We start from the raw sequence: 72,089 nt of genomic DNA, 5'->3' as shown, positions 1-72,089 counted from the left end.
GATCGATCCAAAAGAGCTCCTCCGATGTCCTGATCCAAGTCCAAGCAGGGGGCTGAAGATGTCCATGATCCGGCTGAAGTCATCATCCAAGCGGGAGCTGAAGAGGTCCATGATCCAGCTGAAGTCATCATCCAAGCGGGAGCTGAAGAGGTCCATGATCCGGCTGAAGCCTTCTATCAACGGCATCTTCAATCTTCTTTCTTCCGGATCCATCTTGCAGACCTCCGACGCGGAACATCCTGCTGTCCCGACGGACAACCGACGAATGAAGGCTCCTTTAAGGGACGTCATCCAAGATGGCGTCCCTCGAATTCCGATTGGCTGATAGGATTCTATCAGCCAATCGGAATTAAGGTAGGTAGGAAAAGTTGCCCATAAACTCCGCTACCCCTATGCCCTCCCACCGAGCCTTATCCCGGCTCCCAGGCCACTTGCCCACTTAACCAAATCTCACCCCCCCCCCTCCGCTAACTACCTTACACAGAGCCGTTACCACCAATCTAAGCCCAGCTATTCTGGCCTTAATCCCTTTACCGGCCCCTAAAAGTGCCTCCAAGACCCTCAAAGCCACCCCGAGCCTTATCCCGGCTCCCCACCCATACCTTTTCCTCATTATTCCTGCCCGCATCCAACTTTATTCCCCATGCTCTCCCATGTGCCTCCACATTCCCCCGTTAATACCCCATGCTGTCAAATGTGCCTCCCCATTCCCCCATGGCCCCTCTTTGCAGCCCATACCTGCGATAGCTCAGCTGCACTTACCTTCCTCCACGCCGCCGGTCCCGCTCCTCAAAGATCTCCGTCTGCCTCTTCCAGCGTCCGGTTCCTCCTGACGCCGTCCGACGATGACGTCAGCCACCGGCGCCGTGCTAGGCCGGGACTCGGCCCCACCTCCTCGACGACCTCTCCAGCCATCCGGCCTCACCGCTGCATCCGCTGGCCACCCAAGCCCCGCGCTCTCTCTTTTGGACCTGGCGGCGTCAATCTCCGGACTCAGGCGCTCCGGTGGCCGCGACCTCCTGGCTGGCCGTCCTCTGGTCCCGCTCCTCGCCGACTCCTCATGTGGAACACAGACTGCTGCCGCACCTCCGCTCAGCCCCTCCCGGATCCAGTCTTCGCGGTTCTGCCTGGCGACCGCCAGCAACTCCGACAGCAGGGCTTCCATCTGATTCCAGGTAAGTTACCACAGGTGAGTAGAAAAAACTTCCCCCTTCCGTGCTGCTTGCAACTCTGCAACTGTCACTTCTCAGCTGGGGAGGAGTATTTGTCTCCTCCTATCATCCTCCACCCCCACAGCGGAGCCTACCAACGCTCCCATAAAGTGGGGGTCAAATAGCCCTCTTCTCCATACGTCCACCGGGCTAAACTTTCCTATTTAACCTTTTTAGAACACACCATATGCACCTCCCCTTCACCCATAAATACTTCCCAGACGCCAAAGGTCACCTGCGCTGGGTGTAGGGCCCACACTCAGTAGCCAAGTCCCAACTTAGGGGAAAGGAGAATTACAGTTCTCCTTTATAAGGTAAATACCATTATATACTTATTGCTTGGATCGCTAGCTAACCTAATGGGTAATTATATATTTCTTAGTTACTGCTTGTTCCTATGTGCGGCATGTTTTGATAATTTACTCCTTTGAAAGCCTATATTATCCTGCACATTGCATCTCATGAGTTCATGCCTCCCATCTGAATAAGTGACTGTCAATGACTGCTCATCATTCCTGTTTCTGGGTGCTTACTATAACCCAGGTGTTTGTTTATTAATCTTGGTCCTATACCACGGTCAAAATATGTTTATATTATAGATGTGTCCCAAGCCAGACGAATGTTTTTACAGTAGTATGGGGCTGGCTGTGAGCACATGGGTTGATGATTATGTTACTGCTAAATGAACCAAGCTATAGCAAGTTTGAATATATTGCACTATCATAGCTATAATTACTCTATCCCTTTGCATACTAGCTGACAGCAGCATGTTGCTGATTAAATATGTCTCTTCTTTTTTAAACTGATTTTGTGCAATGGGGACATTTGACATCTCTTTTCTCTGCAGAGATGAGCGACTCCTATCTTCAATAAGCAGTATATGCAAATCCTATGACTAGATTCTATGGTCACAACTACACTGTGAGGCACCACATCAATGCAATACCCCAGATATGCTTATGTTGCAGGCTGGCCCTGCGTTAACACTCCTACTTTTTAGGATCTACTCATTAGCAATACCCTTAATCCAACATTTCTCTTATATGTAGCTAATCTGTATCTACCTCTCTCCTGGCTACCCACACGCTCACGAGTACTTACTCAGAGACATACTAAGTCTTTACCTACCTGGTTTAAACAACCACCTACAATAGTTGGCATAATTGCAATCCCATTCATGTGTTCGTGATTGATACACCCAGAAGACAATCAGATGTTCTTTGTCCGTTTTCACCACCTCCTACCCCCCACCCCACATAATATGCCTTCTTTAGCAGGAGGACTGAATACGTGGTTATTCATTGAGTTCAGCCTACCACCTCCCCCCCCATAATTATTCATAATTCTACAGTACAAAAATACATATAACCAATATAAAAAAGAGGTTAGTTTGAGTCCCAAAAGTGGCCCCTCTTATTCCATATTAATCTTCGGTAGTTGTTTTAGTTTGCTTATGTTTGAGGTTCTAGAGATGCCTCTAGAGTTCATTAGAAGGTTCACATTTAAATTGGCAAATCACAACTGTAATCTAGAGTTGTTCATTAATGCTTATTCTCCTTTCTAGGTTGTTTGTATACACTCAACATTGTAATATTCTTGACAATTTTTGCAATACTGATTTTTTTCCTCATTTATTGTGATTTGCTTTCCGAAACCTCAATAAAAATTTATTTAAAAAAAAAAAAAATATATGGTTTATTATTAAAACAAAAACTACGCGTTTCTCAGCCTTCAAACATGGGCTGTTTATTTAGGCTTAAAAAAAAATATACAACTAACACTTGAGACGGAAACTGATGGAGGTTAGTTGAAGTTAGTTGATTATGTCATAGGTGATATCATTAGTGAAGTATTGATGATGTAGTGTGTGATATCATGTGTAATGTCATGAATGATGTGATTGATGATGTAATTGCAAAGCTCCCAAGTTGGATGGGGGAGTTGAAGTTCAAAATTTGAATGGTTTTAATGTTTGATTTGGAACTTAAACTCTGGAATTAACTAAATTCTTTTTGCATCCTTACAGCACTACTGCAACTTTTATACAAGAATGTTGATACGATACAATATGGCAATTGTAATATAATCATTTTCAAAGTGTAATAAAAGAGAATATGGTGTAAATTGATGGGTGTGTATAAAACAGTGTAAATTACCAGTATATTCTACGTGTATTAAAAACGTGTATTTAAAAGATTGCAGGGAGCGTTTACTGTAAGGGCAAATCATTATGTATAATAGATAAGGGAGAGAAAGGAGCAATCGATAAATTATATGATGTTATATCACTAGGTGTAAGTGATTCGTAAGTAGAATTTTAGTCATAATAGGAGTAATCTTAAGTGAACTCCAATTCAAATAGCAAATATATTTTAATTACACTTTATTAACAAATATGCTTGAAAACAGACGTTACCAAAAGGGGGGGAGAGGTATTGTGAGTCCAGGGTTAAGCAACCTCTGAATTAATTGTAAATATACATTACAAAATCTTAAGATCCCCCTCTGGTAATTAGACAAGTAAAATTGGGATGGTTATAGTAGGCTAATGAAAAATGGGATAGGTCACTTCCATAATTCAATAATTTAGTAGCCTAAATTCTATAGCACCCAAAATTTAAAATAAGGGCTAGTGGACAGGGTGTAGCGTGTCTGAACAAACAATCACACAGGGTAGGGAAGTTAGCAAAAAGGTAGTTACATACGCATTATTGGTTACATTCAAACAGGCATACACATATATGCTCAAGCTATGCGCTCAAAGGCGTCCTCCTGCCTGCGTACTGCTCTGATTTAACAGAGTCAGCCAATTGCTAGCTAAAATCCCTATCAAGTAGAGCTAGCTCACATACAATACAGTTAGTGGAAAACTTTGCATTTATACGATGGAGGTATTATGCTCAATACAAACTATCAGCATATACAAACTGTCAACATATATTCCCCTAGGTTGGATACAAGTAGTTACATTTGAATCAAAATCAAAAGTTACTGTGTAGCGAACACTTCAAAAATGAAAGTGAAACGGACAGACTTCCGGTGGGCGGGATCTACGGCAGCAGAGCGCGACTAGGCCGCGCGGACCGAGGGAAAGCTAATCCGCCAGTTCCAAGCCATTGGCTGCTATTGGAGTCGGGCATAGGCGCTACAAGTCAGTTTGGAGCACCACTAAAGACCGAGTGCCGGTGCTGAGAAGCACACACTGAAAGTGGCGTACGAACATGAGTATTGTGATACTCCGCCAAGTCTGTCATTTGCTGTAAAAAGCTTCGTAGCTGAAGCAGCACCCTCTGATTGATGTCGCTGGGGAGAAACACGCTGAAAACAAGCACACGTTTGGTGCAAACAAAGATAAGTGTTTTTTCTGCTTTTTTTGGAATATGTTTAGTGTATGCAAAGTGCAAAGTTTAAAGTCTGGGTGAATAATCTAAGTTTGAGGTGACATTCTCTGTTTACTGTTCACCTGCGAGGGTGAAAAAAGCGCTAGAGAGGACGCTATCCTGTGTAAAACAAGGTTGTCGAGGACAAGATTAGCTGTGCTAGCAGTAAAGGAAGAGGAGTTTGCAAGGGTTAAGTGTTGCATAGAAGTCTGGTGGCAGAATATGCACAAAGTGTATGTGGAAGTATGTTTGTTCTCATAAGACCCCAGTGAAGCTGCACACTTTATAAGAACTCATTATTATACCCCTCCTTAAAGTTTGCTGTAACAATTTCCTGTGGTATGCTGTGGGCACGGCATGAAAATACACTAACAAGCTGAACTGAGGTATCGCTGCACAGAGCCCTAAAGGTTTCAGTATTACAGTATAGTACTCAGCTTAGACAGAAGTCCCAGTGAAGAGGCTTACACTTAGCTAACAGTGTCTGTTATGCTTTTTCTCCCTACTTCTTTGATGCCTATATTTATCTTGTAAGGAATTACAGAACATTCTGCATATGGGCTAAGCAAGGAAAGTAAAAACAAGAAGGGAGGAACACAGGAAAAGTTTATAAGAGCTGCGTGTGTGACTTTTTTCAGGAACTTTTCTAACTAAGACTGTGTAATTGGCTGTGCACAGGTTTAACATCAGAAAAATCAAAAAGGAAAAAGTCTTAATAATTGCTGGAACTTTCCTTATCAAAGAAGAAGATCTCTCACAAACCGGTCATTTAAAATGCTAAACGCTCAAGCTGGGAGCACTTGGTCCTAAATATATAAGTTTAAAATTATTGGTGGATCTGATAGCACCCAGTGAAAAATTGGCTATAGGCTAATCTGATGCAGGAAGCTATACTAACTGCTCTGGACAATCAAACCCTTGCAGTTACACCAAAGATAGAGAGCACATAGTATTGGAAAAATGTTTTTTAGTTTAAAAAGTTCTTTGCAGTAAAATTTCTTAGCCAAGTGATATACTATGCATAGAACTGTATTTGTATATTGATGTTAATGATTAATATCTTAAACATTGTCTCATATACAACGGATGCCTGGTAAAAGAGTTAAATGTAAAGATTCTGGTCGTTAAAGAAAAGGAAGGGAAGGGGAAAAATGGCAGAAAAGAGGAAGGAAAGAATTTAGAACTGCAATAATTATTTACATGTTTTTTTTTCCTTTCTTTTTTATTTTTCTTTTTGCTAGCTGTTTATTCCCCATATAAGGGACTTATTACTCTGTAAACCTATTTCAAAGGTGTTATTGAGCGTGCTACTCAATTTGCATATAAATTTCTATAAGGATTGCATATACCAATTTAAGATAGTCTAAATCTATGAAAAAGCCATATAGTGGCTGATAAATACTGTTTCTTTACCCTGTATAGAGGCTTAGCTTTTTAGGCTTAACATTGATGGTAATATGACTGCAATACTTGTCTATAAGGAATCAAGGGCCTAGAGTATAAAGAGCTTAGCTCAGCTTCTAGTAAATTTGCCTACCTGTTTATAACAAGCTGTAATAATAGCTGGTGAGCAAATACTATAAGACTCCCCCTCCACTTCATTAGTGTGCTCACTTTTTGTTTCTTTTTTTTTTTTTTTCTTCTTCTTCTCTTTTTTTTCACTTTTTCACTTTCCGTCTGAGGAACCATAAACCACTTATCACTAATAGACACAGAGATTCACCACTTTAGATTCACTGGTCAGAAGGTTAGCTACTGACCTACTTGCTTTTTATTGTACCCCCCCCCCTTTTTTTTTTTTTCTCTCTGCCTCCCTTTTTGGGGGGTTTCACTCTTCCTTCTTTTTTCACTCTCCTACTTGTTTGCAACAAATATTCACTTTTTTGTCTTTCATTTTCACATACACAGACAGATCTCACTTAAAGGGAGTAGATTAATATAAATGGACAGATTTGTCCATAATTTAAAAGATAAATCACCAATCATGACGTCAGCTAAAAATAGAGAGAGAAACAGGAATAAAAATGTTAATGATCAAACACAAGAAAGCGCAGAAAGCCTAAATGTAACGCATGGTAATATAGATACACAATTACTAATAGATCAGATATCAGCTCTAATGCTGCCCCAGTTTGACAAATTAAGATTAGAACTTTCAGCAGTGTCAAATGAAGTAAAACAATTTAACCAGAGGTTAGGAGAGGCAGAAAATCGAATCTCTGATCTAGAGGACAAATTGAGCATTAAAAGTAACACAATTGAGACACTCTCAGAGCAAATCACAAAACTACAAGAGAGAGTTGATACAGCAGAAGATAGATCAAGAAGGAACAATTTAAGATTCATAGGTATATCAGAAAAATTCGCAAATGCAGATCTAGAAGCACTAATTATAAAGGAAATCCCAAAACGACTAGGAATACTAAGGGAAGGCTCAGAAATTATAGTTGAAAGAGTTCATAGACTAGGTCCCAATAAACAGCTGGTAACAGAAGATCGTCCAAATAGGTCTTTCTCTAGACCAGTGATAGCTAAATTTTTAAATTATAAAGATAAACTAGAAATCTTAAAACACTATAAAAAAAACTCTCAGAACCGCTAATGCTGGAGGATAGAAAGATTCTTATCTTTCAGGATTTTTCTTTGGAAACTTCCAATAAAAGGAAAGTAATGTCTCAGCTGTGCTCACAGTTTATTCAAAAAGGAATACAAGCGTTTGTAATCTATCCTGCTATCTTAAAGATAGGGGATAAGGAAGGTTTTAAATCTTTCCAGAACAGTGAAGAAGCTATACAGTATCTTGCTAAAAGATCATGAAAGCTATGATGCTATATTCTCAGACAGTGCTAAATGATTTTTATTTCCCTTTTTTTTCCCTTTTTTTCCTTTTTTATTTTTTTTTCCTTTTTTTTTTTTTTTTTTTTTTTTTCTCTTCCTCTCTCCTCAGCCTTCTCTATATACATAGTTCTAATAAAGTACGGGAGTAACCAAGGTGGATACACCAATAATAAAAATTCCTTAGAATAATAATATGGCTATTGGTTTAAAACCGCTAATTCATTTTACATCATGGAATGTCGGAGGAATTGTATCCCCGATTAAAAGAAAGGCAATCATTAAACATCTGAGAAAATTTAATACTGACATTGCATTATTGCAAGAGATCAGATTATCTGCAGCGGAAATAGCTAAATTAAAAATTAACTGGGTAAAAGAAATTCTAGCCACACCATGTACAGAAAGGAATAAAGGAGTCGCTATTTTGCTGAGCAAAAATTTGGACTATAAAATTTTAGAGGCTAAACTAGATGAAAATGCTCGCTTTCTTATATTGCAATTAGAAATTAGGAAGAAGATATATACTATATGCAATGTATATGGTCCGAACAATTTAGATATGGACTTCTGGGGGAAACTCCAAGCATTATTGTTGAACTATGTAGAGACTAATTTAATAATAGCCGGAGATTTCAATTTAACGCCTAAATTTCCAATAGATAGGAAGAGCTCAAAAGGTAGAGAGAAGGACTTTAGAATAGCTAAGGAAATGAGAATTTTAAATACATTTAAAAAAACACTTAAAGTATCCGATATATGGCGAGTTCAGTACCCAGATGTCAAAAGATTCACATGTCTATCTAAATCACTACTATCATTTTCTAGAATTGATTACTTTCTAGTAGCTGACTCCATTCTTAAAATAGAACCTAAGACTGATATAAAGGACTTTGCAATCTCTGATCATGCACCCATCACATTAGAATTTTTTGCAGATGATATAAAAACTAGTAGCTATAAAAGCAACTCTTTCTATTTCCCCAAATACATGCTAAAAAATGCATCCTTTGTAGCTATGTTAAAAGAAAAATGGCATATCTTTCTAAATTTAAACAGAGAATATGATGATAGAGTAGAAACGCTAGTTTTATGTCTAGATTTAGGAAAAAAAGAAAGGAAAGAGAAAAGCAACTTACTAACCAATTAACTAATATGCATAATAGATATCCTCAATGTGGTTCAAAGAATAACTGGTTAAAATATACCCAGGCGAAACAGGAGAGAGATCTTTTCTATCTATGCGAAGCTACAAGAGAGGACCTAAAAAAAAAGGCAAAACATATGAAGTTTGGGAATAAGACAGGTAGCTATTTAGCTAGATTAGTGAAATCTGAGAAGAAAAATAGTATAATATCTGCATTAAGAGTAGAGGACAAACTTCTACATAATCCCATAGAGATTAATGAGACTTTTTATCACACATTCCAGAAATTTTACAGTGCACGTGAGGTAGATATTGCCAATAAGGATTTATTCTGGGAAACTATTGTAACCCCTAAATTGTCAGCAGAAGAAATTGAAAAAATTAACTCGCCAATTTCAGAGGAGGAAGTAGAGGGTACAATATATAAATCTAAATTAAATAAAGCCCCGGGACCAGATCAGCTTCCAGCCGAATTTTATAAAATATTAAATAAAGAAATTATACCACACCTGACTAGATTATTTAACTATTATTATGTAGAGAATGGAGCAATGTCAAAGAATTTTACTAGGGCTGTTACAATTATGATCTTTAAGAAAGGAAGGGATCCTGAGAGGGTAGACTCATATAGGCCCATCTCTCTACTTAATGTAGATTATAAGATCTTGGCTACTATAGTAGCAGAAAGATTAAAAAATATCATGGGTAATATTATACATTCTAATCAGGTGGGCTTCATGAATGGTAGAAGCTCTGTAGTAAATATTCGAAAGGCATGTATCATTATTGAATATTTTAAAGAATTATCGTACCAACCTGAGAAACTTCATAAATTAAACCAGGACGCGGCTATAATAGCTCTAGATGCCGAAAAAGCTTTTGATGCAGTTCAGTGGGATCATCTTTTTACGTCTTTGCTTAAATTTGGTTTCTCAGGACCATTCGTGAACTTTATTAAAATTATTTATAACAATCCGGTTTCTACAATATCGGTGAATGGGTTTGATTCTACAGAAATAATACTGGAAAGAGGTACCAGACAAGGTTGCCCCCTATCTCCCTTTTTATTCAATTTGTCAATTGAACCGCTAGCGATTAAAATCCGCCAGGTGTTGCAAGGGGCCCTATGTAAAAATATAGAAGAAAACATTTTACTATATGCGGACGATATACTGATCTTTTTAAGAAATAGTAAGTACAATATCCCAAAATTAATGGAAATAATAGAACTATATAGCTCCTTCTCAGGTTATAAAGTAAATGTTAATAAATCGGAACTCTTATGGCTCAGTAATTATAAGGACTCGTATAAAAGTCCATTTAAAGTTGTTGATCAAATTTCGTATCTAGGTATCATTCTCAATAAGAATCCAAAATGTTGGTATGATTTAAACTTAATTCCAACTCTCCAGAAAATATATCTTCAGCTAAATGCTTGGAAACATTTACCATTATCTCTATCTGGAAAGATTGGTCTAATTAAAATGATCATTTTCCCTAAGATCCTCTATAAACTACAGAATCTACCTCTCCTTCTAAAGAAGGCTGATATCACACTGTTTAATAAAAATATATCAGAATTTTTGTGGGGAAATGGAAGGAGAAAAATCTCATTAAAAACACTATCATACTCAAAAGAATATGGGGGTTATGCATTACCAGATATTGGGAATTACAATTTAGCATGCCTGGTTAAAATAGCAGCTGAATGGCTGATAGATAAAGAATATTTCACAGATAAATTATTAGAAGAAGAGATTGCAAAGCCTTACATACCTAAAGCATTACTACACACACAAGCTAAAGATATCCCTCAGAAAATTAAACGTTTGTTTTCATATCTCGGCATTATAAAAGCTTGGCAACAATACTGTAAGAAATTAAAAGTTAACTTTGCAGTATCCAATTTTTTAACAATAACTGGTTATCCCCCGTTTCCAGAAGCTTTAAAATCTGCAGTATTCCATAGATGGAAAAGAAAGGGCTTAATAAATATTAGTCAAATGATTAATTTTACTTCAGTTATAGCACAGATTAAAACATTCGAAGAGCTAAGAGGTGAATTTGACCTCCCTAGCAAAGATTTTTTTGCTTATTTACAATTAAGAGATCTTGTCAACAAATTACTACAGAATCAAAATAATGAATGGGGCTGGCCGTCACTTACTTATCTTCTGGATCTATGTAAGAGTGGGAATTTTTCAATAAAAAAATGGTACAAGGAGTCATTAAGACAGGAGGGTATTTCAAATCTGCAACTGATCGCTAAGAAATGGCATTTGAAGGGTTTAACAGAATGCAATGAAGAATATATACAAAATAGTATCACGAGATCTAATAAGATCTTTATTTCTACTAATTTTAGAGAAGTACACAATAATATATTAAATCAAATATATCTTACCCCTTCTGCCATGGCAAGATGGAATAGCAAAACGCAAGATAAATGTGTCAAATGCGGTAGCAGGGGGGCTGATATCGTGCATTACTTTTGGGAATGAACATTAATTAGACAATACTGGAATAAAATGAGTTTCTGGCTATCGAGAATATTAAAAAAAGAGTTTAAGATCTATCGAGCTTTAGTATTCTTTCTATTCCCTCCAGATATAAAAGAAAAGATCAATAATAAGGAATTTATTGAATTAGCTATTGGGGTGGCCAGGTTCTTATTACTGAAAACATGGATCTCGAAAAAAGTGCCTGCTATATCTGAAGTAAATAATCAGATCATGAAACAAATGACTATAGAGCAATGCTTATTAGAATTAGATAAAAGAAATGAAGTTGAGAGATTTTTCAAGAAATGGGAAATATTTATATATTCACAGTCACCGGATATGCAAAAGAAAATTATCTATCCACTCAGATCCACAGAGTATGTAATGAATGCCATACTTAGAAATGAGCTACCCGTGGTATACTGAGCTGGGAATAAGAGTAGGCTGAGGACACTATACTTATATTCCTTTCTTCTATTTTTTTTTTTTTTTTTTCCCTTACCCTGTTTTGTTTGGTTGGCTGTTTCCATACCATATAATAAAAGGTTGTTCATGTAGGGAGGAATTAATTGTTTTGGTGTTACTAAGGAAGGTAGGGGATTTGAAGGACTGAGATTTTATTTAATTTCTGTGAGTAAGCCCGTGGTTAACTGGCTGGTATATAACATAGAAGGAAACTTTTTCTTTCTTTTTTTTTCTTTGTCCGAATGTAAAATGTATATCTACAACTTCTAAATATGTGAACTTGAGATGTAATATACCCCAATGTCCTTCTCCTTTGTTTTTTTTTCTGTACCCCTCATGGATTTCCTTTTTCAATAAAAATATTATATAAAAAAAAAAAGTTACTGTGTAGCTTATAGCGTAATAGCGTATAATGCTTAACGAAATGATACTGCTTGTTAACCTGGCACTACAGCGTGCTCCTAAATAACAGTCTTATAGTATATCTGAAAACTCCTATAGTCACAAATATAGTGCAAAGTGTTAGGCGGTAATAAGTTAAAAAACCGCTAATGTTCATTTAAAGTATGTGACCAGTTCAGTTGAACCACGCTTGTTCCACCCCAGGCCATGCCCACCGACGCGTTTCAGTCACTGAACGTGACTTCGTCAGGGCATAGGGCCAGCCCAGCATTAGGTACGAGAAATTATAGTAATCCGTTGTCATGGCAACTTTAAAAATCATTGAATGCGGAGGTGTAAACTCCGCTGTGGCCTCATTCGATCATGCGACTTGTACTTTGTACTAAGTATGTATAATGCCTTCAAGAAATTGCTCATTATTAAAAACTAATAGAACAAAGAGGAACAAATAAGTTTAGCATTTCATTTAAAATGACGTGCTCTTATATAAAGGTATAATGTGAATCAATATGTATACAAGTATCGTGGGGGAATATTATATTCCCTAATATCTTAAGAATATTGAGAGAGGTATGTGATGCTTATTAAAGCATATCAATCGATATTACAGAATTCCCTAGGTGGAATGTGCTGGTATTTAGTATGGTGATTGGACTATGGAAATGATATACTCATAAGATTTCTCTTGGTGGATCGATTGTAATTGCCCATAATAACCCATCTGAAAGTTCAGACAGAGTTGGTTATTGCCACCTAGATAATACAAAAAAGAGGATAACCAATCAAGTAGAAACTTGTTAGGAAAACAGATATTTATTTGTTGAACACTAGGTTGTTTATTATCAAATTATCGTTGTGTGTGAATGTTGTTATTAGTTTAGATCAACTAAATTAAATTAAATATTGTTTCAACATTATGTAAATATGTATCCTCTCAGTTTGCTTCATATTGGAAAAAAGAAACCATCAATTGTAAACTAGGTGTATTCATAACCCTAAACAGGAATAGTATGTAATTAATATTCATAAATCCACGATAAGATGTATATCATGACCCATAATCTATAAGAAGCATTTGTATGATATTGCTTCATTTAATCCCCTGGGTGAGGTGGATTTTAATTCATGAATCCATCTACATTCTTTCTGTAGTAGCATTTTGTTAATGTCGCCCCTTCTCCCTTTTAATTTTATTTGTTCAATTGCACAAAAATAGATATCGTATTTGTGTCCCTTATGTTCATTGTTCATGTGTTGTGCTACAGGAACATTTCTATTCCATTTAATGTCACCTATGTGTTCAAGCACTCTAGTTCGTAGCTCTCTTGAGGTCTCACCCACATAGATTTTTGGGCATTTGCACATCGCGATATATATGACTTGCTTAGATCTACAGTTTAGAAAATCTTTAATTTCATACTGTTTTTCTGTGTCAGGGTGTATGAAGGTTTTTGTGGGGGTCATGTTCTTACAGGCTTGACATCTTCCACATTTATAGAAGCCTTTGGTTTCTCTCAACTAAGTTCTTGGTATGTCTTTTGAATAATGGCTCTCCATAAGTATGTCTCTAAGGTTTTTTGACCTTCTATATGTAATATTAGGTTTTTCAGGTATTACTTCTTTGAGGTCATCGTCTTCTTGAATAACATGCCAATGTCTTTGGATGATATTCTTTATGCAAACATTTTTATCATCGTATGTTCCAATGATTCTTATGGGTTGTTGTGCATTTATTGGTTGTACATTAGCTTGGTTGCTGGTTTCCAGTAATGTAGTTCTATCTAGTAATTTAGCTCTTTGATAGGCCTTTTTAAGGCATCTGCCTGGGTACCCTCTTTCTTTAAACCTTCTTTGTAGTTCCCTTGCTTCAGTCTCAAAATCTAGTTCTGTGCTGCAATTTCGTCTGGCTCTTAGATATTGGCCAAACGGAATGCCCATTTTCATTTTTTTTGGGTGATAGCTCTCCCATTTGAGTATATTGCATATATGGGTTAATGTCTTCATTAAAGGGACAGTATACACTCATTTTCATATAACTGCATGTAATAGACACTACTATAAAGAATAAGATGCACAGATACTGATATAAAAATCCAGTATAAAACAGTTTAAAAACGTACTTAGAAACTGTCAGTTTTGCTCTGTTGAAAAGGTAGCTGGAAAGCCCACTGCAAGTGGCAAATAAGACACTCCCCCCCTCCCCCTTCTTTTGCATATGAAAAGACCCTTTACACAAACAGGAGCAAGCTGGAGAAGGTAGCTGACAGTATTCACATAAAACTTTGGGGCTTGGTTAGGAGTCTGAAAATCAGAGCAATGTTATTTAAAAATAAGCAAAACTATACATTTATTTAAAAAAAAACTTTATGGGCTATATAAATAGATCAGCTACAAAACATTTATGCAAAGAAAAAATGAGTGTATAATGTCCCTTTAAGTATACTTTTGTTCTCAATCCACCCAAGGAACATATTGGCATACGTAGGAGCACAGCAAGTGCCCATTGCTGTGCCCCTTTTCTGTAGATAGATCTTCTTATTAAATAAGAAATAGTTATGTCTTAACACATAGTCTAGTAAATCAATGATGAAGTCATCTTCATCATTTTGGGTTGGATTTACTGTTTTCAAAAAGAAGCTGACTGCTCCAAGCCCAAATTATGGGATATGTTAGAATATAGACTTTCAACGTCTATACTGGCCAGCATAGTATTGTCACTGACTATCACGTCAGCCAGGCATTTTAAGACATCTTTAGTATCTTGTACGTGAGATGTAAGGGTGTGTACAAAGTGTCTCAGTTTTTTGTCTAAAAAAATGCTAGCATTTTCAGTGATACAACTATTACCGGAGACTATGGGTCTACCGGGTGGTTTTGTCATGTACTTGTGAACCTTAGGAAGGCTATAGAAAGTGGCTATTCTTGGAAACATGTTGAACATAAACTGGTGTTCAGCTTTTGTAATTACCCTTTCTTGTAGACCCCTATCCAAAAGGGATTGCAATTTCCCTTTAAAAGCATCAGTTGGATCACGTATCAGGACTTTGTAATTGTCTGTATTACTCAAAATGTCAGTACATATTTGTTCATATTGAGAGTTGTTCATAAGGACCATATTACCCCCCCTTATCTGCATTTTTAATGGTAATCGCCTTATTATTTTGTAATTTCTGGAGAGCTTTTCGTTCTTTATAGCTCAAGTTTTTTTGCACTTTACTCTTTTTATTTATCTCCTCTATTTCTGTTGTAACTAGGGAGACAAATTTTTCAATAGATGGATATTTAGAGATTGCTGGCATGAAATTACTTTTGGGTTTCACTATACTTGTTTTCCTTGTTTCTGGAGTCTCTGTGTTTTCATTAAGTAATGAAAGCATTAAATTAACTGATGGAGGTTAGTTGAAGTTAGTTGATTATGTCATAGGTGATATCATTAGTGAAGTATTGATGATGTAGTGTGTGATATCATGTGTAATGTCATGAATGATGTGATTGATGATGTAATTGCAAAGCTCCCAAGTTGGATGGGGGAGTTGAAGTTCAAAATTTGAATGGTTTTAATGTTTGATTTGGAACTTAAACTCTGGAATTAACTAAATTATTTTTGCATCCTTACAGCACTACTGCAACTTTTATACAAGAATGTTGATACGATACAATATGGCAATTGTAATATAATCATTTTCAAAGTGTAATAAAAGAGAATATGGTGTAAATTGATGGGTGTGTATAAAACAGTGTAAATTACCAGTATATTCTACGTGTATTAAAAACGTGTATTTAAAAGATTGCAGGGAGCGTTTACTGTAAGGGCAAATCATTATGTATAATAGATAAGGGAGAGAAAGGAGCAATCGATAAATTATATGATGTTATATCACTAGGTGTAAGTGATTCGTAAGTAGAATTTTAGTCATAATAGGAGTAATCTTAAGTGAACTCCAATTCTACAGAAAAAGAGGCGCCACTGTATAAGCCGTAGTATAGCGCTATATGTACAGGATTTTTTAGAGAGCCATAAAGTTAACTATACTGTGGGGTTATTAGTCAGAGTAAATAGCCAGTAGGAATGGGTAGTTAAATATGTATTGCAGTTATTAGGGCGATATTCATAGGTAGCTACGCCAGTCCAATTGGGTGTTTAGACCCTGAGGGGATAAAGTACCCAATTCATAAGTCCACCTAGCTTCCAATTGCAGCAATCTGCGTCCCCTATCACCTCCCTTTAAAACTGTGTACATATGGGCCTCTAGTTATCAAGGTCTGGCGGACCTGATCCGACAGTGCGGATCAGCTCCGCCAGACCTCGCTGAATACGGCGAGCAATACGCTCGCTGTATTCAGCATTGCACCAGCAGCTCACAAGAGCTGCTGGTGCAACGCCACCCTCTGCAGACTCGCGGCCAATAGGCCGCCAGCAGGGGCGTGTCAATCAACCCGATCGTACTCGATCGGGTTGATTTGCGATGCAGTCTTTGTGACCGCTGCTTCATATCTTCATACGGAGCTTGATACATATGCCCCTCGGTGTGAATTATCCCTCTTAAAAGGAATGTGCATTGGCTGTGTGTATGTATGTTTATCCCTTTAAGACTGAGTGTAAGGTAAGCTGTTTTTTTAAGTCTGCAGACATGTGGCATGTGCCTTTAAAGTCTGTGTGCATTGTGTGTGCCTGTCACTTTAAAAACACAAAATCCTCAATTTTCTGGCCATGAATGGAGCATTGTTGTCCTTTACCATCACAGTTTGAAGGTTAGCTCTCCATTCTACAGCAGCCATATTCTATACTGAGCAATTGTTCAACTATGCACAGCAATTTTCTGCACCCTGTAGCTCCAAAACAAACTTTTTACACATGAAAATAACTGCAATGGTTTTTATTAAAACTTAGGCAGCGTGTTTAATGTTAAGAGATAGGGAAAAGTCACCTAAAAATACTGAACCAATTTTTTATGATTGTGTGAGCGGATATGATACGATATAACGGATCATGTCCGCTGCACATCGATAAATGCCGACAGCATAAGCTCTTTGCATTTATCATTGCACCAGCAGTTCTTGTGAACTGCTGGAGCAATGCCGCCCCCTGCAGATTCACGGCCAATCGGCCGCTAGCAGGGGGTTTCAATCAACCCGATCGTATTGATTTTCGGTGATTTCTGTCCGCGGCAGGCGGACAGGTTATAGAGCAAAATGTGAACATGCCCCAAAATGTGAACATTTGCAGTATATATTAGTCATCAAGAAATATTCATGTGCAGTGGTTTATAAAAGTTGCAGTAGTGCTGTAAGGATGAACTATAAAAATATCATGATGCACTTTAAGAGCATTGTTACACTTGAGTTCCATACACAAATATTAAAGGGACAGTCAACACCAGAATTTGTAATCCTTTTATTACCCATTCCCCAGTTTTGCATAACCAACACAAATATATTAATGCATGTTTTACCTCTGTAATTACCTTGTATCCAAGCCTCTGCAGACTGCCCCCTTATTTCAGTTCTTTTGACAGATTTGCATTTTAGCCAATCACCAATCAGTGCTCACTCCTAGGTAACCGCGTGCGTGATAGGGTTGCTACCTCAGCCACGTTTTCCTGGACACTTAAGGGTTATACATGCTGCAGGGTGTGCAAAGAGGAACATGAATAGAGCAGTTCAGTGTCAGTATTTGTGTGCTGTCCATGGTTTAAATTCATGTTCCTTCCTTCACACCCTGCAGCATGTATAACTCATAAGTGTCCAGGAAAACATGGCTGAGGTGCGTGAGCTCAATATTATCTATATGAAACACATGAACTAGCAAAACTGTCAAAATGCTTTCAGATTAGAGGTGGCCTTCAAGGTCTAAGAAATTAGCACATGAACCTCCTAGGTCTAGCTTTCAACTAAGAATACCAAGAGAACAAAGCAAAATTGGTGATAAAGGTAAATTGGAAAGTTGTTTAAAATTACATGCCCTATCTGAATCATGAACGTTTTTTTTTTTTACTTGACTGTCCCTTTAACACCTTTATATGTGAATTTAAACTTACACACCCCACAAACCCTGCTGTACATATAACCTATTACAGCCTTTTGTTGCTTCTGATATAAGCACCTACCAGAGAGACACAGACACATACACGACTATATATAACTAACACTAAGGAAAATCTCATATTTTGTATAAACAGACCACTCCTTTAGCCATCTTTAGGTTTTATATCACTATTTATTAGTGTCTTAGGGAACAGCCTCATCTGAGTCTTTACTAGAGTCCTTGGACTTTCCCTTGATAACCTCTCCTGCTTTCTTTTTCGCCCAATCGCCTGCTTTTTTGGCCGCCAATTGGGCTGCTTTCTTTGCTGCCGCTTTTGCTGCTTTCTTCGCTGCTCCTTTCAGAATATCTCCTACTATGGAACGCTTCTCCCGCAAGGTCTCTAGCAGATCAACGCTGTTTTCAACCTCCACTGACTCTCCACTCCAGTCTGCAGGGAGTGGTCTGGCATAGAGCTCAGACCACAGCAGGAAGTAGATGATGCAGATCAGCTGGCAGTTCATTATTGAGGAGGACTGCAAAACAATGTTAGATACAGATTAGACTTAGGGCCTTTTTTCTAAAAACTTTACCTGTCAATAGATGCTGATATTTACCTCTCAATAGATGCTGACTCTTTGTGTATTAATGGACACTGGCTGCTGCCGTTTTACTGGACTGTAGCTGTTGTCTTCTCTCTTGAAAATGGCTGGATTATCTTAATCTCTTAAGATTCTCTGGCAAATGATTTAAGAAAATACTGAAACATTGAATTTATGTACTCAGAGCATTATTACATCACAAGACCCTGTGGTGATGACCTCATAGACTCATAGACTCTCATGAGTGGTTGCTATGGAGCTTTTCATCAACAAACATCCCTGATGCTGCCAACGTTCTTCATAAAAAATGACAATTTGAGAGTTCTTTATAATACAGCAAAACTTTTAAATTATATTACTGACATGTACAGAAGTTACATCCTTATAGACTTCATCTTCATGGGATGACAAATATTATCTCAAATTCACATCATTCAACAATCCCCATATTTTCTATTCAGAAAAGATATTCATCTCAAAAGTCTTCATATACAGGAGTGAGACCAGAACCTGGGCACCAGATTCAGCAGTTTTTTGTTTTTTGTTTTTGAAGTCACAAAATGTATCTCTACATCAATCTTCATATGAAATAAATAACAAAACAAACGTGCTAAATTCAGCAGTTCAACTATATATTAAAGTAAAGTAAGGCCCTGTGAGTAATAGGAGATTTAGTGAGACATTACCCATACATGAGAAATACAAAACACAAAGGTGCCAAATGGTGTAGTACAGTCTCAACTTAAGTAATGAATAAGTAAGTTCAACTAACAAGAAAACAGCACCTATAGGGTGCACCACAGGTGTGCTGGAACTTCGTTGTTGCCCAGCTCACTAACTACGGTTATATATGGAGACTTCTGCATAAGGAACACAAGGGAATCTTCCTATGATTAAAGAACAACATGACACAGTATAGCCAGACCCAAAGTGTAAAAAGAAAGATTTAACACTTACAAGATGAAAGCACCTCCAAGTGCAATACAAGCAGGCTGAGACTTCACAGCCATCCAGCTGACTGATAATCCAAATGAACACAAGATACTCTCCAAAAGGTCCCAAATGGCAAATAACCATAAGCAAGTGTAAAGATGATTAAAATATGGTTTATTATTAAAACAAAAACTACGCGTTTCTTAGCCTTCAAACATGGGCTTTTTATTCAGACTTAAAAAAAATACTGATGGAGGTTAGTTGATTATGTCATAGGTGATATCAGTAGTGAAGTATTGATGATGTAGTGTGTGATATCATGTGTAATGTCATGAATGATGTGATTGATGATGTAATTGCAAAGCTCCCAAGTTGGGTGGGGGAGTTGAAGTTCAAAATTTGAAGGGTTTTAATGTTTGATTTGGAACTTAAACTCTGGAATTAACTAAATTCTTTTTGCTGTTGAATTTGCTTACTTTTTATATTGTAGTCTTAAATTATTGTTTTTGCCAAGTTTCTACTTTTAAACATAATAAATATGCACTAAAATGTTTGCATAATGGTATTGACATTTTTTTTACAATGTAACCATAGTTGCCAACAAATAGAACCCCCCACCAAAAAAATAAACAAGCTCATTACATACTAGCAGTATAATTTGGCCATACTGATTGCTTAATTCATGTTGCTGTCTAATATGGTCAGGATTATGTCTCCTAAACCAATTATTTCATCTATAAAAATAGGACAGCAAACTCACACGGATATACCCAAAATAATGAAAGAATTTGTCTCTTTCTATACTTCTCTGTATGCAAAACAAGCGATTGTAGAAAAAGGCAAACAACTCTTTTGGATAGATAAGTGCATGGCGAAAAAATTCGGTTCGGATCGATTCGAATTCGGAAAAATTTGAATCAATTCGGTTCGGATTTGTTTCGGATTAATTCGGATTCGAATAAATTCGGCTGGATTCGGTTCAATTCAGTTCGGTTCGGAAATTCGGAATTTCGGGAAGTGTTAGGTGGGATGTGCTGTGTATTAGACTAGTATTATGTACTGTATATTAGGTGTAACCCATAGCAGAGTGATATAACCTAATATACTGTACAATACTAGTGTAATCCATGGCCATCCGAATCTACCGAATAAATCCGAACTAATTCGGATTTATTCGGTAAATTCGGTACTATTTTAATTCGGAAATCCGAATCGATCCGAATCCTGAATTTTACAAATTCGGCCGAATTTCCGAATCGATCCGAAACGAATCGCACATGTCTACTTTTGGAACAAAATAAATATTCCTAAATTGACTGAGGAACAACGATCTTCTCTCAATGTTCCTATCCAGCTTCAAGAGGTAATTAAGGCTATTAAGCATTCTAAATTGAGGAAAGCAGCAGGCCCTAATGGCCTCCCTATTGAACATTATAAAATTCTTATATAGCCCCTATTTTATCCCTATTGTTCTCTAAATATTTATCAGGATATTCAAAGCCAGATCCTAGGTTTATGGATGCTAATATATGTGTGCTACCAAAAGCAGATAGAGATCCTACCTTACCTTTCTCTTACAGGCCAATTTCGCTGTTAAATAGCGACTATAAATTATTCACAAAAATTCTAGAAGACAGATTGGCAGGAGCCTTCCCTTTTTTATTACATCCAGATCAGACAGGATTTTTTAAGAAGCGCTCTTCAGTTATTAATTTTCAGAAAACATGAACAGTTATTTCTCACTATTGGCAAGCACATCACACTATCCCAGGTATTTCTCTACCAGATGTCTGCCTGGGATCATCTTTATACCTCCTTAATCAGTTTTGGCATAACGGGATTTTTTTAATACAATACAAAAACTTTATAAAAACCCTGTCGCTTGTTTAATTATCAATGGAGGGAGCTCTTCCACATTTCAGCTTGGAAGAGGAACACGGCAGGGTTGTCCTCTATCCCCATTACTGTTTGACATAGCTATTGAGTCATTAGCATGCTATATAAGACAAAATTGCCCAGGCCTTCAGGTAAATGGGCAACACCGCCATCTTTCCCTCTTTGCTGATGATCTATTACTATATGTCAGTAACCCTATAATGAATATACCCAAATTACTTGAAATCATGTTCTGATTTGGCAATTTCTCATTAGGATTAGGATTAATTTAGGTAAGTCAGAGGTTATATGGTTACAAACTATATCCGAACTTACTCTACATCATACTATTCATAAAATTACTTTACGATCCTTTAAATTCTTCTTAGGTATTCATCTACATGATAAGTCTTGATAAAGCCCAGCGTAACAAGTTAAAAACAGGAACCATATAGGCAGGGTGTATTAACAGACCCCCCTAGTGTAATGCTAAGCGTCTCTCAGTGCTTCAAACGCTGTTTCATCAGGCATACCTGGTATTAGGTACTAGGGGGGTCTGTTAATACACCTTGCCTATATGGTTCCTGTTTTTAACTTGTTCTTTTATATGCCTTTTTAATAAATTGGCTGTTGAACTTTTAACTTGGAACCTCCACTGCCTGCTTATTACCAATCACTTCCATTGGAAGTATAAAGCTGTCAAAATTTCAGCAATTGTTTGTTCCTGTGATTCCTGGGCTCCTGCTATCCTGGGCTGCTGCATTCCTGAGTGTCTGTATTCGGCAGAACAGTAAGCTGGGTTGCTGTACAAATACCCAGCCTGTGCCTAATAGCACTGTCTGAGTGCTATTAATAAATGTGAGTACCCTGACATAGGGGCCTTTTCTTTTTTTATCTGGTTCTGTTTATTATTGATACACACAGGCGCCTCTCTATGTTCCTATTTTTGCTCATTCGAGCCTAGAATGGAGGGATGTGCAATTCTGAAACAAAGTACAGAGAGGATCGGCCCTGGAACTAGAAAAATATACAAACCTGCAACTATACTTGTAACCGCTACAAACTGTGAGAAGTTACAATCTGTTACCGTGTAAACCGACTCTATACTGTTACACATGTTTGACCTATGATCTGGCATCATGTGCATATAGGTCACGTGTGTATCGCTCCATGCAGCTACACCAGAGCCCTCACCACTATCTCTAAAACATCTTATTAAATGGAATAACTGTTGCATAAAAATACCCTCAAACGAAAGGGCTAACGGTGAATGTTTAGCTGTCACCCAAGATGCGGAAAACAAAGCCGCCAAGGGATCCTGTGTGTTTCTTAGGATACGGACAACAGGTCAAATATTCGATAGACCTATATATAAGCATAACTTTAAGGCACATGTTTTGCCCCACCAACTGCAAAATACTAAGGGCATATATTTAACTTGGATGCCGTATAATATATACGTATCTTTTATATATTTTATCTATTTGTACACACTGATTTGTGTTTTTTATGCGCATTGATTTTCGCTTTTTTAACTGTTCAGACAGGAGACGTCCCTTATTGATTTTTATATGTATAGTATGATACTTGTTTGATACTTGTTTCATAAATTTGTTTTTTACATTTGCAACTTATTTTAGTATGCAATATATCCGTGCTTTTATTAGCGCTGTTTCTTCATTTTGTTTTTTGCACTATATACATTAGAGTTGGTCTAGAGGGATCACTTAGAAACAGCAGGATTTCTTTTCTTGGAACTCTCTTTATCCCCTTGCTATATATATGCATTGCAAACACACACACAAACACACACACACATACTGTACATAAACACATATATGCATTACATACAAACACACATACTGTACATAAACACATATATGCATTACATACACACACACATACTGTACATAAACACATATATATGCATTACACATGCACATAGACATACTGTACATAACACACATATATATATATATATATATATGCATTACACACATACTGTAGAACACATATGCATTACACACAAACACACACACACATACTGTACATAAACACATATATGCATTACACACACATACTGTACATAAACACATATATGCATTACATACACACACACACATACTGTACATAAACACATATATGCATTACACACAAACACACACATACTGTACATAAACACATATATGCATTACACACACACATACTGTACATAAACACATATGCATTACACACAAACACACACATACTGTACATAAACACATATATGCATTACACACACACATACTGTACATAAACACATATATGCATTACACACAAACACACACATACTGTACATAAACACATATATGCATTACACACAAACACATACATACTGTACATAAACACATATATGCATTACACACACACATACTGTACATAAACACATATGCATTACACACACACATACTGTACATAAACACATATATGCATTACACACACACACATACTGTACATAAACACATATATGCATTACACACACAAATACTGTACATAAACACATATATGCATTACACACAAACACACACATACTGTACATAAACACATATATGCATTACACACACACATACTGTACATAAACACATATGCATTACACACACACATTATTATTAGGGATTAAATGCCATATTCTCCTCTGTGGAAAGAATAACCTAATAACTATTAACATTCCTGGTTTAATGTAAACTCAACTTAATTTCTAAACATAGAAATAAAAACACAAACAACTTCTTGGTTAGAAAACCCGCAGGTCACGTTTATTGTGGCAACACAAGAACCAACGACCGTCTGAATAAACATGGACCAGGGGGGCGGCAATCAGGTACTAGCTAAATGTAATAACCCATGCTAACAAGATGGGCAGTACCAGGGCGCAGGAGAAAAAGCAGAGCGTAGCTCAATACTGAAACAGGGACTTCTCGGCATCGGAATCACACGGGCAGGGAACACCTCAGACACGCGTCTGGGGACTTCACCCCTGGCCGGAAGTGCCGTCACTCTACCTCGATCACATCCTGCCCCTGGACACTGTCCACCCGCCAGCCCAGGGTGCAAATCACCACTCCGTACCAGTAGGACCAGGATCAATAAGGTGCAAAACCACATTGAACACCTGGGGAGCTGAAACTTAACGTCCTCGGGCTTACAGAAATAGGCTGGCTAGCCCTCATCATGCCTTGGATAGCCCTAATCCCTGGGGACCACCATAAGGATGAATCCCCCTACTGATTGCATAAAATAATAAACAAGGGAGGGACAGGGTGGGGAAAACTTTGAAGAAGACAGCAGAAAGAGGACTTGTGCTTCCTGTACTGGGCTTAAAAAGGGTAAGCTGGAACCCCTCCTCTCTTTCTGCAACATTGTTTCACACACACACAACACAGCACTCCCCTCCTCTGTCTTGGCCTTAACCCTTATGTGCATTCCAGGCAATTTGCCTTACATTTCCTTAAGGGATTAAATGCCATATCCTCCTCTGTGGAAATAATAACCTAATAACTATTTACATTCCTGGTTTAATGTAAACTCAACTTAATTTCTAAACATAGAAATAAAAACACAAACAACTTCTTGGTTAGAAAACCCGCAGGTCACGTTTATTGTGGCAACACAAGAACCAACGACCGTCTGAATAAACATGGACCAGGGGGGCGGCAATCAGGTACTAGCTAAACGTAGTAACCCATGCTAACAAGATGGGCAGTACCAGGGCGCAGGAGAAAAAGCAGAGCGTAGCTCAATACTGAAACAGGGAATTCTCGGCATCGGAATCACACGGGCAGGGAACACCCCAGACACGCGTCTGGGGACTTCACCCCTGGCCGGAAGTGCCGTCACTCTACCTCAATCACATCCTGCCCCTGGACACTGTCCACCCGCCACGAGATCGCCCACATATCAGGGGCCACTCTCGCCGCCACCCAACACACAAATAGGAGTAGGGACTGTCGTAAATCTGCAATAAACAGGTCCATGCCATGGTCTGAAAGCTGAACCCTGTCGCCTCGGTAGAGGCTCCGGTCAGCGGCCGTAACGAACTTGTGCTCCACAACAAACCATCCCAGCTCAAACATAAGCTTCCTAACATCGCTGTTGAGCTTCTTGCGAACTTGAAACACTGCTCTATGATTGGCCATGTGACGCCACGTCAACCTAGGGATAATGTTCGACCAACCCATTCTCACACCAGGCATCCAAGCTTTAAAGGTGCGCAGATCTGACTGGATCACTGCGCTCAAATCCCGGGGGGGGGAATTGAGCCAAGATCATTACCACCTAAGTGTATGATCAGAACATGGGGTTTTTCCCAACGCCTCATGGCGTTTTGCAGTAAACCAGGCAGATCTGCCCAGCAAAGGCCTCTTCTCCCTAACCACCTAATGACAACCCTAGAGGATGAGAACCCTAGTTGCTGCCCTCCAGGTTGAGTTGATGCTCGGATGGCTGCCCAGTGCATGAACGAGTGACGACGATCCAGGCACGAAGCGGACCACTTCTAGGCCCTGCAATAGAAACAAGCGTTAGAGCATATCGTAACCAATAACAACATCGCAACATTATCACACTGCAGAATATTAACATTGGGATAAAAGTGGCCTAACGTAAATCTGATACCTCTTGGATTTCCACCTCCCAAGCGCCATTATGTGGTCAGCCGACCAGCCTAAAGCCGCTGCAGTCGTAGCAGCTCCCACCCTAAAGGAGTGAGGAGCTATAGTATTGGGATTCAAACCCACCTTTTGAGCTGCCCACCCAAAACCTTCCGAAATTGAAACCTCATAAGAGGGGTACCATCCTGATGACTTAAAAATCTCTCAGCACCCACTGGACACATGTCCAAGAGGGTCTTCAACAGGGCACAAGGGCAGCTTGCAGAACCCATGCCCGTGGGTAGCGACAGCCAGGCCCCCCTACCATCCTGATCGACTTTCGATCGAGGGATAAAAAAGCATTACCTCATTATCCTTAAATCTGGCGTAATCCGCCAGAACACCACCCACTTTCACTAATTTAGATTGTGGGACCAATTCCCCTACTCGGAGTGCGCCATGAAATGCCATGGCGAACGCCGTGGAAAAAAGCTGGACCTCGTAGTCCAAGGATCAGACCTCAGGGAGAACCCGAAGCAGGAGGACCAACCTGTCCGCCGTTATGGGTTCTCTAATATCCGGTCGAAGAAACTCCGTCCTCCCCCAACCCCTCAGAATTTGACGAATCAAAAACGTTTTGGAAGAGTCCGTCAGCGTGAATAGTCTACAGAAAAAGGACACCGCTGCTAACCGCGCGGACACCGCCTCCTTCTTTGCTAGCTTAGTCCTAAGCTCCGCGAGCCAGCGCAATAGCCAAACCTGCTCACCAGCACAAGAAGGAAATCCTTGGACATCGCAGAAGAATACCCATTCTTCCCAGTACCTTACATAGGACTTCCAAGTGGAAGGTGCCAGGGACGCCTTCAGTACCGGAATCAGAGACTGCCATCCAAAGCCACCTGCCAAAGAAAAGGAGGACAGGGAAAGCCATGAGTGGCAGCATTAGGAGCACATTTCCTAAAATTTTCCCATTGAAAGCGAGACAGTGCATCAGCAATGACGTTAGCAACCCCTGGGAAATGCCTAGCCCGAAACTCAATGTTCCGCTTAAGGCATCTCAAAACCAGAATCCTCAGATATCGGATTAATGGTGGTGAAGAAGAGGAAAGCCCGTTAATGGCAAAAACCACACTCAAATTGTCCGTCCAAAAAACGACGGAACTGTTTTCGAGCTTGTCCCCCCCAGATCTCCAACGCCACCAGAATGGGGAAAAACTCCAGAAGGCACATATTCCTGGTAAGGCCCCTGGCCGTCCACTCGGCCGGCCAAGGTTCGGCGCTCCACTCACCATTGAAATAGGCGCCGTACCCGAAACCCCCAGCAGCGTCAGTAAAGAGGTGCATGGCCTGCGCCGAAGTCTGAGGGGTTCTCCATATACAGATCCCATTGAAATCCCTGAGAAACAGATCCCAGACATGAAGGTCATCCTTCATTTCTTTACTAATCATTAGTTTCGCCTTGGGAGATGTAACTCCCGGCAACATGCGATCCATTCTTTTCAGGAAAATCCTCCCCATCGGGATGACCCTTCCTGCGAAGTTGAGCAGACCCAATACAGATTGTAGCTCTTTTAGCGTGCAGAATTGTGCCGCAGCGAGTCTCCTGACTTCCGTCAACATCTTCTGGACTTTATCCGCCGGGAGCCTACATTCCCTTGCTACCGAATCAATTTCGATACCCAGGAAAGTAAGACATGTGCAAGGGTCCTCCGTTTTGTCTTCCGCTAAGGGAACACCAAAGTTCTCCATCAACAGCCTCATGGCGTAAAGAAGCAACTCACATTCCCTGGAGTCCTGTCTACCAACCAGGAGAAAGTCGTCCAAGTAGTGTGCGATTCTATCTTCCCCAGTCACCTCATCAACAGCCCAATGCGAAAAGGAACTAAACGCCTCAAAATAGGCGCAGGAAATGGAACACCCCGTGGGTAAACAACGGTCGACATAATAGTGTCCGCTGAAGAAACACCCCATATAAATAAAATGATGCGGGGTGGATCGGCAAGAGTCTGAAGGCAGACTCGATGTCAAGCTTGGCTAATAAAGCCCCTTGAACCGATCTACGAACCACTTGTAACGCATCATCAAAAGACGGGTAATAAACCATACTCAATTCCTGAGGAACGGCGTCATTAACTGACTTTCCTTACGGTTAGGAAAGATGTTGAATCATCCTACATTTTTTTCGGGTCCTTTTTTGGCACAACCCCTAGAGGCGAGATAACCAATCCCGGCATAGGTTTCTCCCTAAACGGGCCAGCCATCCTATCCAAGTGAAACCTCCTTACCCAATTTCTCCCTTAATGCTTCTGGGAACTGGGAAGCCGATTTCAGGTTCCTGCGGGATGCAGCACCTGAAACCGGACCCTGTACTGGGATAATAAAACCTTCCCGGAGCCCTGACTCCAGCCAGGCCGCCACCACCCTATCCGGGTACAGCGCGAGCCACGTACTAATTGCGGCCACCCTCAGCAGGGTGTCCGCCCTTACCGACAGCAGGGCCTCTCGGTCCAGTCCTGTCTTGCTTGTCACCTTTCTTAGCGCAATCCGCGGCTGGGTGAAATCCCCCGCAGATGCGACAAGCGTGCCGAAAGGAACACGTAGTTCCCAACGTGCATTGTTTGTCCTGAAATTTCCAACAGACCCCCGCGGGGCGTCTACGCAACCTATTGGCGGTTCGGATCTGTGTCGAACCTGCTGGGGAAGCAGAAGTACCTTGCGATGTCTCAGGACCCAGCCGGGCCCAGAGCTGCATCTCTACGTACCCAAAATCCAACAGTGGGTTACCCACCATCTTCCTTCGGAACTCCTCATCATAGTCACGCCAGGCCCCCTCACGATAATTGTCTGCAATTATCTCCAGGTTCTCCATGTACTTTAACACGGCTAAACACTGGTCAGGCCACTTTTCCAAATAACCAGAAGCGTAACTCCTGAAACAACGTCGCCCATCGTGGGACGTGTCAGGGCGCTGGTATCTCTTTGGGCCCATCCCATCTACAGCTCTCGCCTTCTGCCTCCAGGCTTCCACCGAGAGATTGAAGACATTAGCAAACTTCCCCCCTGGAGCGCCACCTTTCGGTGAACAGGCCCCCATACCCCACTTATTCGAAGTCTGGATTGGGATGCCCTATCAGACCTATCAGAGGTAACAGGTCCGGCAGATCTGCGTTAACCCTTTTTAGCTGATTTTCTCTCTACAGTTAACCACCTAAACATTTTATACATACGTTTATTCCCTATTCCAATTAACCCCGGCTCCTTATCGTTTTCAGACCCAGAATCACCCGAAGATTACGTGAAACCCCGGAACCCCACTGAAACTGATGACTCACCAGTTTGCGAACCCGTCCTGGAAGGAATTGCCACCACTCCTGAGGTCGATGGACGCTCCATGAAAACTGGGCCACTCTGAGCTCCTCTCTCCAACCCGCTTCCGGAATCACCTGTGGTCGCCATGACACTATCCTGCAAAAAAAGAAAGCCAGAGAGGAGTACCACGAAGGGGAAGATCAGCTCTCCCTTTTCCCCTGCTCACAGGCCGTTCATTCATCCCCCCATGCACATCTGGATTGCCAGCGCGATTGCCAGACTCAACCTCATCATGCACACACTGCTCATGAGAAAAATCCTCAATAACCTCCCTGAAATGAACTGATTTCTGGGCCTGGGGAGGGGTCTTCCTACGGCTCCTAGTTGATGCTAGCGACAAATCTAAGCTATGAAATACTCCAGAAAACCCTGCTTGGCAGTGGATCTGGTCACTACCCCTCTCGCCACAGGTGGCGCCGCGCCCGCTGCTTAAGGCCTACTACTATCGCTACCAACCTCTTGTGCCACAAACACACCATCAGGCTGCATGTCACTCACACCCCCTGAGGCTGCACTATTCCCGCTAGCCCCCTTTTACCTACTATAACTGGGCCTACTAGGTGTCCCACCACCTTTATTGTTGCCCAATGGGGCCTTTGCCCCCTGAAGCGCTTTAGCTGCAATCATGCCTTTCATGATCTGCCCTTGAAGGCCTTTAGCCAGGGCCCCAGGAGTCACGCGCCGGGAATATAGCCCATCCTGTGAAATTCCCCCCTATTGAATCCAGACTATCCAGCCCGGTAAATCCTGCCCCAGCATCCGCTACAACTCTGACCCCCAGCGCCTCAATAGACTTGCCCCCCGGAGCTCCAGTTCCCACCCGCGGCACTCCTCTCTTACTTTGGTCGCCGCGTGGGGAACTCGACCTACTCCATTCCAATGTCTGGCGCAAACTGGTAGAACCGGAAGTGACGTCACCGGAAGTGACGTCACCGGAAGTTCCGCCGCTGGAGGACCGCAAACCGGGAGTCGACGCGCGGAAGGATACCGACGACGCTGGAGCCCGCGCAACAACCGACGGAGGACCTTGGACCTCGTGGGACCCGCCCGGGGCCCCCGGATAGACCCGACGCCCACATCTGGAACAGGGACCGCCACCGCGATGGAATCTTGGGATACCGCCGAAGGTGCAGGTAAGGCCAATCCACTCCCACTATACCTGCCAACCATTTGGGGCAAAAACTAGGCCACGAGGGACCAGAGGAAACGCCGCTAGTGACGGCAGGCAACACTTGAGCCTGGGGGACTATAAACGGCCGCGAGGGGCAATCAGAAACTCCGCTGGAAGCGGAGAGCAGTACTTGGGCCTGGGGCATACTAGAGGGCCGTGAGGGGCCATCAGAAACTCCGCTAGGAGCGGAAACCAGTACCTGGGCCTGAGTAGAGACCCTAGAGGGGGCAGACATATGGGGCATATCAGTAGGCCATCTGAGACTGGGATTAGACCCGGAAGGGGCCGCAACGGGCCCCGGGGAAATCTTAGGGACCTTGGCCCCATCATTAACCCTCCGATGGGAGGACCGCGCAGTGGCCACATGGCCTGCGGACTCGGACGCAACATCCGATGGCGAGGCCGCTCCCTCCCAACAGCCCACTTGAGCAAAGGCCACCAACAAGGCCTGGTCAGAAATTTCTACCCCACTAGCACCCACATCACCCCTAGATTGATTAAAGGAAGGGGCAAGGGAGGAAGAAAGTAAAGGGGTATGACCCACCATTTCTGGGGATGGCGCAATCCACTCCGCAGCTTCATCACTGTCTTCCACTTCTGATTGATTCATGATTCGTTTTGGAGGTACTTAAGATCTCCTTGAACACCTCATGTGAAAACTTTGAAGAAGACAGCAGAAAGAGGACTTGTGCTTCCTGTACTGGGCTTAAAAAGGGTAAGCTGGAACCCCTCCTCTCTTTCTGCAACATTGTTTCACACACACAACACAGCACTCCCCTCCTCCGTCTTGGCCTTAACCCTTATGTGCATTCCAGGCAATTTGCCTTACATTTCCTTACTGTACATAAACACATATATGCATTACACACAAACACACACATACTGTACATAAACACATATATGCATTAAACACACACATACTGTACATAAACACATATATGCATTACACACACACATACTGTACATAAACACATATATGTATTACACACAAACACACATACTGTACATAAACACATATATGCATTACACACAAACATACTGTACATAAACACATATATGCATTACACACAAACACACACATACTGTACATAAACACATATATGCATTACACACATACTGTACATAAACACATATATGCATTACACACAAACACACACATACTGTACATAAACACATATATGCATTACACACACACATACTGTACATAAACACATATGCATTACACACAAACACACACATACTGTACATAAACACATATATGCATTACACACACACATACTGTACATAAACACATATATGCATTACACACAAACACACACATACTGTACATAAACACATATATGCATTACACACACACATACTGTACATAAACACATATATGCATTACACACACACATACTGTACATAAACACATATATGCATTACACACAAACACACATACTGTACATAAACACATATATGCATTACACACAAACACACATACTGTACATAAACACATATATGCATTACACACAAACATACTGTACATAAACACATATATGCATTACACACAGACACACACAAAAAAAAGCTTCGGACCAACCATTCATCATGAAAAAAAACAGAAATCAACTTGACTGATGTTACCGGGGGAACATCTTCAAGAGAAATGAACCCCACAATTTTTCTCTTTCATGATTTAGATTAAGCATAGAGTTTTTAAAAAAATTCCAATTTACTTCTATTATCAAATTTGTCTTATTCTTTTGGTATCCTTTGTTGAAAGAACAGCAATGCACTACTGGGAGCTAGCTGAACACATTGGTGAGACAAAGACCAGAGGCATATATGTACAGCCGGCAATTAGTAGAGATGTCCATGAGCTAAAAGATGTTTTGGCTAAATAATTTGTTTCAAACTGTTTGGTTTGGCTAAATATTGGTTTTGGATTCATTACTGTTATTTCCAATGGGAACAACATATTCACAACTTATTTTAACAAAAATCATACATTACACTAAGAAACCATAGGGCGAAAAAATCCTAATTGCCCATAGGGGGCGCAAGTGATCCAAGAAGAGGAAATGTGATAATACAATTCAGATCAAATTGACATTGGTTATTATGGTGGAAATCCAATATGGCATCAGTATATGTTTAATTATAGTCCCAATATTAATGTCCCTTTAAATGGTCTACAGTATCTCCAAACAATCAGGATTCACTCTTGGTCAATAGTGATATAGGCAGCTCTTCCCAGAAAAGTTCTCACTCCAATTCTCTCTCTGTAAAGATATGAAAAAGAAGACTTGTGCAATCCTGTTATACGCTCAATAGAGCCCATGGCGCTGACTATCACAATAACTATATATTATAAAATAGATAGAAATCTCCATGTAAGTTCGAAATGACGTTTATTACAAATATAAGATTGGTTAAAATGTTGGTTTTGGGGTCATACCGCCACAAGACATAAATCACATATATCGGGGTCTATTTATTATTGTGCGGACGGACATGGTACGATACGATAGCTGTTAAATAGCAAGTGTATTTTCATTATAAAATATATTTTTTAGCCTGAGGAAACAGCTTTTAGTCAGTTGAGAAACGGGTCGCTTTTTATTAACGTTTTATACATTTTAATACACTTGTTTGCCCTTTGGTGTATTTTTTGTGAGTACATAATTGGGCTGTGCTGCTATTAGCCACCTGAGGAAGACCAGGACCTGCTGGGAGTTTTACAGTCTGCTGGGCGACTGTTAGGTCCCAGCCTGCTGTTAATGCACCTGGAGGTGCATTGGATCTTGATATCTACTATCAATCCCCTCAGGGACATCTTCTGGGTATCCACTTCAATCCCACAGTGAGCTGGCCACTGCGAGGCTCCGGCCTGCATCAATAGCACCACAGGGTGCGCTGCTCTTGTGAGTATACATTTGGATTTATGTTTATTGGAGCCACTTATCTTTGCATTGCTAGGACATGTCGGCACCTCTGTTTTTTTTCTTTTTTCAGTTATCTAACTCTAACATCATAGGAAGACCATCCTACAACCGAGAGCTGCCACACTTTTTTGGACTATTGTACATTGGAACTTGTTTTCCACATATCCCCTATGGACATTGTTTGGTAGATATAGTGCTTATAGAGTTGTATATCCATTTTCTCTTTTTCCTTTCACACTACTATTTTTTGTCATTTGTGTTTGGAGGCGTCCCCTAAGGGTGTAGTTTTTGCTGGGTTATACCACACTCTCAACATCAATATGATATGATGTAGCGTATCATGTCCGCCGCACATTGATAAATGCAGACAGCATACGCTGTCGGAATTTATCATTGTACCATCAGTTCTTGTGAACTGCTGGTGCAATGCCGCCCCCTGCAGATTTGCGACCAATTCGATCAGGTTGATTTCTGTCCGCCGCCTCAGAGCAGGCGGACAGCTTATGGTGCATCATGTAGTGTATCATGTCCGCCGCACATTAATAAATGCAGACAGCATACGCTGTCATTAGCACTCAAGGGGTTAAAAAATAAGTTACACTGTTTCACCGTGCATTTCTGTTCTCAGTCAGTGTTATCATTTACAAAGAGTGGGATGTAACATTGTAACAGAGATAGTGCTGTGTTCAGGGACTGTTTAAGGAAATTGTTAAATAATGTTCTATTATAAGATCCCTGACATAGGTAGTTCTCATATGTTCCTCTCTTAAAGGGACAGTCAAGTCCCAAATAAACTTTCCTGATTCAAATAAGGCATGCAATTTTAAACAACTTTCCAATTTACTCTTGCTATTCTTAGATGAAAGCTAAACCTAGGTAGGCTCATATGCTAATTTCGTAGACCTTGAAGGCCGCTAATCTGAATGCATTTTGACAGTTTTTCACCACTATGTTACCTAGGAGTCAGCACTGAATGGCTAAAATGCAAGTCTGTCAAAAGAACTGAGATAAGGAGGCAGTCTGCAGAGGCTTAGATACAAGGTAATCACAGAGGTAAAAAGTATTTTAAAAAAGTATATTAGTTGGTTATGGAAAACTGGGGAATGGGTAATAAAGGGATTATCTATCTTTTTAAACAACAATTCTGGTGTTGACTGTCCCTTTAAAGCGGCAATATGGCAACCCTAGGTATAAAACACTAAATAAAACACACACAACTTTTGCATGTTGGGGTCTCTAGGTATTTATATCAGGTCATCAAAAGAACCTAGAGACCCCTTGTTTTAAAGCCTAGAAGCCTCTCATTAAAATAATGCCCCAATATAAATTGGAATAACTGTGATAATAGTGATCACCAGGTGTAAATAAATGTACATTTATCTGAGTAGAGGTTCCTGGGAGCCCCTATATGCAGATTGAATTTATATATTCATTTACCCAAAAAGTGCTTATTTATATGAGAATAAACCATTGTTATTTTGACTAGAGGGCGTTAGTTCATGTGTGTCATATAGATAACGTGAAGTTACCTAGGAGTCAGCATTGAATGGCTAAAATGCAAGTCTGTCAAAAGAACTGAAATAAGGGTTTAGGGAAGAAAAAACATTATTTACAACCTTGTTTATTAAAAATTTAATGAAAATATACATTTTTATAAAAACAATCAAATCTTTCTTTCACATGTATAAATTAAATTATAGTACAACATGAAGCTGCTGGTTCTGCAATATATGGGGGATATTTATCAAAGCCTCAACTTTGTTGCATTCGCTGGCACCAATACGCTCGCCTAACATTGTGGCCGCGTATCTCAATACGCTCTCCTTAGTTATGAAAAAAGCAGGCAAAAAGATGCGCACCAAGTACGGGGCGATGAGCATCGGACTGTTGTTAACTAGCAATCATCGATCTCGAGTCTATTCAGCTCTTCACTAAATGCCGCCACTATACTAAAATATTTAACCCCTATCCCGCCGCTCTCCGACCCTGCCACAACCTAAATAAAAGTTATTATCCCCTATCCCGCCGCAACCTAAATAATCGTATTAACCCCCTATCCCGCCGCTCCCCGACGCAACCTAAATAATCGTATTAACCCATAAACCTCTGGCCTCCCACATCACTACCACTAACTAAACCTATTAACCCCTAAACCGTCAGCCCCCCACATCGCCAAAAAATAAATTAAGCTATTAACCCTAAACCTAACAACCCGCTAACTTTAAATTACAACATCCCTATCTTCAAATAAATTTAAACCTACCTGTAGAATTAAAATAAACTATATTAAACTATTAACCTACCCTAACTATTATACTACAATTAAATTAAACTACCAATTAAATTAACTCAATTACATATTAAAAAACCCTAACCCTACTCAAATTATTTAAATATACTATTAAACCTTATTACAAATTACTAAATTACAGAGAAAAAAAACCACTGTTACAAAAAACCCCCCACTAAATTACGAAACATAAAAAAAAACACATTATCAAAAATAAAAAAGAATTACACCTAATCTAATAGCCCTATCAAAATAAAAAAGCCCCCCCAAAATAAAAAAAACCCTAGCCTACAATAAACTACCAATAGCCCTTAAAGGGACATAAAACCCACATTTTTTCTTTCATGATTCATATAGAGTATGCAATTTTAAACAACTTTCTAATTTACGTCTATTATCTAATTTGCTTCAATCTCTTGATATTCTTTGCTGAAAGCATATGTAGATAGGCTCAGTAGCTGCTGATTGGGTGCTGCACATAGATGCCTCGTGTGATTGGCTCAAACATGTGCATTGCTATTTCTTCAACAAAGTATATCTAAAGAATGAAGCAAATTAGATAATAGACGTAAATTGGAATGTTGTTTAAAATTGTATTCTCTACCTGAAGAATGAAAGAAAAATTTTGGGTTTAGTGTCTCTTTAAAAGGGCATTTTGTGGGGCATTGCCCCAAAGAAATAAGCTCTTTTACCTGTAAAAAAAAAAATACAAACACCCCCAACAGTAAAACCCACCACCCAACCCCCCCCCCCCCAAAAAAAACTTATCTAAAATAACCTAAGCTCCACATTGCCCTGAAAAGGGCATTTGTATGTGCATTGCCCTTAAAAGGGCATTTAGCTCTTTTACATGCCCAGACCCTAATCTAAAAATAAATCCCACCCAAAAAAACCTTAAATAAACCTAACACTAACCCCCGACGATCCACTTACAGTTATTGAAGTCCCATTTGAAGGATCAATCCAGCCAGCAAGAAGTCTTCATCCAGACGGCCTCTTCGATCTTCATCCAGCCGGCGAAGTCCTCATTCAGGCGGCAAGAAGTCTTCATCCAGACGGCATCTTCTATCTTCATCCATCTGGCGTGTTGTGGGTCCATCCTGAAGACATCCGGCGCGGAGTATCCTCTTCATACGGTCACCGCCATAAACTGGAACTTCAATGCAAGTGACGTTATCCAAGATGGCATCCCTTGCATTCCTATTGGCTAAAAGAGTTCAGTCAGCCAATAGGATTAGAGAAGCTAAAATCCTTTTGGCTGTTCCAATCAGCAAATAGGATTTGAGCAGCTCTCATCCTATTGGCTGTTCCAATCAGCAATATGATTATGCTCTCATCCTATTGGCTGTTCCAATCAGCAATATGATTGAGCTCTCCTCCTATTGGCTGATTGGAACAGCCATTAGGATTTTAGCAGCTATAATCCTATTGGCTGTGTGGAGTTATAAAATCATGATTAGAATAAATTATAAAATCATGATTAGGAAAATATACAATTTCAAAGAAGAATTACACATTAAATATGTTATTCATAGATAAAACATTTAGATATAAATTAAGATATAGAATATGGAAGAGTTATAAATTAAATTAACTTAAATAGGATTAGTCAGTTTAGTTAGTAATGGGTTAAATAGTGTTTTAAAGACAATGTATTTAAAACTGTGACATTTACATTCAGTTGCTGTTGTCAATCAAAACATCTTTCAGCCAATAGGAATGTAAGGGACACCATCGTGGATGACGTCACTTGCATTGAAGTTCCAGTTTACGGCAGCGACAGTATGAAGAGGATGCTCCGTGCCGGATGTCTTCAGGATGGACCCGCTCCACGCCGGATGGATGAAGATAGAAGATGCCGTCTGGATGAAGACTTCTTGCCGCCTGGATGAGCACTTCGCCGGCTGGATGAAGATCGAAGAGGCTGCCTGGATGAAGACTTCTTGCCGGCTGGATGGATCCTTCAAGCGGGACTTCAATAACTGTAAGTGGATCTTCGGGGGTTAGTGTAAGATTTATTTTTTTGGGGTGGGTTTTATTTTTAGATTAGGGTCTGGGCATGTAAAAGAGCTAAATGCCATTTTAAAGGCAATGCCCATACAAATGCCCTTTTCAGGGCAATGGGGAGCTTATGTTATTTTAGATAGATTTTTTATTTGGGGGGGGGGTTGGTTGGTTGGGTGGTGGGCTTTACTGTTAGGGGGTGTTTGTATTTTTTTTTTTTTACAGATAAAAAATGAGTCAATGCCCCACAAAAGGCCCTTTTAAGGGTCATTGGTAGTTTATTGTAGGCTAGGGGGGGTCTATTTTGGGGGGGCTTTTTATTTTGATAGGGCTATTAGATTAGGTGTAAATTTATTTATTTTTGACAATGTGTTTTTTTTATTTTTCTTAATTTAGTGTTTGTTTGTTTTTGTAACTTAGTGGGGGGGTTTTCTGTAATTTAGTAATTTGTAATAAGGTTTAATAGTATATTTAAATAATTTGAGTAGGGTTAGGGTTTTTATATATTTAATTTAATTGGTAGTTTAATTGTAGTATAATAGTTAGGGTAGGTTAATTAATATTTTAAAATAGTTTATTTTAATTCTACAGTTAAGTTTAAATTTATTTGAAGATAGGGATGTTGTAAATTTAATTTAAAGTTAGCGGGTTGTTAGGTTTAGGGGTTAATAGCTTAATTTAGTTTATGGCGACATGGGGGGCTGACGGTTTAGGGGTTAATAGGTTTAGTTAGTGGTAGTGATGTGGGAGGCCAGAGGTTTAGGGATTAATACGTTTATTTAGTGGCGGTGGTGTCGGGGAGCGGCAGAATATGGGTTAATACATTTTATTTAGGTTGCGGCGATGTCGGGGCGGCAGATTAGGGTGTTTAGACTCGGGGTTTATGTTAGGGTGTTAGGTGTAAACGTAACTTGTTTTCTACCATATAAATCAATGGGATATCTGGCAGCATCGAACATAAGCTTTTGCTGCTTTCAGACTCCCATTGATTTCAATGGCATCCGCGGCCTCCAGGGTGGCGGACTGAAAACCAGGTACGCTGGGCCGGAATAGCCGCGAGCATAACTGTTAGAAGTTTGATAACTGGGAAAAAGTGTCAGATAGAGCCGAATATGTATTCGGAACATCTGTAATGACGTAAGCATCGATCTGCATCGGATTGAGACCGGCGGATTGTATGTTACGTCACAAATTTCAACATTTGCCGGTCTGTAGGCCTTGATAATTAGGTCAGATCAATCTCGCAACAATTACGCTGCGGAATTCTGGCATATTTGCGGTTGAGGCTTTCATAAAAGCTCAGTGGTATGAAACGGCTTAATAGCTAAGAGGTAAAAAGGACATTAAAATAGATATGGCCAGATTACGAGTTTTGCGTTATGAGTGGCTCAGTAATAACTTGCAAGTTATTTCCACCACTCACCTTTAATAGCGCTGCTATTACAGGTTTGCAAAAAAACTGCGTTTGTGGGCAATATGGCAGTGTTGAGCTCCAAATACCAGCGCTGCTTTGACGTGCTTGTGCACGATTTCCCCATAGACATAAATGGGGAGAGCCGGCTAAAAAAAGCCTAAGAGCTGCAATAACGGAGCGTAACGCTCTGTAACGCAGCCCCATTGATGTCTATGGGGAAACAAAAGTTATGATTACACCTAACACCCTAACATAAACCTTGAGTCTAAACACCCCTAATCTGCTGCCCCTAACATCACTGACACCTACATTACACTTATTAACCCCTAATCTGCTGGCCCTAACATCGCCGCCACATACCTACACTTATTAACCCCTAATCTGCCGCCCCCAATGTCGCCACCACCTACCTACACTTATTAACCCCTAATCTGCCACCCCCAATGTCGCTGCTGCCACTATACTAAAGTTATTAACCCCTAAACCTCTGGCCTCCCACATCACTAACACTAAATAAATATATTAACCCCTAACCTAACCCTAAGTCTAACCCTAAACCCCCTAACTTTATTATAATTAAAATAAATCTAAATAAAAATGACTATCATTACCCAATAGTTACATTGTAGCTAGCTTAGGTTTTATTTTTATTTCACAGCTAAGTTTGTATTTATTTTAACTAGGTAGAATAGTTACTAAATAGTTATTAACTATTTACTAGCTACCTAGTTAAAATAAATACAAATTTACCCGTAAAATAAAACATAACCTGTCTTACAGTTAAACCTTACATTAAATACAATTAACTAATTTACAATAAAAAACCACTAAATTACACAAAATAAAAAAGAAATTATCAAATATTATCAACTAATTACACCTAATCTAATAGCCCTATCAAAATAAAAAAGCCCCCTCAAAATAAAAAAAAAACCCTAGCCTATACTAAACTGCCAACAGCCCTTAAAAGGGCCTTTTGCGGGGCATTGCCCCAAAGAAATCAGCTCTTTTACCTGTAAAAAAAAATACAAACAACCCCCCAACAGTAAAAGCCACCACCCACACAACCAACCCCCCCAAATAAAATCCTATCTAAATAAACCTAAGCTGCCCATTGCCCTGAAAAGGGCATTTGGATGGGCATTGCCCTTAACACTAACCGCCGAAGATCCACTTACAGTTTTTGAAGACCGGACATCCATCTGCCCGCCTGGAGGACGACTTCTTGCCGCTTGGATGAAGACTTCTCCCGGCTTCGCTGAGGACTTCTGCCCGCTTGGATGAAGACGTCTCCCGGCTGGATGAGGATGGATGTCCGGTTTTCAAAAACGGTAAGTGGATCTTCGAGGGTTAGTGTTAGGTTTTTTTAAGGGTTTATTGGGTGGGTTTTATTTTTAGATTAGGGACTTTGGGCAATGGAAAAGCGCTAAATGCCCTTTTAAGGGCAATGCTAATCCAAATGCCCTTTTCAGGGCAATGGGGAGCTTAGGTTTATTTAGATAGGATTTTATTTGGGGGGTTTGGTTGTGTGGGTGGTGGGTTTTACTGTTGTGGGGTTGTATTTTTTTTTTTACAGGTAAAAGAGCTGATTTCTTTGGGGCAATGCCCTACAAAAGGCCCTTTTAATAACTACTGACTTTAGATGGCGGTACAAATCTTGACTGTATGGGCTGTACCGCTCACTTTTTGGCCTCCCAGGCAAAGCTCGTAATACAGGCGCTATGGAAGTCCCATTGAAAAAGGACTTTTTGAAAGGTGCGGTAGTTACGTTGCGTTACGGCCAAAAAAGTGTGCGGTATAGCTATACCTACAATAGCAGCGGGAGTGAAAAAGAGCCATACGATGCTTTTTCACTCATAATGCACAACTCGTAATCTAGCTGATAGATAGAGTGATTTCATAAAATGAAAGATACAGTTTAATATAAACATACTTTTTTCTTCAATGTTTGGTAATATAACTATTTATTTTGGCATTAAAAATATCCCAAGATATCTGTACAAGGGTTTCCATGGAAAAACAGACATTTAAAACATTTCAAATATAAACATATTTATCCCTCTCAGCCCTAGTCACTGTGTGATTCAATACGCATTTCTGTGATGTTGTTTATATTGGCAGAAAGAATTGTTATGCAACCTTAATTCAACTTAGATCCTCTGTTTGACTGTGAGCTTGCAGTTAAAAAAGCATTAAGATAAAGCATAGTACCATAGTCCAGTTGGAAAGTGAAATATAAAAAAGAAAAATAGATTTATTTCACAACCGTCACTCTCATAATGGGCCTTACAGTTGCTGGGACACTTCTCCTTGTTACGTGCGTTACCTTCCTGCTATATCTGCTCTCATGGTGGCGCAAAATAAAAGGAGATAATTTGCCTCCGGGACCTACCCCATTGCCCCTGCTGGGGAACCTCCTGCATGTCAGTACTGGGGAATTTCCCAAGTCTGTGCTGAAGGTAAGTAGAGGGACAGCATTTTTTTTTTTATGGTATTTTTATTTTTAAATGAATTTTTATTCAGTTTTAGAATGTAAGGTAACACTTGGGGACACGCAGGACCCCTGTTCAAACATAAACAGACAAAAAGGAACGGACACGCAGGTCCGGTTGCTATAGCTGTCAAAACATTGATACATCATAAGTAAATTGCAGGGATTTGTGGTGAAAATAATTCACCAAGATTGAACCCTAGTGTGGGCTCAGAAAATGGGGGGGGGGGGGAGGTGATGCTTATAAATTAAATTTAATGTTCCAAAGAGCAAGTCCGGAGAAAATTGCAGTACTATGAAGTAATGGGTATGTCCATATACATTGAGAGCAGGTTCTGCCAACATCTAGAGACAAGTGAGATGCAAATTGTACCCAGTACACACTGTACGTAGCACCCACTGTAACTAGCACTCATTGTGCCTAGCCCACACTGAACCTTGCACTCATTGCACTCAGCACTCATTGTACCTTGCACACACCATACCCAGCCCACACCGTACCCAGCAAACGTTATACCCAGCACTCGCCATACCCAGCACACACCGTGCCCAGCACACATAGTACCTAACACTCATTGTACCCAACATACTCTATATCCAGCACACACTGCACCCAGCACACACAATATCCAGCACACACTGAGCCCAGCACACACTGTGCCCAGCACACATTGTACTTAACTCTCACTGTACCTAGCCCACACTGTACCTAACTCTCACTGTACCTAGCCCACACTGTACCTAACTCTCACTGTACCTAGCCCACACTGTACCTAACTCTCACTGTACCTAGCCCACACTGTACCTAACTCTCACTGTACCTAGCCCACACTGTACCTAACTCTCACTCTACCTAGCCCAAACTGTACCTAACTCTCACTGTACCTAGCCCACACTGTACCTAACTCTCACTGTACCTAGCCCACACTGTACCTAACTCTCACTGTACCTAGCCCACACTGTACCTAACTCTCACTGTACCTAGCCCACACTGTACCTAACTATCACTGTACCTAGCCCACACTGTACCTAGCCCACACTGTACATAGCCCACACTGTACCTAACTCTCGCTGTACCTAGCCCACGCTGTACTGTGGACACGCGGGACCCAGCACACACTGGACCCAGCACACACTGGACCCAGCACACACTGGACCCAGCACACATTATGCCCATCACACATTATGCCCATCACACACTGTACCCAGCACACACTGTACCCAGCATACGCTGTACCCAGCGCACACTACACCCAGCACACACTGAACCTAGCACTCATTGTATCTAGCACACGCTGTACTTAACACCCACTGTACCTAGCACACACCGTACCCAGCACCCACCTTGCCGAGCACACTCAGTACCTAGCACACATTGTACAGCACACAAAGCGCCCAGCACACACAGCACCCAGCACACACAGCACCCAGCACACACAGTACGCAGCACAAACAATGCCCAGCATGCGCAGTACCAAACAGACACAGTCCCCAGCTCAAACAGTAACTATCACACACAGAGTATACAAATAACAAAATATAATTGTGCTACACTTTAACCCTTTGGAAGATGGATGCCTTAAAGCTATGTACAGTGACATACTGGGAGCAAACTTACTATGGAGGTTACATGAATGTTAAGGAGGGTAGTACCATAATCTACGGTAATATAGTAAACATAAATGTTCATAGATAACTAGCATAACTAGACCTTAACTAGAGTATAGCAGTAAACTGAATGGAAGGATGTCCCTAAACATGGTATCAAAGGTTGCTATATGCATGCTACAGCACCTGGCACACACAGCACCTAGCGCTTACAGTACCTAGCACTTACAGTACCTAGCACATACAGTACCTAGCACATACGGTACCTAGCACACACGGTACCTAGCACACACGGTACCTAGCCCACACGGTACCTAGCCCACATGGTACCTAGCCCACACGGCACCTAGCGCATATGGCACCTAGCACACACAGCACCTAGCACACACAGCACCTCGCACACACAGCACCTAGCACAGACAGCACCTAGCGCATACAGCACCTAGCACACACAGTACCTACCACACACAGCATCTAACACATACAGTACCTAACACATACAGCCCATACAGCACCTAGCACAGACAGCACCTAGCGCATACAGCACCTAGCACACACAGTACCTAGCACACACAGCATCTAACACATACAGTACCTAACACATACAGCCCATACAGCACCTAGCAATTCAATGGTGTGGGTATTAAAACTTTTCCCCCAGCGAAATATCAGGAATAAAATCAGCAGAGTTCATCGTGGAGTATGAAAACTTGTACCCTTTGGCTGCTATGGTACTGGGAGTTGGTAGCTGATATGTCCAATCTTGAGATATCTTACATTTACACTGTGCTCTGTCAGTAGGGATGAGGGCTTGTATTCCAGGTAGGAAAGAGAATTTAAGCATGCACACAGATTGAAATACCTAACAATATTAAAAGGGTATACTGTCTGCTACTAAAGCAGGCTTGTTCATGTATGGGGAACTATCATTCTCCTTGTGGCCCAATAACCTTATAAGTATAACAAAGTACAATAATGCAATCAAGAACCTACAGTACAGAAAAAAAATTAGAATAGGTATGCAGGCATAGGGTAATAGGACATTCCTAAATATCAACCAGCAGCTAGATAGACATTCAGAGATTCTATGAAGGAAAGAGTAAACGCTAATAAAGTATTAGGGGTGTAGCAGTACCCTGAAGGGAGCACTATAATTACCCCACGTCAGTTTAGAGCAGAGGGCAGAGGTTCCCACATATGTCCAGTTGCGACATGACTGTGCAGTGATGTACACCCAAAAACATCAAGCCGAGTAAGGGAAGGAGAGCTGTGCCTGCAAGGGCCTGGTGGTTCTCTAGCTTCCTTTCCAAATATGGTGGCAACAATATTCATGTCGGCACTGTGTACCCTGGTCCCCAGCTGGACAACATTGCCCACAGTAGCACTCTCCTCACATTTTCCACGCCCCCAAGAACAAACACTGGGCATTTCCAGCATTTATAATGGCCGTGAAGTCCCAAAAAGTCTAGGAGATAGCAATGTGGTGAAAAAGCACATATCCTGTATGTAAAACAGTCATGACTCCTTCTCCACTGCCAATACATCTGTTGGCACAATACCTTGATGCCGAGTGTGTGCATACCTCTTCCGCTGTCTCCACACTCCCCTTCCATCTGCCCAGTGTCCGTGGCTTGTGTTTTAAAATTTGATAGCAGGAGTTAAGTGGTAATGCAGCCTAAAGTAGCCACGTGGTCTGTGTGAGTTGGCAGTATCTTCACACTGCATATCCATGTTGCGGTGCTGCCTGCCCGGTGTGAGAAAAATATATAGGACTTACTCAGTCAGCGTGTCACACGCTTGCAAATGGCATTGGTGCTGTGTCTCCATGGGTTCCTACCCAATTGGTGTTGGTGGAGCTCCGTTTGTTCACGGCCTTATATAATGGCCACCGGTGTAACTGTGGCTTGCGGGTCAAATAGAGGGAGTTGTAGGTGTGCGATCTCGGTTAGAGTGGCATCTCTGGAACCGCTATTTAAACCTGCATATGATCCGGCTGTTTAGGGTTCTGGATGCCTGATTTTATCGGTCTTCTTTCCACTTTCAGAGGAACCCACTATAGGAGCTCTGGACTAAGCCAGCCATCTTAGCTGCGGCCAGCTCCGCCCCCCCCCCTCGGACAGCATTTTTATTTACTGAAACAATTAAAAAATAGATAGATAGATAGATAGATAGATAGATAGATAGATAGATAGATAGTCATACAGAGATATAGACAATAGATAGATAGATAGATAGATAGATAGATAGATAGATAGATAGATAGATTAATAGATTATAAATAGACAGACATTCAGGCAGACTTATAGACGATAGATAGACATATAGATAGATAATAGATAGATAGACAATAGATAGACAACTCCTGTTTTTGTTTAATTTGACAAAGTGCAAATATATTAAACAGATAGACAGACCTGATTTTTCTTTCTTTTAAAAGATAAACATTTTAGATATATGTTTCATATTAATAGGTTGTTGTACGCTGGTGTTGGGGAGGCACAAATTAATTCTTACTGTAGCAATGGAAAAGGTAAGCCAACACGAAGTATAGGGAAATAATAATAACTATTATTATGAACTTACTACAATCACACAAAACAGTAACCAGTTTATAAACGTATAACAATAGAATAGTTACACTAAGCAGTATTAGAGTGCAGTAACACAAGGCAGTGATTAATCTATAAATGCATTACTTATCTTTGGGTTTTGGATAAGGCATTAAAGGAACAGTTTACCCAAACTTTTTCTCCCCTTTAATTTGTTCTCAATTATCTATTTTTCCTGCTGGAGTGTATTAAATTATTAGTAGCTCACTTACCCTTAGTATTGGTATTTGAAATAGCTGATTTTGCCTGTGGTATCCCCACCTATACTGAAAGTTTCTGGACCTACGTCCAGGCTGTTGACGCAGCCAACAGAAGAAATTTACACTCCCAATGGGGTGTAGAAACGATAACTAATAAAATGATAATTTTCAATTGTTCTCTCTAAGTATTGAGCTTTGATTTACAGACAAATATAAGATAAGGAAACGTGTGTGTAGACAATGTGATAACATAATGAGATGTGATTTTACCTGCAAGCTCCACCCATTTCAATAGGCTGTGGTTTCAAAGCACAAAAACAGCTAATGCAATTTCTCATACATTTTATACTCTGCAACTGGTAAAACAAGTTATTGGAAAAACATTAAAGGAAAAAAAGTTTTACAGTATACTGTCCCTTTAATAGCGTGCACTGGCAGACAGGTAACAATAACAGCACATTGCAGAATCATTAAATATTATGTAGGAATAGACAGTCAATTCCACAGATGCTGTATATGAGACTCCTTCAAGATGTTGCCCTTTTATCGATTCTGACAATTAAACCTTCTGTTTAGGAGGCGAGTTTAACATCATCTCATCATATTATTTTATTTTCACAAAACAAGTGTTTCCCATAACCAACTCCCAGGTAAGTGACAGGTACTAACTTCCTGTGGAATGTAACATCCCCCAATTGATGGAAAAGAACATCTACCTGAGCGTAGAACAGTAAACACAAAAAGAAAGAAATTGTGGTCACACTTGGTATGAAAAGTAGAAAAGATAATAATTAATCCATTAACAAAATTGCAGGATAAAACACGCAGCTTACGCGTTTTGGTACCACAGCCTTAGTCATAGATGCTCATAACTACAACTACAAACCTGCAAGTTATTGGTTGAATTAATCACATGACTTGATAAGCATATAATAGGTAATAAAGGTGGTATTTACATAAGATTCATTCACGCTCAATATTACCAGTCATCATAAGATAATTACTAATTAGCAACAGTATTATAGTTTGATAAACAAGAGCAATATAAATATGACTATTTGTATCATATGTATTACACTTCCTTTAGTTAATTGTTCACAAATTAAATCTATAAGGCTTAAACCAACTACTAATTTACAAGTATATTACTATTTGTCATAAATTAGTACCTTTATTATGCAACCTATCATATGTTACACCCAACTAGGAAAATAATAAATATATAAGTAAGAAAAGCAGGGGGGCAGAACACTTCACTCAGTTATTGCCAACGTATTGATTGCAGTCCAGTATATGAGTTAAAGGTTTCTCCTGGATTGCAGTTGCTCACTTTAAGTTTTAAAATGTCCGTGAATATAGTAGCAGCAGACTAGAAACAGTCAATATCGTAAACTGGCAATCTGTCTCCCAGGCAGGGCCGTCTTTAACACAGGGCAAAAGGGGCAGCTGCGCAGGGCCCAGTCTCTGTTGAGGGGCCCAAGAGTCCTAAAAAAAAAATTTTTTTTTTTTTTTATGGTTCATACCCGACTGCTGATGTGACATGGGGAACACACACATTCAGTCCTAATACTGTCACAGTCAAAAGTACTCTGCTTATATTTAAAAAAAAAAAACTGTGCCAGACTGTGCCGGTGTCATGTGACATGCCAAGCTAGTGCCATGTGCTGTTTTAGATGTGCACTGTGCAGCACTGAATGCTAAGCCCTAACTCGGCATCCAGCCATTCCCACTGGATCAGAAAAGGTCCTGCTGGGGTTACCACTGTTACCAGGTAACTGCTCTGGTTGTGGGGATTGTTTCTGGGTAGGGCTGACTGTAGGCACATGCAGCAGAAAGCTGGAGCAGCAGGCACATGAAGATTTGAGCATCTATGCAGCTGTATACACTGCTCTCTTCAGTCTTGAGGCTGTGTGACTCATCTCACACTGTATCCATGCAGCCTTGGACAGACAGCATCCAGTCTGCTGGTCCCCTTAGCCCTACTCTTTCTGCTGTGGCCCTAAGATCAACTAACTGAAATTTGTTAGGGGAACAGTGCTTTGTAGAAAGGTGTCAGTGGGAAGAATAAGTGAGTGCACACATGCCCCTCCCCATGCAGCATTGTCTAGTGCAGGGTGAGAGGGAACTTGTTCCTAACAAAGAAGTGACATGTGCTGTTGTGGCTGATGTATAGTGTCATGCTGATACCTCACACATTAATGTAAGGTTTATTTTTATAGTCTTTATTTTCTCTCTGTCTCAGATTTTACAGCTTCCCATAGTAGTTCTGCTGTTCTAGTCAGTAAACTTATATTTGTCTGCACCTCCATGCTTCCTCCTCAGTCTTTACCTTTACTTATTAGTACTGCTTAGTTCCAGTTTCACATATTGCAATTTATTTCATTTTTTTTAAATGATTAGCCCAGCAGTGGTCGATCCACCGCTGGGCTAATAATTACAAAATAAAAAATTTTGTTGTTTTTTGGGATGTTGGGGTGGAGAGCAAAATTGCATGGGGTGGGGGCCAAGAAAATTTTTGCCCAGGGTCCAGTCGATATTAAAGACAGCCCTGTTCCCAGGACAGCATTGTTGTCTGTGCGTGCACCTCACTCACCTTCCCGGTCACGTCTCTCGCAGTTATGTGTGACTACTCACAGCCTTCTCCAGCAAAAGTGAATCAAGCCCAGTAGTTGTCAGGTATGAAGCCCACCGTCCTCTGTACCATCCGCCGTGCAGACAGTGTCCTCCAAGAGTGCCCAGGTTTGGCTCCAAGTCTGGCTGTGGGTGTGTGAGGCCACGCTGTATTCGCTGTGTGTAGGGTAGGGAGGTATGGTGAGGTGCCACTGTGAGTGTCCAATCGATGGAGCTGCAATCAAGGCTGCTGGTAAGAGCAGTGTTAGCGGCATTCTTCAGCCATTAAGTGTAAAAAAGAGCATGGAGGAAACCACTATCATTGTATGGCAGCAGTACTTTCCTCCATGCCCTAGGAAAATTATATCCTATTACAGTAGAATCTGAAATTAAAGAATTGCATATATTATTCCCAATAATTAATCATGTCATACTCTGAATGGAAGCCCCTTGGAGTTCTAGTTCCCAAGGTAAAATCCAAAAAGTCTCATGTTTACGCAATAAATCTGGTACGGTCACCCCCTCATGTTGGTTGGATAACTTTCTCAATTATTTTCCATCTTAAAAAAGTATTCTCTCCCCAATGACCATCTATGAAATGTATAGCCAAAAGTGATACTCGCTCCTTATTCCTGATTTTTTAGCAAGTGCTCTTTGATCCTATCTATTAGTTAATGAGAAGTATACCCTACATACTGTAACTTACAATGTGAAAACAATATCACATATATCACAAAGCTGGAACGGCAATTTACACATGATGTTATGGAAAAACTCCTGCCATAGGTAAAAGATTCTACCTGATCCCCCTGCTCAACATGCAAACACGAAATACAAGTGGTGTGATGATACTTGTACATTTCCTTACATGTAAGCCATGAACTATGATCTTTTTTAGGATCTCTCAACCTATTTGGAGATAAAATAATACCAAGTGTTGCACCCCTCTTATAAGTAAATTTACAACCATTCTGTACCAGGGATAGGCACAGACAAAGGCTCTGGTGGACATTTTACAAAGTACAGACCTTAGTGAAGGACACCAAGGTACATTTGAAATTAAAAACATTATTTTATAGTGCTGGGTGTTATACTGATGCAGATACCAATGATCCTATTACCAGCCCTCCTCTGACTATACCCATGTGCCAGTGTCATTACTGTGTCATTATATAGTGCTTGGTGTTATTATACTGATGCAGATACCACTGATCCTATAACCAGCCCTCCTCTGGCTATACCCATGTGCCTGTGTCATTATATAGCGCTGGGTGTTATTATACTGATGCAGATACCACTGATCCTATAACCAGCCCTCCTCTGACTATACCCATGTGCCAGTGTCATTACTGTGTCATTATATAGTGCTTGGTGTTATTATACTGATGCAGATACCACCAATCCTATAACCAGCCCTCCTCTGGCTATACCCATGTGCCAGTGTCACTACTGTGTCATTATATAGTGCTGGGTGTTATTATACTGATGCAGATACCACTGATCCTATAACCAGCCCTCCTCTGGCTATACCCATGAGCCAGTGTCACTACTGTGTCATTATATAGCGCTGGGTGTTATTATACTGATGCAGATACCACTGACCCTATAACCAGCCCTCCTCTGGCTATACGCATGTGCCAGTGTCACTACTGTGTCATTATATAGTGCTGGGTGTTATACTGATGCAGATACCACTGATTCTATAACCAGCCCTCCTCTGGCTATATGCATGTGCCACTGTCACTACTGTGTCATTATATAGTGCTGGGTGTTATTATACTGATGCAGATACCACTGACCCTATAACCAGCCCTCCTCTGGCTATACGCATGTGCCAGTGTCACTACTGTGTCATTATATAGTGCTGGGTGTTATACTGATGCAGATACCACTGACCCTATAACCAGCCCTTATCTGGCTATACCCATGTGCCAGTGTCACTTCTGTGTCATTATATAGTGCTGGGTGTTATTATACTGATGCAGATATCACTGACCCTATAACCAGCCCTTGTCTGGCTATACCCATGTGCCAGTGTCACTACTGTGTCATTATATAGCGCTGGGTGTTATTATACTGATGCAGATACCACTTACCCTATAACCAGCCCTCCTCTGGCTATACGCATGTGCCAGTGTCACTACTGTGTCTTTGTATAGAGCTGGGTGTTATTATACTGATGCAGATACCATTGACCCTATAACCAGCCCTTGTCTGGCTATACCCATGTGCCAGTGTCATTATATAGTGCTGGGTGTTATTATACTGATGCAGATACCACTGATCCTATAACCAGCCCTCCTCTGGCTATACCCATGTGCCAGTGCCACTACTGTGTCATTATATAGCGCTGGGTGTTATTATACTGATGCTGATACCACTGACCCTATAACCAGCCTTGTCTGGCTATACCCATGAGCCAGTGTCAGTACTGTGTCTTTGTATAGTGCTGGGTGTTATTATACAGATGCAGATACCACTGATCCTATAACCAGCCCTTGTCTGGCTATACCCATGTGCCAGTGTCATTACTGTGTCATTATATAGCGCTGGGTGTTATTATACAGATGCAGATACCACTGACCCTATAACCAGGCCTTGATTGGCTATACGCATGTGCCAGTGTCACTACTGTGTCTTTGTATAGAGCTGGGTGTTATTATACAGATGCAGATACACATCCAGTATTTCACTCAGGCTTTATTTATTCCATAACTTATCACCCAATATCGCTAGCAGTCTCTTGACAAGCCACTAACTTTATTCACGCTACATATTCTCCCTTTCCTATTATTTAATCAGAAAGAAAATATATACTAAGGTTGTGGCGGACACTGCAAGGGTACTACAGTACATGTTTTAATTGATCGTCAGCTGATAATATAGCAAAATGTATAACAATTTAGCAGATTTGGTCATACTCTGTTGAATATTCCGTTACAAAAGTATCTACTTCTTTTTTTGCCTTAGTAATATCGCGATCAGAGTAACCTCTCATTTTAAGTCTCTCAATCAGAGATTGACTTTGTCTTTCATATTCCAACTCATCTGTACAGTTCTGCCTAAACCAGATCAATTGTCCCTTTGCAATAGCACATGGGACATGACGGGGATGACAACTCTTTCCATGCAAGATAGTATTGCCAGTGATGGGTTTTCTGTACAGAGTAGTTAAAATTCTACCTTCTTGTTCTGGTGCTATGAGAGTATCTAAATAATTAATTGATGTTCCATAGTAAACGAGATACCCATTTCATTCTGATTGATATAATTAACAAATAAATCTATTTGTGAGGAATCCCCCTTCCAGATAAAAATGTAATTGTCAATATAGCACCTGTAGAATACTAAATAATAATGAAAGGGATTATTATCGCCAAAAAGTAGGACGCCTCCCACCAACCCCAAAACAGGTTTGCATAGGAGGGGACAAACTTGGCCCCTATGGCTGTCCCACATTCCTGGAGATAATAATGATCACATAAAACTTTGGGGCTTGGTTAGGAGTCTGAAAATCAGAGCAATGTTATTTAAAAATAAGCAAAAGTATACATTTATTTTTTAAAAAAACTTTATGGGCTATATAAATAGATCATCTTCAAAACATTTATGCAAAGAAAAAATGAGTGTATAATGTCCCTTTAAGTATTTATGTAGACAGAGTCCCAGTATATGAGTATATGAACACAACAATCAGATACTGCCCTTACTTTACGTGACAGGTAAACAATTATGCAGAATAACTGTGTAAGTATTACAGATTTTAGATTGTGTACTTACTCCGCTTCTGTTGCTCATGCTGGTTGTCTGCTGACTTGTTATTAAAGGGACATTCCAGTCAAAATGTAAATGTACGTAGATTTATTTAATCTTTGAATAGTAACATATTTGCAAAATACATGTACTGGCAAAAATGCTTCTAGTAAAACTTATCACTGTTTTAGTGTTAACATTTGTCTCTGCATGTGCATGTGATGCATAGCTAGATATTGTCACTGCACCCACATTTTAAACAATGCAGCTGCTCAGATCATCAGTGGGGCTTGTATCATGTGAGCAATTAAAAAATTGAGTCATTAACAGATGGTACAAGCACCTTAGGCTCTCTGAGCAAGTCCTGTGTTTAAAATGCTGATGCACGGTGCATACTTAAATATACTTTTAAAACAGCTATAGCTTTTATTTAAAGCATTTTTGCTAATGCATGTATATTACAAAATTAATTCTGTTCAATACCAAAATACACCCATGTAGTTTCCAATTTTGGCTGGAATATCCCTTTAAATCCTCAGAGTAACAGTCTGTAGCCTTCTTAGCAGTTATCCCAAAAGCAGCAAAAACGGGATAAAGTTAACACCTTAAAGGGACACTGAACCCAAATTTTTTCTTTTGTGATTCAGATAGAGCATGCAATTTTAAGCAACTTTCTAATTTACTCCTATTATCACATTTTCTTCATTCTCTTACTATCTTTATTTGAAAAAGAAGGCATCTAAGCTTTTTAATTGGTTCAGTACTCTGGACAGTACTTTTTTATTGGTGGATGAATTTATCCACCAATAAGCAAGAACAACCCAGGTTGTTCACCAAAAATGGGCCGGCATCTAAACTTACAATCTTGCATTTCAAATAAAGATACCAAAAGAATGAAGAAAATTTGATAATAGGAGTAAATTAGAAAGTTGCTTAAAATTTCATGCTCTATCAGAATCACGTAAGAAAAAATTTCGGTTCAGTGTCCCTTTAACTTCCCCAAATTGCAGGCTAGAAATAGAGTATGAAATAGAGAGAAAATCCCAAGAATGAATAGAAGCTTTCTCTAGTATTTTGCCAAAGAACAGCTCACTATAGCTTGTAAATTAACCAAGCACTGGGTTTTTGGTAAACAGGTGTTTTAAAGGTAACTGATGAGGGAAGGCATCATGGTCCTAAAGATAGTAGATTCTGAAGGAATAGTTAAACATACAGTATATATATATATAAAACAGTCAGTAAGGTGCAGCCATATTCCTCTAGGTACACTGAGCAAGGAGTACACATCTGGTTGCCCCTTTTTCCCTTAGGGAGATATAATACACACAGAGAGAAGCACACTCTCAGGAACGAACAACCAGCTCATTAACTTGTTAGCTTGTTCTATGGTGATTTACCACCTGGGTGCAGCTTCTTTTTAGCCCAGTAATGCTTTTCACAGAGTTATATATTTACAGTAAAACACATTATAAATATTAATATTGAATAAAAATGACTTTTCATGTTTAAAGGTATTTGACTGCAAAGGGCTATAAAATATATTAGACATATACTAGTACTTAAAGGGACAGTACACACTCATTTTCATATAACTGCATGTAACAGACACTACTATAAAGAATAAGATGCACAGATACTGATATAAAAATCCAGTATAAAAATGTTTAAAAACTTACTTAGAAGCTCTCAGTTTAGCTCAGTTGAAAAGGTAGCTGGAAAGCCCACTGCAAGTGACAAATAAGACACTCCCCCCTCCCCCTTCTTTTGCATATGAAAAGGCCCTTTACACAAACAGGAGCAAGCTGGAGAAGGTAGCTGACGGTATTCTCATAAAACTTTGGGGCTTGGTTAGGAGTCTGAAAATCAGAGCAATGTTATTTAAAAATAAACAAAACTATACATTTTTTAAAAAAAAACAACTTTATGGGTTATATAAATAGATCATCTACAAAACATTTATCCAAAGAAAAACTGAGTGTATAATGTCCCTTTAAGCCAGTGTACATGGGCCATTTTCTGCAGTGCAGCGGTTCCACCCCGCATGCTTCCATCCAACCACGCCCCGCCACGACCGTTCCCGTCACACCCTAGCAACGCTCACCACGCCCACTGCCGTCCACCCTCTCTGCTGTCTGATCCCCACGGCCTTGACTGATCCTTCCTTACGGCCAGGTATGTTTGCCTCGTGCTGCAGTCTTTACTGCACATGACTGCATCGGATAAGCATACCTGGCCTTTTATAATATAGGATATATATATATATATATATATATATATATATATATATATATATATATAGAATAAAAAGGAGAAAAGGGTACCTCTATAAAGTAGACTACTAAATAGTACACTTCAGACAGGTCCTGGGTGGTGCAAAATGGTTTTCCTTGACAAACTGAATGTATAACACGATTTAACCCCTTGAGTGCTAACGGCGGCTCTGAGCCGTCGCTAGCACTCTTCCACCTTGAGGGAGATCTGGGGGCTCCCACCCTCTCCTACCCCGGCAATCGTGCCTGTAGAGTGACAGGCATTGCTGGGGTTTTCCGTTTTGCGTGGTGACATCACGCGTAATGATGTCACCGCGCAACTTTATTTAAAAGAGACAGTGAACAATATAGGGAAAGGGGGCATGCTGCTTAGAAGCCTGTATCTGAGGCATCTAAGCAGCTACAGACCCCCAAGACCCACCGTTGGAAAGGTAATCACCTAACCTTTCCAACGGTATAAGTAAGTCTTGGGGATCTGAAAAGAAAAGAAAAAAAAGTAAAAAAAAAAATATTTTACAAAATGTAAAATTAAAAAACTCTCTAATGTGCTTAGCACCCAGGTGGGAAAGTGCTTAGCACTCAAAGGGTTAAGCAGCTAAAACAGTGTGATAAAACATAAGATGAGATCCCTCATAGACCCATCTAATGTCTTTGGGTAAAATTAGTAAACAAAGTGGGTTTTTACACAGCACTCAAAAACGTGTAAACAATCAGGTTAAAACATATAATATTTCAATATGTATATAAAGGTATTTATAGGAGCGAATGTCCGATATTTCTATTCAAGTGAATATGTTCACAATTGAAAGCAACGTAATTGCTGATAAATTTCAAAAAGTCTATGTTATGAAACTGGTACAAGAAACAGATGGTGTTATTATCCGTCACAGGTAAATTCCGTCTACTTACTAGACGTGCCCTCAATCTAATGAGGTAAATATAAGCGTTAAAAGAGTGCGGTATTCACGTCTTCTGGAGCAGGGGAGGAACGACTGGTTCCTTCTACCGAGTCCGTATAGAGTATGGATGAGCTGATTCGGTACGATCGTGTTGGGCTCTTGCACGTCTGGAATGTTACTGTGATTGGTCCACGTGATGTTGTGACGTCACTGGTTAATGCATCCTCAGTGTCTCATATGGAAAATAGACCAAACACATAATATAGCGTAATACAGTTTATTGTAAAGGAGACACCATCTAAAAATCCTAAGTATCAAACTCACATTTAAGAACCTCAATCGGATATGAGGTATCAGAAAGGTATGGTATAAAAAATCCAATTGTCTGTAAACAGTGTTAATTAGGGCAACTAAACTTATGTTTACTGCACCAAAGTATGATATATGGGTAAGCAGATCCAAAGTAAAACAGCATGTTCTTTGTTTACTGAGAAATAAAATGCAGTAAAGTGTGGTAAAATACAATAAAATGTAATGTAAAAAAAAATGCAATATGTTGCAATATAAGTAAGACCGGTATAAGCATATAAGATACAGGTCAATAGAGGGTGGTGAAAATGCCAGGAGTCTTACGTATATTGCATCATATTGCATTTATATATGTATAGTATATCTGTGTCTAAAAATGTGTATGGCTATATATTTGTATATACATATATAGATTAGTACAGTATATATGTGTTTATATGTGTGTATTATATAATTTTTATTTATATTTTTCTGTTATATTTGTTTTAAACAAACTTTAAGATTTGTTTCTTAGGTGTTTACTAGAAAAGGTGATTAATTGTATAATTAACCATAATAATTATATAATCAAATTCATCCAAACATCCATCCATTTCTCCATCCATCCATTATTATTTTTTTATATATATTTATTTTATGCATGTTTAATATAAAAAAGCAGAATCTCAGAAGAATAAATGGAATAATAATCAAATATGAACTAGGAGTTTAAATATAAAAGTGAAGATGGGAGAAAGAAATATATAGCCCGTTATGGAGAACAGTAATTAAAGGAACAGTGTAGTAAAAAATAAACTTTCATGATTCAGATAGGACATGCAATTTTAAACAACTTTCCAATTTGCTTTTATCATAAATTTTGCTTTGTTCTCTTGGTATTCTTAGTTGAAAGCTAAACCTAGGTAGGCTCAAATGCTATTTCTAAGCCCTTGAAGGCCGCCTCTTATCTGAATGCATTTGACAGTTTTTCACAACTAGAGGGCATTAGTTCATGTGTGCCATATAGATAACATTGTGCTCACGCCCGTGGAGTTACCTAGGAGTCAGCACTGATTGGCTAAAATGCAAGTCTGTCAAAAGAACTAAAATATAGGGGGCAGTCTGCATAAGCTTAGATACAGGGTAATCACAGAGGTAAAAAGTATATTAATATAACTGTGTTGGTAATGTAAACTGGGGAATGGGTAATAAAGGGATTATCTATCTTTTTAAACAATACAAATTCTGGTGTAGACTGTCCCTTTAAGAACTGGCATCAACCACCATCTTCAATATTTGACTTTCTTTTACCTTTTGAATCATGCAAATTACAAGGCCTAGAATAACTTCCAAGAAACAAATTAGAGTCTTCACTAAAAAGCCTCTCAAATGTCTTTAAAGGGATATTAAACATTAGATGCATTTAATGCACCTCACTCTAATTTTTGATGCTGACATCTTGAAACCTAGGTTAGCATGTAGGTACTGTATCTGAAGGAGAGTAACCATGTGCAAACACATCGGCACTGGAATACAGTGAAAGCTAAATGTCAACACGGCAGCACCTATAACTAGAGGGAGGCAGAGAATAACCTCATTACAAAAAGTATTTAGTGCTAAATGTCCCTTTAAAGGGACAGTTTACACCTTAGTCATCTTAAAGTCTTCCCTTAGATTAAGCTGCAAATAGCCTCCTGCACCCCTTTCTATATATACAGCAGGAATGGTAAAACAGTTATCTTGAAATGAATATTGTTTCTTGCCAGTTTGAAATGGCTGCCAGGCTCCACCCACTGATGACATCACGATCTGGGCTGCATTAGAGGCTTCACTAGTTACAAAAGACTCACTAGTTGGAGTCAACAGACTGTCAATGCTGTTCAGCAGAGTGCCTGGATGTAGCCCAGATTGTGAAGTCATCAGCGGGCGGAGCTTGGCAGCCATTTCAAACTGGCCAGAAACAATATTCATTTCAAAATAACTGTTTTACCATTCCTGTTGTATATATAGAAAGGGTGCAGGAGGTTATTTGCAGCTTAACGTAAGGTAAGACTTTACAATGACTATGGTGTAGACTGTCCCTTTAAAGCATACTCAACTTTCCATTGTATAGTGAAATAGTATAGAATACCATGTGACATGAATAAAATGGTATCTGATTCTTATCATTGACATTGTCAGGTTTGCTTTTCCAAACTGAGACATAAATTCATTTCATTTGATATTTTTAAATGACCAATGTCTAGTTGCTTGTGTATGGATTAGACAACATTTAAATGATCCATATTCTTTTTCAGCTGAGTGAGACCTATGGACCCGTCTTTTGCTTAAGCTTGGGTAACAAACGTACTGTGATGTTGGTCGGTTATGATACCGTGAAGGAAGCTCTTATAGATAACAGCGACTCATTTAGTGACAGAGGGATCCTTGAAGTGTCTGAGATGCTCTTTAAACAATATGGTATTAAGAAAAGTATTTAAACACTTTGAATTTCATTTGTGCACAAATGAAGAGTGCTATATTTTATTGTTTTCTCTACTGACTTTGCATGCATATTATATGAACAACTTTCCAATTTACTACTACTATCAAATTTTCTTCATTTATTTGTTATCCTTTGTTGAAAAGCGGGCAATGTGCACGGTACCTACCTAGGTATCTTCAACAAAGAATAACACGAGAACTAAGCAAATATGATAATAGAAAAAATTGGAAACTTTTTTTTAAAATTGTATTCTCTACCTGAATATTGAAATAAAAATGTTGGGTTTATGTCTGTTTAATAGTTATGAGCTATAATAATGTTAACCCTTTTAGGGATCGTCTTGAGTAATGGAGAGAGATGGAAAACCATTCGCCGATTTTCTATCATGACTTTGAGAAATTTTGGTATGGGGAAGAGAAGCGTTGAGGAGAGAATACAAGAGGAAGCAGTGTGTCTGGTGGATGAGATCAAAAAACATAAAGGTTAGTGCACAGGAAATGTGTTCTAGATGGAAAAAAACATCTTGATATACAAAGAAATAAATCACATACAATATACAAAAATGTTTAGCTATCATATTCTTGGTTATAGGGATATGAAACCCAAATTATTTCTCTCATGATTCAGATAGAGCAGTAAATTTAATCAACTTTCTAATTTACTATTATTTTATTTATTATCAATATGTCTTCATTCTCTTGGTATCTTTATTTGAAAAAGCTTTAAATCCGGCCCATTTTTGGTTCAGCACCCTGGGTAGCGCTTGCTGATTGGTTGATAATAGGAGTAAATTAGAAAGTTGCATAAAATTGCATGCTCTATCTGAATCATGAAAGAAAAAAATTGGGTTTCATATCCCTTTTAGGCAATGGAGAAACTAAAACTCATTCATTATCATAATAAATATGTTAAGAAGCCTGTTGTTATTCCCTTTTCCTGTGGCAACTCTATCTACATATCTATCTAGGTATCTATATATATCAGTTCCCTTTTTAAATCTATATTCTTTTACTCTAATGACAGATTCCCCATTGGATCCAACATATCTGTTGGGATTGGCTGTCTCTAACATCATCTGTTCCATAGCCTTTGGTGAGCGGTTTGATTACGATGACAAGAAGTTTATGACACTGCTCTTCTACCTGAGAGAGTTTTTTCGACTTTTCAGCACTCCTAGTGGACAGGTTAGCTTTATGAGATTTTGGGGACAAAATTAAATGTGGTGGCTCAAATAACAGCTAATGTTTTGAGGAAATAATTCATAAACATGGACATCCGGTCTTGAGATAATTGAATATATTGATATTCTTCTTTATGTCTTTGAACAGCTTTTTAATATGTTTCCAAATGTGCTCCGCTTTGTGCCTGGTCCACACCAGAAGATATTCAGTAATTTTAACAACATGAAACAATGTTTAATGGAGATAGTGAAATCTCATGAAGAGAGCTTGGATAAGAATCTTCCTCGAGACCTTATTGACTGCTTCCTAATAAAAATGGAAGAGGTGAGCACCTAAAAAATATAGTAGATAAAGCAATTTGTGTTTTTATTTTAGTTGACATTTTTGGTTGATGAAAGAAAAGTTAGGCCGAGTTTACTTTTGTGGTGTTAATCATTTTCCGCTGCCCAGTAGCTGTTGAATTAGATGTCAAAAATGATAACACTATTTGGTAGGTTACATATTTGTGTTTTGTGTAGGCCAAATGAGGTCAATTTAAGTGAATATGAACTGAAAAGGATAATTTCTGCTCAATTTACACCACTGGTTTTCAAACCTGTCCTCAGGCCTCCACAACAAGCCAGATTCTGAGGATATCTGAACTGGAACCCAGGTGAAATAATCATTTGATTAGTAAATATGGTGATTTTATCTAAGGTAATCCTGAAAACTTGGCCTGTTGGGGAGGCCTGGGGACAGGTTTGAAAACCAGTGATTTACACTAAGGGGTATATTTATCAAGCTCCGAGTTATGAAGCAGCGGTCACAAAGACCGCTGCTCCATAACCTGTCCGCCTGCTCTGAGCAGGCGGACAGACATCGCCGGAAATCAACCCGATCGTGTACGATCAGGTTGACACCCCCCCTGCTGGTGGCCTATTGGCCGCGAGTCTGCAGGGGGCGGCGTTGCACCAGCAGCTCTTGTGAGCTGCTGGTGCAATGCTGAATACGGCGAGAGTATTGCTCGCCGTATTCAGCGAGGTCTGTCGGACGTGATCCGCACTGTCGGATCAGGTCCGACAGACCTTGATAACTTGGGGCCTAAACCTGTTAACTTCCTGTCACATGCTTTTGTTAATGAACTGTTTTTTTCACCTCCATTACTAGGCATAAATAAAGGGATAAAATGCCTTTACAACTAGTTTTGTAAAATGTGAAACTTTTTTTTTATTGTAAAACATGGATATATTCATGAAACTCATATGAATATTAGTTAATTAATACAAATTTTATATTTAAAAAAAAAAAAGATATTTTTTTCAAACTATAAAGAAAAAGCGGTTAAATGGATATGAAACCCATACATTTTCTTTTGGGATTCAGATAGATTATTGAAAAAAAGTTTCCAATTTACTCCTATTATTAAATTTGCATTGTTCCCATGATATTCTGTGATGAAGAAATACCTAGGTAGGCATCTGGCGCACTACATGACAGGAAATAGTGCTGAGTGCTCACATCTAGTGCTCTTTTAAATGAAAAACATTCTTGCAAAACTGTTGTCATATAGTGCTCCAGACATTTGCAGGCTACTGAGCTTACAACCCTGCTTTTCAACAAAAGATACAAAGAGAATGAAAAAAATGATAATAGAACTAAATTGGAAAGTTGTATAAAATTGCCTGCTGTATCTGAATCATGAAAGAATAAAATTGTGTTTTATATCCTTTTAAAGTAAAAATAAAATGTTCTTGATTTAAACAGAGGTTGTAGTTTAAGCAACTTTTGAAATTACTTTTAACCACTATCAAATTTGCTTTGGGGGAGGGGGTTCCCCTTAAAGGGCCACTGAACCCAAATGTTCTCTTTTGTGATTCAGATAGAGAAGCAATTTTAAGCAACTTTCTAATTTACTCCTATTAGCATTTTTTATTCGTTCTCTTGCTATCTTTATTTGAAAAAGAAGGGATCTAAGCTTTTTTCTTGATTCAGAACACTGGACAGCACTTTTTATTGGTGGATGAATTTATCCACCAATCAGTAAGGACAACCCAGGTTGTTCACCAAAAATGGGCCGGCATCTATACTTACATTCTTGCATTTCATATAAAGATACCAAGAGAATAAAGAAAAATTGATAATAGGAGTAAATTAGAAAGTTGCTTAAAATTTCATTCTCTATCTGAATCATGAAAGAAAAAGTTTGGGTTCCGTGTCCCTTTAACATCTAACTCAATTTTCATGCACCTACACTAGATAACTTTATGGTTCAGTTTTAGTGTAACTAAATGTTCCATTTGTTTTATAGGAAAAGGATGACCCAAACACTGAGTTTCACTATAAGAATTTATGCAATACAGTGATCGATCTGTTTGTGGCTGGGACGGAGACAATGAGCACGACTCTGACGTATAGTTTCTTGGTTCTACTCAAATACCCAGATATACAAGGTAACCCCTAAAAGGATCTTCTTATCATCAAAACAGCATCTTCTTCAGCTGGTGCATTGTTAAATCCCATCAGCCAATGCTGCTCCTAAGGCATTAAAGTTGCACGGATAGGTTCTCCCTACGAGAATCTTGTCCGCATACAGAATCATAAATCCTGGCCTTAATGGACTACTAAACAATATAGAATAGCATAATAAAAAGACAACGCAAAACCACTTAGATTGAATTTCAAGTGAGTAGTAGAATATTTTTCGGACAAATGATGTGATGGCCATTATCCAATTACAAAATGTATATATATATATATATATATATATATATATATATTCTGTGAATTCTTGCACATGCTCAGTAGGAGCGGGTGCCTCAGAAAGTGTGCATATAAAAAGATTGCGTACCTTAAGATAATAGTGTCATGATGCTCCTCTGCTCTGCTGTGGCTGTTGCCACGTACACAGGCACTCCTCCTGTTGCTAGGGATACGGCAGTCTAACTGCAGCACGGTGATGACATCATCACCGCCCGCCCTGTCTTCCCTATGTAAAGGCCTCAGTCTCTCTCACCTGTGCCCAAGTATAGGTGTTTCTTCTTGTGCTCCTGAGTGCTGTATATCTGTATGCTGAATTGCTGGACTGCTTTACTGTTGATGAACTCTGCCTGTTTTGACTACTCTGCTTGCCTTAACCCCTGAATTTCTGGACTGCTTTACTGTTGATGAACTCTGCCTGTTTGACTACGCTGCTTGCCTTAAACTCTGCATTGCTGGATTGCTTAACTGTTGATGAACTCTGCCTGTTTGACTACACTGTTTGCCTTAGCCCCTGAATTGCTGGATTGCTTTACCGTTGATGAACTCTGCCTGTTTTGACTTCTCTGCTTGCCTTAAAAAATAAAAATATTGGATTGCCATTCTGTTACCGAACTCTGCCTGCCTGACCATTCTATTGATTTACCCTTGAACTGCCTTACCGCTGGATTCCCTACTTATTGCCGTCAGAGACTATCCTGTCTGTTTCCAGTCCTTCAAGTGGTTTACCCTTGAACTGCCTAACCGCTTATTCCCTGCCTGTTGCCGTCAAAGACTATCCTGTCTGTTTCCAGTCCCTCAAGTGGTTTACCCTTGAACTGCCTAACCGCTGATTCCTACCTGCTGCCGCCAAAGTCTACCCTGCATAGTGTGAGTGCTGCTTACCTCATTTTACGAACTTTCTCTGCTCTGGGATATTCCCTATCATTCAGCTTGACGCCGGGATAAGATGACTACTGGCCAAGTTTGGTCTGATAGTGGAATATCCCACAAGCATTACAAATAGAAGTTAAATGGAAAGTTGTTTAATTTTGACTTTAGTGTTCCTTTAATGTTTATTTGGTTGTTGAAGTTAAGTTTAGTTTTGCTCTTATTTACGAGTCTTTTTGCTAATGACGTCCTCAGAAAAAATCCACCAGGAGATAGATTGTGTTATAGGCCAAGATCGCTGTCCGTCTGTGGAGGATCGGATTAAGATGCCGTATACAGAAGCCGTAATTCACGAGATTCAGAGATTCGCAGATATTGTTCCCACTGGACTTGTTCATGCAACTAGTAAAGACGTGAAATTTAAAGGATACCACATTCCCAAGGTCAGTTACCTCTATAAAAACAAAATAGACAAAATATTAGTAGCGCAGGTTTGTCATTAAAAAATAGATCAACTGATTAAAGGGTCAATGTACTGTAAAATTGTTTTCCTTTTAATGTGTAAGGGAAATTTGTCCTTTACATTTATTTTTCTACATGAAATAGATGTTTCTGTTAATTGAAATAATAGACTCCATTAGCTTATCACTATATTAACTACACTAACTCCTCCTTATCGCAACATACACAGCAATGTCAATACTTAGGGGCTGATTCTATCAAATTTGCTAGAAGTGGTTTTCGACGCTGATACTCGCAGGGACAGCCCTCATGGAATTCTATAAAAAAAAGGTGCTTTGCAATAGAGGACAAAGTATAGAGGGAGACCTGGGTATATGCTTAAACTTTAATATTACGCCTAATACACATACAATTATGCTGTTTTCAGTGCACTGTACCTTAAAGGAACAATCTTGTCAAAAACAAACTTCCATGATTCAGATAGGGCATGTCATTTTAAATGTACTTCTATCACCAATTTTGCTTTGTTCTCTTGGTATTCTTAGTTGAAAGCTAAATCTAGGAGGTTCATATGCTAATTTCTAAGCCCTTGAAGGCCGTTTCCTATCTCAGGGGATTTTGACAGTTTTTCACCACTAGAGGGTGTTAGTTCATGTGTTTCATATAGATAACATTGTGCTCACGCACGTGGAGTTCCTAGGAGTCTGCACTGATTGGCTAAAATGCAAGTCTTTCAAAAGAACTGAAATAAGGGGCAGTTTGCAAAGGTTTAGATACAAGATAATCACAGAGGTAAAAAGTATATTAATATAACAGTGATGGTTATGCAAAACTAGGGAATGGGTAATAAAGGAATTATCTATATTTTAAAGCAGTTAATATTCTGGTGTAGACTGTCCCTTTAAATTTGCTGTTATTTTCGTATGCATAGGTTTCCCTTTCAGAGTAATTCCTTTTTTTTTTAAAAGTATTTTGATAAAAACTCGCCACCTTTTAAGTCACAAGAAAACACTGAGATCTGTAGGGAAAAATGTTTACAGAATTACGTTGGGACTTGAGAGAAAATTTCATACACGCCCACGAAACGCCCATGCCCAGCCCATTTTACAAAAAAACAACAATTACGCTTTGGATTTTGTACTTATAAGTATGAATTTCTATGTGTTTTTTGCACATCCAGTGTACTTAAATAACGATTTACGCGGTGCATACGATTTATTCCTGTGTAATTTTCCGTTTTTGATCAATTTTTGGTGAACAATTTTGTTACTATTTTTGATGCACCTTAAAAATACAAATTTTGTGTTAATGGTTTAATCATTTCTTTTGTAAGATTTGTAAATTACAATTTTGGTTGTGCACTTTTGTAATGTCTGCATCTGCTTCCCCTTGGCGAGACACTCTGTTAACAGGGTAAAAAGTGGATTTTAATAATTCCACCAGGGAAATAGAAGGACTAGCTAGTGTTCTTATAGAATCTCACGAGCCCAGAGAGCTTTTTAGAATTGGCCCCTTAGAGAGAACAATGGAAAATTAACATTTTAGTACCTCTCTCTCCAACCACCCACTTAAAGAGTGATTAATCTAGAAACCTTCTTGTTCACATAGCTTTTCTTTAACCATTAATTAAAAGGGACCTTGAGATGTTTATTTAAAATGTTTAGTTATGCATAATCAAACTACATTGCAATATATTTCCATTATTTATTTTGTACCCTTTTCATGTAATTTAGCTCTAAAAATTTTGCAATTTCTAATATTCAAAAGTCTAAATGTACCCTGCTAAGTAAAGCACAGATTGGCTCCTTCAAATTAGGCAAATGGTGAGCGGAGTTTGGGTATTGAAAATAATTGCAGAAAAAAGGGTGCTAATTTGTTTTTAAACATTAAAGGGACAGTCTAGTCAAAATTAAACTTTCATGATTCAGATAGAGCATGCAATTTTAAGCAATTATCTAATTTACTCCGTCCTATTATCAATTTGTCTTTGTTCTCTTGGTACCTTTATTTGAATGTAAGCTTAGGAGACGGCCCATTATTGGTTCAGCACCTGGGTAGTGCTTGCTGATTGGTAGCTACATTTAGACACCAATCAGAAAGTGCTACCTAGGTGCTAAACCAAAAATCGTCCAGCTCCAATGCTTACATTCTTGCTTTTTCAAATAAAGATACCAAGAGAAAGAAGAAAATGATAATAGGCATAAATTATAAAGTTGTTTACCTGCTCTATCTGAATCATGAAAGTTTAATTTTGACAAGACTATTCCTTTAAGACTTGGCTGAGATGTTATTCTTTAGCAACACAACAGAAATGTATTGTAATTACAAGGTATTTACTGCCCCTTTAAGTGTTGAAATTCTGAGTATACATGGGGATTCATCATGCAAAATCAGCTATTTCAAATAACAAAATTAAGGTAAAGGACCCGTCTGTAAACCATTAAATCCACTTGAGTAGTTAACGGATCATTGGAAACACATTTAAAGTGAAGGTATATCCTAGCATTAAAAAAATGCTAGGATTTACCATCAATAAAATAAAAGCCACCTTCATTCATTAGTTTTTTTTTTAAAAAAAAGGATGAAAACGTGCCTTTATTTCGCCACGGCTTCACTGTTAAGCTAGCGGCTCTGGCAGCCCGCGACACTGCTTATTTTTTTCAAAGAGGTGATGTTTCCAGCTCTTAGCCAATAGCCGTGTGTGCCTACCACATAATGCTGAGCGGCCTGCACGAAGGGAAAAAAATACAGTACACTGCCCCTTTAACTATCCATACATGTAATTACTTCCAGTAGAATGTGTCTCAGTCATTCATATTATTATTATTTCAGGGTACTCTGGTGTTTGCAGTGCTGACATCTGTCCTCAAGGATCCTAAATACTTCAAAAACCCTTATCAATTTGATCCAGGACATTTTCTTGACGAGAATGGTTCTTTTAAGAAAAATGATGCTTTTATGCCATTTTCAACAGGTAACAATGTAGCTAAAGTATGCCAAATGTGCCGGATTTATACGTATTAGAGATGTGCAGTCACAAAAATTTGGTTTGTCCTAATTTTCATTTTCCCGAATATTCGTTGGCTGCATTTTTCGTATATTTGAATATTCCTTAAACATTTGCATTAGTTTTCGTTAAATGAACGTAAATGTTTGAAAGCTACAGGTGAAAAAGTTTACCTGTAGCTTTATACTTACCTTTTGCGCGCTAGAGAGCGCGTTAGAGAGTGCGCTAACCTGCTCCTCTAATTTACAGAACCCTTACAGCACTAATAGGAGGCTTAGAGCGACCGGCTCCCAGGGCCTGCACTAAAAAACCTTCTCCTGAGAAGCCAATGTGCCAAGCCTCCTGTTAACGTGGTCGAGGCTCTGTGAAGAAGACAATCAGGTCAGCGCAGCTCTCCAGCACACTAAAGGTAAAAATCAACCCCTTAAAAGTAATTTAAAGAGAAAAAAATGAACACTGAGGAATTTCGTTGGTGCGTTCATTCAAACATAATATCTAATTTTCGTTACGAATTTGCATTTATGATTAAACAAATGCACATCTCTAATACGTATAATAGTGCAACACACAAAGGTCTGTGCAAATCCACAATATTTAATTAATAAATACATCTCTAAAAAGAACTGAATGTCGCTGCCGGCGGCCATATTCAGAATTTGTTTATTAAAAAAAATGCTGAATTCATATGTCTAATAATTTCAACTACATTTACTATGTATGATCATAATGTGCATGGTAGTAAACACTGATATCATTGTTTTCTTCTATTCTCTTACCACAGGGAAACGAATTTGTGCTGGAGAGGGCTTGGCACGAATGGAACTCTTTCTGTTCCTCACCACTGTACTTCAAGCGTTCATCTTGAAGCCCACCATAGATAGGAAAGACATTGAGATCACTCCAGAGCCTAACAGTAATGGATTAAGACCTCGAATCTACAAGATGTATGCCATTCCTCGCATATAAGGCTTTAGATAACCTCAACACATCCTGATAGAGATGCTAATGAAGACATATTTGCAAACTCTTAAATTATGTAGATATTAAAGATATTCACTACAGATTAAAAGATACAGCTTTGAAGATTTTACAGAAATAACCTACAGTTTTTTGGGGTCTTTTTGTCACAAAGAAGTTATGTTTTTTTACCGTAATAACTTTTAAACCTAGAGGACTATTATAATGATGTGGAGAAATAAACTGAAAAATTGTGAAAAATGTTGTTGATCTAAAATTGAAAATATATAATGATCCATTTAAACACACACTAGGGGCGCGATCCGATATACGGCGCAGGTTTCAGCGCAAGCGTGGAAACCTGCGCCGTCCGTAGTTTCAGCTCGCAACTCGAGCTATCTCTTATACGGCGCCGTCAGATGCTAAAGTGCCGTAAGTCTGACAAAATAGCGATGTCCAGAAATCTGCGTAAGTACAAATTTCTGGAGTCGCCAGTGACTTACGGCACTTTAGAAACTGCCGCCGCATAAAAAAACGGACTAAATTATAAAATCTCCCGTAACTGTCTAACACGCCTCCCAAACATAGCCGGACACGTATACCCCTCTATCCGCAATCCCCCCTCGCACTCCTAACAATAAATATATTAACCCCTAAACCGCCGCTCCCGGACCCTGCCGCCAGCTACATTAACTATATTACCCCCTAATGTGAGCCCCCTACCCTGCCGCCAGCTACATTAACTATATTACCCCCTAATATGATCCCCCTACACCGCCACCACCTATTTTAACTATATTACCCCCTAATATAATCCCCCTACACCGCCGCCACCTACATTATATGTACTACCCCCTAATCTGACCCCCTTACACCGCCGCCACCTATATTAAAATTATTAACCCCTAATCTAATCCCCCTACACCGCCGCCACCTATAATAAATGTATTACCCCCTAAAATACTAAAGTGTCCCTGCACTGCATTGACCCAAAGTAATCGGCTCTATTACCAGCCCTTAAAAGGGCCTTTTGCGGGGCATTGCCCCAAAGTAATCAGCTCTTTTACCTGTAATCTGACCCACCTACACCGCCGCCACCTATATTAAATATATTAACCCCTAATCTTATCCCCCTACACCGCCGCCACCTATATTAAATATATTAACCCCTAATCTGACCCCCCTACACCGCCGCCACCTATATTAACTATATTAACCCTAATTATATTAGGGTTAATATAGTTAAAGGGATACTAACCCCGACTTTTTTCTTTCATGTTCAGATAAAGCATGCAATTTTAAGCAACTTTCTAATTTACTCCTATTATCAATTTTTCTTTGTTCTCATGTTATCTTGATTTGAAAAAGCAGTAATGAAAGGTTAGGAGCTAGCCCATTTTTAGTTCAGCACCTGGGTAGCGCTTGCTAATTGGTTTGCTACCTTTAGCCACATATCAGCAAGTTCTACCCAGGTGCTGAACAAAAAATGGGCTGGCTCTAAAGCATACAGTACTGCTTTTTCAAATCAAGATAGCATGAGAACAAAGAAAAATTGATAATAGGAGAAAATTAGAAAGTTGCTTAAAATCTCATGCTCTATCTGAATCATAAAAGAAAAAAAATGGGTTTAGTATCCCTTTAATATAGTTATTATATTATATATATTAACTATATTAACCCTATCTAACTCTAACACCCCTAACTTAATTATTATTAAAATAAATCTAAATAATATTAATAATATTAACTACATTATTCCTATTTAAAACTAAATACTTACCTATAAAATAAACCCTAAGATAGCTACAATATAATTAATAATTACATTGTAGCTATTTTAGGGTTTATATTTATTTTACAGGTAACTTGGTATTTATTTTAACTAAGTACAATAGCTATTAAATAGTTAGTAACTATTTAATAGCTACCTAGTTAAAATAATTACCAATTTACCTGTAAAATAAATCCTAACCTAAGTTACAAATACACCTACACTATCAATAAATTAAATAAACTACCCCATTATAACCCACACACCCCTACTCTAAAACCCACCCTATCCCCCCTTAAAAAAACCTAAGTCTAACCCCCAAGTGCTCCTTACCTGTCCTGAAGACCGGCGGAGAAGGTCCTGTTCCAGGCGGAGAAGTCTTCTTCCAGGCGGCGATCTCTTCTTCTTCTTCCAGGAACCAGCCAGCGCGGAGCGGAGGAGTTGAAGACCGATGACCGCGGAGCTGAAAACCGTCCTCCCTGGAACTGAAGACCGGTGATGCAGGAACTGAAGATCGGCGACGCTGGAACTGAAGACCGGAGCCATGGAGCGTGGAGGATCCTCTTTATACGATCGCCGCCATACACTGAATAGGAATTCAAGGTACGTGATTAAAAATGGCGTCCCTTGAATTCCTATTGGCTGATTTGAGCCTTCAAATTCAAATCAGCCAATCGGATGAGAGCTTCTTTAATTCTATTGGCTGATTTGATTATCCAATAGAATAAGAGCTACTGTAATTCTATTGGCTATTCTAATCAGCCAATAGAATTACAGTAGCTCTTATTCTATTGGCTATTGGGCCCTAGGTACATGAAATATATATATATATATATATATATATATATATATATAAAGGAGGGTTAATGACCACAAATGGTTTCATTAAGACTTTATTTCAGTGGGGTAGGTAAAAGTTAGGGTTACTAGACCTATATGGCACAAGTAGCAATTTTATTGCAGCATAGTGAGAGTATTCTTATTGGCTGATCTTAGTGATCAGCTGTTAGAAGCCTTTATTGTTTAGTAACATATAGAATGTGGTCATAATATATAATAAAGGGCGAGGTTACGAGTGGCGTGCTAACTGTTGCGTGCGAGTGATATCAGGTTTATCGCAGGTGATTGCATGTATCAGAAGTAGCGTGGGTACTACAAGTTTAAAGTAAATGCGTTCACTTGAGCGCTATTGAATTTTACACACAGTGGATGGAATAAAAAAATGAATAAACATACTGGGGCCGATTTATCAAGGTCTATCCAACATGATATGCTGTAGCGTATCATGTCCGACAGACATTGCTGAATGCCGACAGCATACGCTGTCGGCATTTAACATTGCACAAGCAGTTCACCAGAACTGCTTGTGAAATGCCGCCCCCTGCAGATTTGCAGCCAATCGGCCACTAGCAGGGGGTATCAATCAGCCCGATCCTATAGAATCGGGCGGATTGCAGACCGCAGCCTCAGAGGCAGCGGACCAGTTATGGAGCAGCAGTCTTTAGACCGCTGCCTATTGTCATGTGCTGTCTGGGTACATTGGACTCACTTGGTTCCATGGTTAAGCCGACCCGGCTTTTGTATATTTCAGAGAATAATTAGTAGTACATAAAGACATTTTATCATTTTTACAATGACCATTAGGATTCTCCTTGACTCTGCTCTTCTTCTTTCTTGCTATCTCTTCCCTACATTGTTTAAGAATTCTGTGGATAACCCACAGCAATACATTCTAGATCTTATACTTAATACTTAGAGACAATATCAGATTGAGTCTTACTTAAAGGGACACTCAAGTCTATGGGAAACTTGTATAATTCTGATAGAGCAGCAGTTTTAAAACATTTTCCAATTTACTTACATTATAACATTTTGCACAGTCTTTTTATATTCACACTTTCCAGGGAACAAGATCCTATTGTGCATGTGCACAAGCTCACATGGTATACGTATACTAGTCTGTGATTGGCTGATGTCTGTCACATGATACAGGGGGCCGGAAAATGGGAGAAAAAATGAATTTGTCATAAAAAAATGTACTGCTTATTTGAAATTCAGTGTAAGGGATATTGCATTGTCTTTTTATTATGTACTTGACAATAATGTAATTTTACTGCATTGAGTAGTCTTTTAAATTGCATAATTCCCTATGTGGTGTAACGTATTAAGTCAGGTACAGTACATGGGGCATGCTAAAAGGTCTGTCAAAGATAGAATATTGCAGCGTCCTCAGAATGCTGAAAATCCAAAGGCAGATACAGCTATTTCTAAACACTGTCGATAATTTCATCAAGTCCTTCATGTTGCATTTCTGATAAATAAACTCCACAGTGCGATCGGGGTTGGGTGAAATTAGGGTGCTTTATTATGAACTGCAATAAAATGGAGAACACTCATCACTGAGGGAACAAGTGTGTAACTGAAAGAAGGTTCCCCTCAGAAACAAGTAACTAAGTTTCCCTTCCCTGCAGCAGGTGCTCTGGTAAATGTGTCCTCTCTCTACAAACAGGAGTTTATCTTAGAGTGTCAATGTGTCCTCACTAAGAGAACCTTAACATGTTATTAGAATATTATTTTGGGGGTTGTCTATTTTTACATTCTTTACACTCTCCCCCACAAACTTTTTTGTCGTCCTCGACATATGCCAACCCTGTATGGTAAAACAATATGTGCTTGTTGTCTGACAACACCGTTGGGTAGTCAGGAGTACGTCACA

General features: G+C 39.4%; 1 protein-coding gene across 1 annotated transcript; it reads left to right on the top strand.

The window, feature by feature from the left end:
- Nucleotides 1-41,405: 41,405 nt before the first annotated feature.
- Nucleotides 41,406-67,840, top strand: LOC128666846 (cytochrome P450 2C20). The gene is made up of 9 exons (XM_053721648.1): nucleotides 41,406-41,635; nucleotides 58,202-58,364; nucleotides 58,722-58,871; nucleotides 59,413-59,573; nucleotides 59,718-59,894; nucleotides 61,858-61,999; nucleotides 63,432-63,619; nucleotides 66,471-66,612; nucleotides 67,427-67,840. The coding sequence occupies exons 1-9, from the start codon at nucleotides 41,456-41,458 to the stop codon at nucleotides 67,609-67,611; spliced, it is 1,488 nt and encodes a 495-aa protein (XP_053577623.1). The 5' UTR covers nucleotides 41,406-41,455; the 3' UTR covers nucleotides 67,612-67,840.
- The last annotated feature ends 4,249 nt before the right edge of the window (nucleotides 67,841-72,089 follow it).

Source organism: Bombina bombina, chromosome 7 (genome assembly GCF_027579735.1).
Source record: "Bombina bombina isolate aBomBom1 chromosome 7, aBomBom1.pri, whole genome shotgun sequence".
In the NCBI taxonomy this organism is placed as follows: domain Eukaryota; kingdom Metazoa; phylum Chordata; class Amphibia; order Anura; family Bombinatoridae; genus Bombina; species Bombina bombina.
This window is presented reverse-complemented; position numbering and strand designations above follow the sequence as displayed.

Bases quoted from the DNA above. Each gene is read 5' to 3' on its own strand.
- LOC128666846 (XM_053721648.1), top strand. From the start codon at position 41,456: ATGGGCCTTACAGTTGCTGGGACACTTCTCCTTGTTACGTGCGTTACC. The intron at 62,000-63,431 runs GTAACCCCTAAA...TGACGTCCTCAG, and splicing joins CAAATACCCAGATATACAAG to AAAAAATCCACCAGGAGATA. The intron at 63,620-66,470 runs GTCAGTTACCTC...TTATTATTTCAG, and splicing joins AAGGATACCACATTCCCAAG to GGTACTCTGGTGTTTGCAGT.